Here is a 72089-nt window from a genome sequence, read left to right as displayed (position 1 = left end):
ATCCTTTGTGGTTCACTTCAAGTAGAGGGTACATCTACTTGGTTGTTCAAAGAGAACAAGGGAGGGTACATCCTTTGTGGCTCTTTGCTTGTAAAGGATTTTACAAGGTTATTGGAAATCTCAAGAACCGTGGGTTGCTTGGGGACTGGACGTAGACACGGGTTATGGTCGAACCAGTATAAATCTTGTGTTTGCTTTCTTCTTCCCTACACTCTTTACTTTTCCGCAGTGCACTTTTTATTTCCGTTTTACTTTTGTCTAAGTTATTGTTTCTGTTCTTTACTTTCTCATAACTTAGTAGTAAAGCCTAATTGAATCTAGTAATATTAAGAAGGATAAATTTTAATTAGTCAAGACACATTAATAATTAATTCAACCACCCCTTCTTAATTATTCCGAGGCCACTTGATCCAACATCTACTTGCTTGTCCAAAGATTGCTTTTGTCAAAAGAAGTCCCAGGAACTATTTAGCAAGCCTCCAATGCTCAAATGTTGAGGGATATGAGTGAAATTAAGGATGACGCTCCTCATATCCCAAGGAAGTGCAAATTTGAAGAACCACAAATTCCTATTGCCAAAAGAAGTAGGAAATTGAAGAAAAAGGGCAACCAATCATTCTTTCTACCATTCCAAGGAAGAGGAAGACAAGAGTAACTCGACTCATCAAAGTTATCACTCAAAAAGTGTTGCCTATACAACCACCCTATGATGGCTCTAGCTTGTCCGAAAGTGAGGTAACACCATCACCCACTCCTCAACCATCAAGTCCACCCCCTATGCAACAACAAAAATCTCTATCACCTATCAATGTATCCAAGTTTAAACGTCTTGGATCCACATGGAGAAGGAATTGGAGGCCATGGGAGCAACCAACAACTGAAGTAATTGCTCATAAGAATTTTCTTGTTGCTTTCTTCAAAAAAAAAAAAAAAACAAAACTACTACAAGAAGAGTGACATCATCCATCATCTTCTTCAAGTACCTATCCAGAGAAACCACATCAACCTGTATGATTACATCTATATCCCTTATTATGCTTAGAGGGCTCTATCTGTAGACGCCATTGTCTCTAGATACCCTTACTTGGACAAGACCAGTGGAGCATTTGATTGCAATGCCTTATGCATGTGATATCTCACAAGATGGGCCCAGTCAATTTGACGACCGATTAAGAAAACCCACATGATTATCAAATCTTCCTCAGAAACCTATGCAAGGTTGGAAGATCTAGCGAGTAGGATGCACACAATTAAGTAGTGCATGATGCGACATTCGAATGCCAATGAACCAGCAAGAAGCCTTCCGGTCATATCCGCTTGGTTGGTGCAAACCATCCGGCGGGCATCAGAAATAGAAAATCAAACTTCCACTCATCATCAAGTGTACCCTCAAATGGTACACCGTTGCTGGATAATTGAGTGAGTTCAAAGAAAAGGGACTGGTCTATGACCATCTTAATCCCATAAACTTCGGAAATCAAGGAATATTCTTGAATTTACAAGTTAGAATAAAAGGCTTTAACCAATTCAGGGTAAAAAGGAAGTTTCATGGAGATAAACTGAATTAAACCAGAATTTTGAAATTCTTGAAAGCAATCAAACACTTCATCATCAAAGAAAGCTAAGTCTATGAACTTAGGGTCGATAATGGAACGAGAAGAGAAAAGAGAATTGTACTGGATACATTGTTCTTCCATGGAAAACAATGTAGGAGATGATATGGAGGGAGGAATTTGAGATGTCTGCGCTTTGGATGTTTCGTGGCTTGAGTTTCGGTGACTGCAGATAAAGTCGCAACCCCCTTTCGCTTCTTCAATGGATCTGCCATTTGGAGGAGTTTTTGGAAGTTTTAATCGGTGGAGATGAAAGAGAATGAAAAATGATGAATTTTGGGCTTTGCGGGACGTGATTTGGTTGAGAATTGAGAGAGAAATTGAGTTCTGAAGTTTAGGGATTTTAGGGTCGCATTGCTGCAGAAATTGCGTTCTCGCGGTTTCTGGAATTTCGAATTTATAGACACAGACACTCTGTAATCGATTACTGGAATGTTGTAATAGATTACACTTAGCCTAACTGCCTGTAATGGATTACATGTGAAGGTAATCAATTACCAGACACTTTATCTAAAAACTAAGTGTAAAAAAAATATCAACACTTACTAAGATGAATTTTAGTTTAACATAGAAAGTTTTAATATATCAAAATAATTTTATTTGAAAATAGAATATAATAGTTTTGAAAAACATGAGCAATCAATCAAATACTTTTAAACATATCATACAAGTAATCATACAAAAATTGAAAGATATAGATCATGGCATCATCAACCATTTAGATTTATTTTAATGATAAGCTTCATACTTTGAGAAAGGAAAATAACTCAATTAAACATATGAGCACAAACTCATTATAGCAATCAAACAAGACAAACAAATAAAATTTTGTTAGTCATCATATAAACAAGTTAATTGAAAGGAAAGTTTCAACCAACTTAATTTAAAAGATAATGGTTTTGATGTTACCTTTTTCATGATTTAAGTGCTTAGATCTTTAAAGATGGAAGTCAGACTTTTGCTTTTTGCTTAATCTTCTTGAGAGATGTTCTCATCGCTCTCATAGTCCTTGGATAGAAGGTTGATCTCCTTCTGTGAACCATCGGATGAGTCATTGTCATCCCAAGCAATATACGCCTTCTTGGATCTTCTTTCTTCATCGCTTTTCTTCTCATTCTTTTCTGGCCATGATTCATTTGTGGGGCAGTGTGCCTTTATGTGACTGGGTCGATTACACTATAGCATTTAAGTGTTGGGGAACCTTCTTGAGATCTCTTCCCATTGTCGAAGCTATGGCGTCTCTCCATTCTTCTATTTTTAACTAATTTATGAAACTTCTTCACAAAGAGTGAGAAGTCCTCTTCATCATCAGATTCTTCTTTTTCTTCTTCTTCTTGCATTGAGGAGGAGGCTTTGAGTGATATGCTTCTTTTCCTTTTGTCGATCTCTTCATTTTGGTTGAGACATTGAAGTTCCATATCATGTTCCTGCAGTTTGCCAAAAAGAGTGGCAAGAGACATAGAAGAAAGATCTTTACTTTCATAAATGATAGTTACCTTGGGCTGCCATTCCCTACTTAAGCATCTCAAAACTTTATTAATTAAATCTTCATTAGGAAAGATTTTTCCTAAGGAGGCAAGGTGATTGACTATGTGTGTGAATCTTTTCTGCATGCTTTGGATCTTCTCATTAGTGTTCATCCTAAATAATTCATATTCATGTGTAAGGGTGTTGACTCTAAATCTTTTCACATCAGTGGTGCCTTCATGTGTAAGTTGGAGAGTATCCCACATCTCCTTTGCATTTGAACAGTTAGACACTCTAAAATATTCATCTATTCCTAGGGCAGAAGTAATAATGTTTTTGGCTTTAAGATTATATTGGATTCTTCTTCTATCCTCTTTAGTCCATTTATCTCTAGGTTTTTCTGTTGTTGTGCTTGTGCTTGCATCTACTATGGTGGGTACATAAGGTCCTATTTCTATTGCTTCCCAAATGTTTAAATATATGGCTTCAATAAAGATTTGCATTCGGGTTTTCCAATAGTGGTAACCCTCACCATTAAAGATAGGTGGCCTATGGATGGAGTTTCCCTCGGGAAATAGAGAATTTGAGGAGGCCATGAATCTTGAAGTTGTGAAACTTTTCTCAAGAAACCTGCTCTGATACCACTTGTTGGATCAAGTGGCCTCAGAATAATTAAGAAGGGGAGGGAGGTTGAATTAATTATTAATGAGCCTTGACTAATTAAAAACTTATCCTTCTTAATGTTACTGATTCAATTAGGCTTTACTACTAAGTTATTAGAAAGTAAAGAACAAAAGCAATAACTTAGACAAAAGTAAAGCGGAAATAAAAAGTACACAACGGAAATTAAAGAGTGTAGGGAAGAAGAAGACAAACACAAGATTTATACTGGTTCGGCAACAACCTGTGCCTACATCCAGTCCCCAAGCAACCACCGGTTCTTGAGATTTCTAATAACCTTGTAAAATCCTTTACAAGCACTCTTTGAACAACTAAGTGGATGTACGCTCCACTTGAACTAATCCACAAGAGATGTACCCTCTCTTGTTCTCAGTATCACAACCCAAGTAGATGTATGCTTTACTTGTACCACAAAGGATGTATGCTCCAATGTGTTAAGACAAAGAATTCTCAGGCGGTTAGTCCCTTGAATATTTGTAAGGGGAAACAAAAGATATCTCAGGCGGTTAGTCCTTTGAAATCTTTTGTTTAAAGGGAAAGGGAAAAAGATATCTCAGGCGGTTAGTCCTTTGAAATCTTTTGTCAAGAGGGAGAAGGGAAGAAACAAAATAATTCATAGGCGATTAGTCCTTTGAATCTTTTGACAAGAGAGAAGGAATGAAGAAAAAGAATAGCACAAGTTTTTGGTCAATGAACTTTTCTTGAAAGAGAAAGTATTGAACAAAATTTTTTAGAAAGACGAAGGAAATCTCTTATGCATGAAAGGAAATCTGTCTTTGAAATTCGTGCCATGGTCACATATTTATAATCATTTGATGACTCAAATTAAAGTTTGTGACTTTTGGAAATTTCTTTAAAACTAGTCACTTTAAGAGTTATGATTTTTGTGAAAACTGGTCACTTAAAAAGTTGTGACTTTTGAAAAAATCTTCAGAAACAAGTTACTTTAAGAATTGTGACTTTTGGAAATTTATTTTTCAAAATCAGTCACTGGTAATCGATTACCATCAAGGTGTAATCGATTACACATCAACAGATGTGACTCTTCATGTTTAAATTTGAAAATCAAAACGTTTAGAAACTCTGGTAATCGATTACAAGTATTGTGTAATCGATTACATAAGTTTGAAATGATTTGAAATTTTTTTTATCACAAGTTGTGACTCTTGAAATTTGAAATCTAACATTTTAAAGCATTGGTAATCGATTACATGATTATGGTAATCGATTACAACTTTGTAAATCGGTTTTGAAAAGAATACTGGCTACTGGTAATTGATTACTGTCTTTTGGTAATCGATTACTAGAGAGTAAAACTCCTTGGTAAAAGATTTTTCTTTTTGAAAAATTCTTGTGCTATTCAATGTTTTGAAAAACTCTTTTAATACTTATCTTGATTGAGTCTTCTCTTGATTCTTGAATCTTGAATCTTGATTCTTGAATCTTGATTATTCTTGAATCTTGAATCTTGATCTTGATTCTTGAAACGTGCTTGACTCTTGATTCTTTGGAACTTGCTTGACTCTTGATTCTTTGGCATCGTCAAAATAATCTTGGAAGGCATTGCTTCCATAGACACTCAACCACAAAAAACCATCCCTCAACCACTTCCATCACCACCTACCAACTTTGATATACCCTTATCTCCAAATCATCCACCACTATCTTAACCACACCTTCTACTTAAGGACAACAATAATATCCTCCATCATTTCTTTCACCTTCAAACACACTATCTTTTTTCTAATGACAAAAGGGGGAGAAGTCTTAGGAAAGAATGTTGATGTATACACCAAGTACTATTTAATAAAATAAGGTGTTTGAAAGTCTATTATACACTTGTTCATATTTACATACTATCACACATAAAACTATTAGACTAAATGGGAGTTGAGAACTTCCAAACATAGTACTCTAATCACTCATCATACATACTGGATTCATTTTGATGACAAATATGTTTTTTTTTTCTTGATCAAAATTTATATAGTTTGTTAGCATAAAAAAAGGAGATTGTTAGAACTAGACAATCCACACATCTCTTAAGGTTTTGATGAAATCAAAGATATAAGTTTATGTTAACTATTTGGTTATATGTAAGAAAACATGATTGATTAATGGAAGTAACACGATGTAAAATCTACATTGTTTTGTATAACTCGTCCATTGCACAAACACACACTCGTTCTTTATTAAAGCTAACTATCGTCCAATCAATCCAAACATACATCTCAATATCCATCATCATCAAAGTGAATCAAATTGTGCTATGTAAAAGTGATCCTTTTAAAAGGAACATATATGATAACCTATATTATCTTTCCTTTTATATGTTTAATGATTATTCTGAGATATAAAGGAATATTTTAGAAAATATTGATCCAGAATCAATCCAGACGTGCATTAACTATCATTAGTTGCAAAAAAAGAATCAAAGATAGAAAACAATCATATTTTCATGCTCAAGATCCTTCAAGAATTTATGAACCTCTTAGTATAAAGACGGAATCAAGAACTCAAAGAAAACAACAACCAATAAAAGGAAAGTGATTAAGTTGCACATTCAAAAGAGAAACACAAGAACATCATTTTTTAGAGAAACAATGAGCTTAGAGAGTTCATTCTTTGTATTACAAAGTTATTTTTTAGATTAAAAAATTCATTGTAAACACGCTATGAGTGTTAGAATCTTTGATTCTATTTCAAACTACTATTTGTGAAAGCCAACAATGGCTTAGTGACTAAATAATACTTGAGTGTTCTTAGATTCAGGGGGAGTCTAAGGGTTGTACCAGTAATGATCTAGAGAATACTTGTAAGCTAGGAGTTGTAGGATAGAAAACTTGGTGTAATCTAAATTGATTAGTGGAACTCTTTACTGGTTGGTAAAGGAAAAATGGATGTAGCTCAGGTTGAGTGAACCAGTATAAAACTAAGTGTTTTGACTACTCTCCTTTAGCTTGTCAGAATATTTTCAAGGCATATTATTGACACATCCTTGCATGCAAGTCTTACACTAAAAACTATCTTTTATAAACTACTGGATGACAGTCATATTTTGCTTAAGAAATTTTTGTCACTGGATGGTAATCCTTGTAAACTACTTTGTTTAATAAATCACTTCCATTTTGGTAAAGGTTTCTAAAAATTTTATTTAACATACTATTCAATCCTCCTTCTAGTGTGACTATTGTATTTCATATTTATTCCATTATGCTTTGATTTTACTATCATAAAATTCATTTAATAATTTAATCATTAATTTCATAGTATAATTTGTTACTAAAATAGAATACTAATATTTATTTCCATTTAATTTTAATTTTAACATAATGAATTTGCTAATCATGCAACATAAAACATGTAAGATGTTAAAAAAATTAATAACATGTTCCTCATAAATTTGATTTTCTTCCAAAAGTACCTCACCCATCTCCTTTTTTATTCCAACCTACCCCACCCTAAAATAATTTAGTAACATTATTTTTAAAAGCAATCATATTAGGTGAATTATAGTTTAAGATTTTAAATATAGAAAACCTTTGTTGCAACATGTTTCTGAGACAAAGATGTTGAATTTTCAATGTGAATTTGGATTTCCCTGTGAATGTAAATCCATAAATTAATGCAGAAGTTTACAAAAAATAATAAATAAAAAAATAAATGTTAATAAATGTTGAAATATTAAATGAGACTATATAAGAAATATATGATAAGGAATAGTATGAACTAACAATACCTGATCTAGATTTTGAAATACTTCTCTATAAACAACATATGAAGTAGTATTTGAATTAGATTCATCCTCATTACATATGAGAATTTTTAAGGTTGCATGTGTTGTGGTCGATGGCCGGCAAGTGTACCGGATCGCTCAAGTAGTATAAAATGGTAAGTGAATATCGAGTATCGAACTCTCGGGGAACTTGTTTTACTTGGTAAAGTTGTGGTTCAACAAATGAGTGTCTTGTGATAAAAGTTTGGTGTGTGGTATGGACAAGTATGTAAACTAAACTATTCAAAAGCGAGTAAAGGTGAGTAGCAGTGTGAGAAGATAGATAGACAGCTTATTGGTCTTCCTACTGGGTGGACTGATGTTACTAAGGATTTTCTCTACCTAACAATGTTCCTGTGTTCTATGTTGTCTCCTAGACTACTAAACCCCGATGTCTCGCGCATGTTTAGCCTAATCCTAATCAAGCATCATCCTCAAATGTCTCTTGTTGGACTAAACTTAACCAGAACCGCATTAAGACATAACATACCAAAAACTAAGTTATCTTACCCCGATGTCTCGGGAAAATATGATAAGCTAGCCCCGTCCTATCAGGTTCTAAGGATCAAACCATTTCCCAATGTTGAGTGACCCTAACTAAGCACGCAGTTGCGTGATCAAGGCAAAGGCACACTAGAATTAAGTACTGATAGCACACTGAACACATAAAACATCATTAGATAAATATGAAAGTATTTACATCAAGTACCCCATAGGAAGAACCAACTGAGGATTTAGCTCTCCATAGCAGGGAAGCTTCTTTTACAGCAATGAAAAAAGAAAATGAAAGACTGAAGAACTACAAGTAGTGGAGGGTGTCTCCTCTACTTCTAGAAACCTCACAATCACTCAAAATCTCATCCAAAGCTCCGCAAGATGGCTTCCTCGTCAAGCTCCGCTATCTCTCAGTCTCTCCACAGCCAAACCTAAAAACTAAAAAAAAAAACTAAAAAGAACTAAAAAAACTCCCCCCTCTTCCAAATTTGAGATTTCATCTTAAATAGGCACTCATGTCGGTGGCTGCACGCTTAGCGAGATCATCGCTCGCTTAGCGCGTATAAGTGGCTTTTGGCTTAGCGCCAATCTTCTCGCTCAGCCTGGAGGATGCAAGCGGTGCACTTAGCGAGTTGACACTCGCTCAACGCTTCTGTACAACTCATCCTTCTTCCAGAGTCTTCTATGCGCTCAGCTAGCGGATGTCGCGCTTAGCGGATTGCTCGCTCAGCGCGTGAAACAGCTTAGCGAATCAATAAATTATGCACTTCACCAATCTTGCCCATTTTACCTGAAATTGAAATGGAATGATCATTAAATACACAAAATTGGGATACTGAGTACTGATTAGCTATATTAACAAAAAGTAATTACAATACTACAAAAAGAACTATAAATGGGAGGAGTTGTATACAATTTACAACAGTTTCTTACACAAAAGTTAGTTGTATTAACCGACTAACAAACTCCCCCAAATTTACAGTTTTGCTTGTCCTCAAGCAAATAAAGAACGACTCACTGGTCCCCAAGTGATAAAAACATGCAGTGATTATGTACAAAGGTGTGTGGTTCACAAAATATTAATCACATGATAACAAATGAAACATAATGCCTTTATCAATTGGTTTTCACAAGGCATGCAATTTTTTAGAGAAAAGAACATGTTAGTAAGCAACACAACTAAATGAAGCTAGGCAAGAGACAAATTTCATGGAAAGATGCTTAACCAATGTCTCACGGCCATTGTTTCACTCAAACACATGTGTTTAAGCTATTTAGCAATAACAACTAACAAGAGGTCCAATCTTTGTACTTCATCTCTTGCCATAAAGTTAGAAATACACATATTGAATCAGAAGGACTTTTATTGGCTTGTAGTGAGGCTGGGCTACAAAAAATATTGGTTTTTCTATGATGCAAAAGCTTGAATTCTAAGAGAGCACAAATCCTAGATTTACCCAATTTGTCTTTTCAATCCACTTAGCTCACTCACTTAGCCTTTCACTTGACTTTGTTCTAACAGAACACACACTTATTTGAACTCCTCTTCCCCCCCCCCCTTTTTTTTACACATAAAATATTTTATTAATTTGCTGTGTGTTGTTGTTTCTTACCTTTAAAATTAATCCACCCAACAAACTCCCCCAAATTTGTGGCAAAATTGTCTTAAACCAATGTGCTCTCCTAAAACATAAGCAAGGTAAATGGAGATGACAGTTCAAGGCTCAAGGTTCAATTTGACAATTACAATTCAGCTCAGAGATGGGTGAAAATGATATAATCATTGATAAACAGGTAAGCTTTATTTTTTTTCAAGTGGCTTGTATATACAACAATGGCCTTCATCATATCCAAATTCATTCATTTCATTCTAAAATTCAGAGATTGATACAAAAATCATTGCTCTATGCTAGTCGTTCTTTCAACAATTAAGTTTACACTCTCACCGGGTTATGGTTCAAGCTTTTCTTTCACAATCAATCTGTCCACTGACTAACATTTCTAATTGTGAGCCTACTTTCTTGTTCTTTCTCCTCTAACAAACATGCTCATTCAAAACTCATGATTTAACACATGCTTCATCCATTCATGCAATCAACTCATAACACCAATTTCAAAAAAATTAATTATGTTTGCACTGCATACTCAGAGAATCAAGTCAAATTGTTCAGTATGCTTCAGGACATGCATACTAATTATCCACAACAAAAGTATGTAAACATAAGCATAAACCAATATCACAAAAAAATGTACTGAAGGCATAATAATTATAATATTTATCAAAACTCCTGTGACTGGTCTTGCTGCTGAGTGTCCTCCTCATCTGTAAATTGTAGCACAGGAGTGACTGGAGGAGTGGTAGTCAGTCTCAGGACTGGTGTGACAGGGTCATCTGGCATCTCAAGCACTGGGGTAGGTGTAGACAAAGGATCAGGCTGTATACAAAGGATCAAGCTGAAAGTTTTGATGATGCCAAAGGATTACATGAATTATATGCTTCTCAAAGATTTACTCAAGACAAAGCAATTAGAGATATTCAAGATGATAATCAAGACAGTCTATAGAGTCTTAGAAAGGATATTAAATAGGAAGGGAATTCCTATTGAAATCGCAAAAGGTTTGGCCAAGAATTTTAAGTTAAAAAAAGTCTTTATCAACAAATTTACTCTCTGGTAATCGATTACCAGAGGATGTAATCGATTACCAGTGGTCAAAACTGATTTACAACAGCTATTAAAATTTGAATTCAAAAATTTGCATTGTGTAATCGATTACACATATATGGTAATCGATTACCAGCAGTTTCTGAACGTTTTAATTCAAATTTTAAAGAGTGTAATCGATTACACACTTATTGTAATCGATTACCAGAGGAGTTTTTCAGAAAACATTCTCAACAGTCACATCTTTTTATGTGGTTATTGAATGGCTATCATAGGCCTATATATGTGTGGCTTGAGACACGATTTTGACAGAGTTTTTTGAGAACAAGTGTTTATCCTCTCAAAGAGCAAAAATCATTCTATCCTCTTAAAAATTCCTTGGCCAATTCAATTGCAATTCATTAAGGAATTATTTGAGCGCTCAATCTGTAAAATCCATCTCTTTCTAGAGAGATTCATTCTTCTTCTTCTACTCATTCTCTAAGGGATTAAGAGACCGTGGGTCTCTTGTTGTAAAGGAATTCTAAACACAAAGGAAGGACTGTCCTTGTGTGTTTAGAACTTGTAAAAGTAATTTACAAGATAGTGGAACTCTCAAGTGGGTTGCTTGGGGACTGGACGTAGGCACAAGGGTGTGGCCGAACCAGTATAAATCTGAGTTTGCACTTTCTCTTCCCTTAATCTCCTTTGTTTATTATTGCTTTACATTCATATTTAAATTGTTTTATTTGAATTAATATTTAAGAAGTTCATTGTTAAGGAAATCTATAACTTGAAAAGAAAGTGAAATAATTTTTAATTGGGGAAATAGTTTAGAATATCTTAATTCAACCCCGCCTTCTTAAGATATCTGAGGCCACTTGTCTAACAAGTGGTATCAGAGCTTCATTCTTGTATAAAGTTTAGAAGCTTCAAGAAAATGATGGCCTCAGCAAAGTCCTTATTTCCAGAAGGGAATTCTATCAATAGACCTCCAATCTTTAATGGAGAGGGTTACCATTACTGGAAAACCCGAATGCAAATTTTTATTGAGGCAATAGATCTAAATATTTGGGAAGCCATAGAAATAGGGCCTTATATACCCACCACAGTGGAAAGAATTTCAATAGATGGTAGTTCATCAAGTGAAAGCATAACTATAGAAAAACCTAGAGATAGATGGTCTGAAGATGATAGAAAACGAATACAATACAACTTAAAAGCCAAAAATATAATAACATCTGCCCTGGGAATGGATGAATATTTCAGGGTTTCAAATTGTAAGAGTGCTAATGAAATGTGGGACACTCTTCGATTAACACATGAAGGAATTACAAATGTTAAAAGATCTAGGATAAATGCACTAACTCATGAGTATGAATTATTTAGAATGAATGCAAATGAAAATATTCAAAGCATGCAAAAGAGATTTACACATATAGTAAATCATCTAGCAGCCTTAGGAAAAGAATTTCAAAATGAGGATCTCATAAACAAGGTGTTAAGATGTTTAAGTAGAGAATGGCAACCCAAAGTAACGACCATTTCTGAATCAAGAGATTTATCTAACATGTCCCTTGCCACTCTATTTGGAAAGTTGCAGGAACACGAGATGAAATTATTGAGATTACACCAACATGAAGAAAATGACAAGAAAAAGAAAGGAATTGCTCTTAAAGCATCATCCTCAATTCAAGAAGAAAGTGATCAGGATAATGATCCAGATGATGATGATGATCTAAGTCTTTTTGTAAGAAGATTCAACAAGTTTCTTAAAGTAAGAGGAAATCAGAGGCGACCCAATTTTAAATCAAAGAAAAGGACAGAAAATTCATCCTCTACTCTAAAATGCTTTGAATGCAATCAACCTGGACATCTGAGGGTTGATTGTCCCATCTTCAAGAAAAAGATGGAAAAATCTGAAAAGAAAAATCATAGTGAAAAGAAACTGAAGAAAGCATACATCACATGGGATGAAAATGATATGGAATCTTCTGAAGATTCTGAAAATGAAGAGATAAATCTCTGCCTTATGGCTAAAAGTTACGAAAGTGATGAAGAGGTAACATCTTCGAATAACTTATCTATTTCTTTTGATGAATTGCAAGATGCATTTGCTGATCTGCATAAAGAGTCAATTAAACTTGCAAAATTAGTTTCATCTTCAAAGAAAACAATTTCAAATTTAGAAAATGAGATTTCAAAATTAAACAAAGAATTAGATCTTCTTAGAAATGAAGTCTCAATTTCTAAAACAAATGAAAAAGTTAATATCTCCACTATTTCTGACAAGAAAATATCAGATTCTTGTAGTTGTTGTGATAAATATGTAAAAGAAATTAAAGAGTTGAAAAATTCACTTGCAAAATTTTCATATAGTAAAAATAATTTAGATGTTATATTAAGTAAACAAAGATATGTGTCTAATAAAAATGGACTAGGGTATAAATCTGATAAACAACAAAAGTTTCATAAAAACTTTTCCACTTCCACACAAAAATGTAATTCTAATTCTATCACTTGTTTTTACTGTGGAAGAAGAGGACATGGCATATCAACTTGCTACTTCAAGAAAAATTACAGTAACATTAAAATGATATGTGTCCCAAAAGGATCCTCAGTTTATACTAACATGCAAGGACCCAATAAAATTTGGGTACCTAAGTCAAAAACTTAATTATGCAGTTATCTTTGAGAAAGAAGTGGTACATAGATAGCGGATGCTCAAAACATATGACTGGAGATGCATCAAATTTTACACATATCTCTCCAAAGAAAAGCGGGCATGTAACATATGGTGACAACAACAAAGGTAGAATCCTTGGAGTGGGTAAAATAGGTACAAATTCTTCAAACTCCATTGAAAATGTTCTACTTGTTGAAGGACTTAAGCATAGCCTGCTTAGCGTTAGTCAACTATGTGACAAAGGCTATCTAGTATCATTTGATTCTCAAAAATGTCTTATAGAACATAAGCATGACATTAATATAAAGCATGTAGGACATAGAGTCAATAATGTTTACATGATAGACTTAAGCATAAAACAAGAAAACAACCATTGCTTTCTTAGTAAAGATGATGGTTATGGCATAAAAGAATTGCTCACATAAACATGGATCACTTAAATAAATTAATTTCAAAAGACTTAGTAGTTGGTTTGCCTAAATTGAAATTTGAAAAAGATAAACTATGTGATGCATGTCAAAAGGGCAAACAAACAAGAGTCTCATTCAAACCTAAAAATGTTGTTTCAACCACTCAACCCTTACAATTATTGCATATGGATTTATTTGGTCCATCTAGAACCATGAGTTTTGGAGGAAATTACTATGCTTTAGTTATAGTTGATGATTTCTCTAGATATACTTGGACATTATTTATTACACATAAAAGTGATTCATTCCAAGCATTTAGAAAACTAGCTAAAGTCATACAAAACAAGAAAAATCTTAAGATTGCATCCATTAGAAGTGATCATGGGGGTGAATTTGAAAATAAAGATTTTGAATTATTTTGTGATGAACATGGTATTGAACACAATTTTTCTGCACCTAGAACTCCTCAACAAAATGGAGTTGTTGAGAGGAAAAATAGGTCATTGGAAGAAATTGCAAGAACTTTATTAAATGATACTTCTCTTCCAAAGTATTTTTGGGCTGAAGCTGTCAATACTGCATGTTACATCATGAATAGGGCCTTAATAAGACCCATTTTAAAGAAAACCCCATATGAGTTATATAATGGTAGAAAACCTAATATTTCTCATCTACATGTTTTTGGTTGCAAATGCTTTGTGCTTAATAATGGTAAAGATAATCTAGGAAAATTCGATGCAAAATCTGATGAAGGTATTTTTCTTGGATATTCATTACAAAGCACAACATATAGGATATATAATAAAAGAACTATGAATATCGAGGAATCCATTCATGTTACCTTTGATGAATCTAATGCTATCTTGTCAAGAAAGAATATGCTAGATGATATTGCAGATTCTTTAGAACATATGAATATTCATGAACAAGATTCCAAAGGAAATGATAAAGGAAACAATGAAGATCCTCCAGAACAAGTAAAATCCAATGATGAACTTCCAAGAGAATGGAAAGCTTCAAGAGATCGTCCCCTCGACAACATTATTGGTGATATCTCAAAAGGGGTAACAACTAGACATTCTCTTAAAGATTTATGCAATAATATGGCATTTGTATCTATGATTGAACCTAAAAATATAAAAGAAGCCATAGTAGATGATAACTGGATCATTGCCATGCAAGAAGAACTGAACCAATTTGAAAGAAACAATGTGTGGAAATTAGTAGAAAAACTTGAAAATTATCCTGTCATAGGAACAAAATGGGTTTTTAGAAATAAATTAGATGAACATGGTATAATTATTAGAAATAAAGCCAGGTTAGTAGCAAAAGGGTATAATCAAGAAGAAGGAATAGACTATGAAGAAACATATGCTCCTGTTGCAAGATTAGAAGCCATTAGAATGCTTTTGGCATATGCATCCATAATGGATTTTAAACTTTATCAAATGGATGTTAAGAGTGCCTTTCTAAATGGTTTAATTCAAGAAGAGGTATATGTTGAACAACCCCCTGGTTTTGAAATTCCTGATAAACCAAACCATGTTTATAAATTACAAAAGGCTCTTTATGGTTTGAAACAAGCCCCTAGGGCGTGGTATGAACGCTTAAGCAATTTTCTTCTAGAAAAAGAATTCTCTAGAGGTAAAGTGGATACCACATTGTTCATAAAGAGAAAGCATAATGATATTTTGTTGGTTCAAATATATGTTGATGATATAATTTTTGGATCCACTAATGATTCATTGTGCAAGGAGTTTTCCCTTGATATGCAAAGTGAATTTGAAATGTCAATGATGGGAGAACTAAAGTACTTTCTGGGACTACAAATCAAGCAAACTGAATAAGGTATATTCATCAATCAATCCAAGTACTGCAAGGAATTGATCAAAAGATTTGGGATGGATAGTGCAAAACACATGTCTACACCAATGAGCACTAGTTGTTACTTAGATAAAGATGAATCTGGTCAGTCTATAGACATAAAACAATATCGAGGTATGATCGGATCTCTTCTTTATTTATCTGCTAGTAGACCTGATATTATGTTTAGTGTATGCATGTGTGCTAGGTTTCAATCCAACCCCAAACAATCACATTTAAGTGTAGTTAAGAGAATCATGAGATATCTATTAGGTACAATAAATTTAGGATTATGGTATCCTAAGAACTCAACATGTAACTTAATAGGATATTCTGATTCTGACTTTGCCGGATCTAAAACTGATAGAAAAAGCACAAGTGGAACTTGTCAATTCATTGGATCCGCTCTTGTCTCATGGCATAGTAAGAAATAAAACAGTGTTGCTTTGTCCACTGCTGAAGCGGAATATATTTCTGTCGGCAGTTGTTGTGCACAGATTTTATGGATGAAGCAACAATTATCTGACTATGGCATCATTCTTGATCGCATACCTATTAAGTGTGACAATACTAGTGCCATAAATCTATCCAAAAACTCTGTTCAACACTCTAGAACCAAACATATAGAAATTAGGCATCATTTTCTTAGAGATCATGTCCTAAAGGGAGATTGTATATTAGAGTTTGTTGATACAAAGAATTAGCTTGCTGATATCTTTACAAAACCTCTCCCAAAAGAAATATTTTTCTCAATAAGAAGAGAATTAGGGCTTTTAGACCTTAGTGATTTGGATAGGTAATTTTTTTTTATGAATGATTGATTGTGTTTTGATGAAATATGACACTTGTTTTGTTTAACTTAGTTTACTTTTCTTGTTAGTATAATTAACTCTTAAGATAGTATAAGTTTTTAAGACTTAGAAATAAGTTTTCTTTTAGGAAAAGGCTATTTTTTGTTCTGGTAATCGATTACATGAATACTGTAATCGATTACACTAGAACAGATGGCCTGTAATCGATTACAGTATTCATAAAATCGATTACCAGTAGGCTGCCTCCTCCTGTAATCGATTACCATTACTTGTAATCGATTACCACGCGTCCTGCTCTATAAATATCACGTTTTCAGAATCTCCTGCGCAGCCCCTTCTTCCTTGCGCCGTACCTCCATTCCCAAACCTCCAAACCGGAAATCTCATTCATTTCTTCATCAAATCGACTCCCGTAAATTGCAATCTTCTTCTTTTTCATTTTTATTTTGATTTCACCGATTAAAATCTGCAAAAACACCCTCAAATGGCAGAATCATCAAAGAAACGGTACTCCAATCTTTTCTCATCGTTCTGGAGCCACTAGCGCATCCACAGCACCAATTCCACCCTCATTGTCCTCTTCCCCAGTGTTTTCTTCCGACAAACAGCAGAAACGGTACTCCAATCTTTTCTCATCTCGTTCCATTATCGACCCTAAGTTTATTGATATGGAATTCTTTTCTGCTGAAACCTTTGATTGCATTCAAGCCTTTCAGAACTTAGGTCTTCTACCTTTTATGTCATTACAATTGCCTATTTATCCTGAATTGGTTAAAGCTTTTTATTGTAATCTTGAAATTCAGGACAACACTCTGATTTCTGAAATTTTTGGGATAAAAATGGCCATTGACCAGTCCCTTTTCCATGACTTAACCAAATTACCCAGTGACGGTGTACCATTTGAAGGTACACTGAATGACGACTGGAAATTTGATTTCTCTGCCCATGATGCCCGCTAGTTGGTTTGCACCAACAATGCGGATATGACCGGACGTCTTCTTGCCGGGTCATTGGCTTTTGAAAGCCGCATCCTTCACTATTTAATTGTGCGTATTTTGCTTCCACGGTCTTCCAACCTTGCCTAGGTTTCTGAGGAAGATCTAATTATCATGTGGGCCTTTCATACAGGGCGTCAACTTGACTGGGCACACTTAGTCAGATATCGCATGCATAAGGCATTGCGATTAAATGCTCCGCTACCATATCCACAGCTTGTCACTCTCTTTTTCCGCCATTTTCAAATTCCTCTTGATTCTGAACCTTACGTTCCAATCAAGAGATCCTTTTTAATTGGTGCTGCTGTGATTGCTTCTTTTGGTTACCGCAAAGAGCATGATGGCTCTTGGGTAAAAAAGGGTGCTCCACCCACTAATGATGAAGGCAACCTACCAGTTGAAGATAATTCCTCTCTTCTTCGAAAGCTTTTGGAAAAATTCGATGGTCTTCAGACTTTTGTTGGTGACAAATTTGATGATATGGAATTGCAAGTCGACATGCGGTTTAATGCCATAGAATCAAGGATCACCAAAGTTGAAGATGTCTCCTTCATCCGTACTTGCTTTGATCCACCACCATCGCCTCCATCATCCTCTTAGCTTATATGTTATTATTAAGACTAAGTATTATTAGTGGTTAAGTCTTATTAGTACTTTGTTTTATCGCCGTGTATTTGGCTTTTTGCTGCTCTAGTTATCGTAATCTTGCACTATAATTATATTTCTAGACTTTGTTTTGGTTGATTATGACAATGTATGGATTTATTTTGGTTTAATGGTTGGTTTTGTTTGGATATTTATTGTGTTAATGTTTGGATATTGATTGCCTTGCTCTAGTTCTTTTTGATGTTGCCAAAGGGGGAGAGAACTTAGGAGAGAACATGGGTTAGAAATCAATTAGAAATTTATCGTTAAGAAAAGTTAGGCATACATGCCAAAAGATAGGGGGAGTAAGGGTTGTGTGAGCGTGCTATCATCTTGTATATAGCTTGTCTTGATTTCAGGTATTGTCATCATCAAAAAGGAGGAGATTGTAGACAAAGGAACAAGCTATATACAAAGGATCAAGCTGAAAGTTTTGATGATGCCAAAGGATTACATGAATTATATGCTTCTCAAAGATTTACTCAAGACAAAGCAATTAGAGATATTCAAGATGATAATCAAGACAGTCTATAGAGTCTTAGAAAGGATATTAAATAGGAAGGGAATTCCTATTGAAATCGCAAAAGGTTTGGCCAAGAATTTTAAGTTAAAAAAAGTCTTTATCAACAAATTTACTCTCTGGTAATCGATTACCAGAGGATGTAATCGATTACCAGTGGCCAAAACTGATTTACAACAGCTATTAAAATTTGAATTCAAAAATTTGCACTGTGTAATCGATTACACATATATGGTAATCGATTACCAGCAGTTTCTGAACGTTTTAATTCAAATTTTAAAGAGTGTAATCGATTACACACTTATTGTAATCGATTACCAGAGGAGTTTTTCAGAAAACATTCTCAACAGTCACATCTTTTTATGTGGTTATTGAATGGCTATCATAGGCCTATATATGTGTGACTTGAGACACGATTTTGATAGAGTTTTTTGAGAACAACAAGTGTTTATCCTCTCAAAGAGCAAAAATCATTCTATCCTCTTAAAAATTCCTTGGCCAATTCAATTGCAATTCATTAAGGAATTATTTGAGCGCTCAATCTGTAAAATCCATCTCTTTTTAGAGAGATTCATTCTTCTTCTTCTACTCATTCTCTAAGGGATTAAGAGACCGTGGGTCTCTTGTTGTAAAGGAATTCTAAACACAAAGGAAGGATTGTCCTTGTGTGTTTAGAACTTGTAAAAGGAATTTACAAGATAGTGGAACTCTCAAGCGGGTTGCTTGGGGACTGGACATAGGCACAAGGGTGTGGCCGAACCAGTATAAATCTGAGTTTGCACTTTCTCTTCCCTTAATCTCCTTTGTTTATTATTGCTTTACATTCATATTTAAATTGTTTTATTTGAATTAATATTTAAGAAGTTCATTGTTAAGGGAATCTATAACTTGAAAAGAAAGTGAAATAATTTTTAATTGGGGAAATAGTTTAGAATATCTTAATTCAACCCCCCCTTCTTAAGATATCTGAGGCCACTTGTCTAACAGTAGGAAGGTCTGCTGCCTGCTGAGGATGAGATAGATCCACCACTGGTGAAGGTGGATCTGCTGTAACCTGTGGTGTCTTCTCAGGAGTAGCAGCCTCTTGTCTCGTCTGTGTTCCGCCTGCCTCATAAAAAAATGGCTCGGGGACTGTGGCCTCAAAGGATGCATCCTCCACCTGCTGAGGTACTTGAGCTGTGGGACCTCCACCTTCCCTCACAAGAGAAGGCTGGGCTCCTGGCCAGGATACCTTCTCTATAAACAGCTCCACTGTTATAATGGGTCTTTGTAGAGCCCTATCTTGTAGGCTCTGCATTATCAATATCTGCCCCTGATATAGACTCTGAAGCATGGACTCTATGCGTTGTGAGCCCTAGGTAGATGGGCTTGGAGGTGTTGGTGATGGGGTAACAGATGTGGATGGAGCTAGTGGAGTAGAAGAAGAAGGAACATCAGTTGGTCGTGCCCTTGCCTTCCTTGCCCCTCTGAAATTAATTGTAAGATCACCCAAATTCCAACAATTATTTTTAATGTAGGCCAAATTAATGGCCGGGCTTAGGCTCTGGTAGGTCAAACTATCAGAAGTAACTCCTCTAGCTCTGCAGAGAGCAGTAATCAAGGTTGGAAATCCAAGCCTACAAGAGTTTGATTGAGCAATAGAAGAAATTTGACCCGAGATAAGGGCACCAATGTTCATATCCATATGGGTTACTAAGCCGTAAACCAACCTAGCTCTATCCATGTTTAAATCTGATGTGTGGGATGTGGGAGCTAGGTTGGAGTAAGATAGGACACTCCAAGTCTGGGCCAATATGGTCAAGTCCTTTCTGAGGAGCTTCCATGGCTAGCCTTCAGCATTCAGAACAAAACCCTTGCGGGGAATACACAGTCTAGCCTCTATCTCTTGAGGATTAGACCTCAACCTGCAGAATCTAGAGTGGGTAGGGTCTCTCCTTCCTCTAGTACCACTAGTGTCTCAAGGAATTCATTGAGGTTGTCTGCATCAATCTTTATCAAATGTCCTCTTAGTCGTGCTTGCTTGGGTGACTGATCCTTAGGGCTGTACAAGTTGGCATAAAATTCTTTGACAACCGCCACATCAATGCTTCCCTCCTGGAGGTTGGTGAGGCATTTGTGTAGATTACGCCTCTCCAATTCTACTTTGAACTCATCAAACTCAGTATGATATAATTGAACATTTCTCTCTGGAAGGATATTCCGACCGAGAATGCTATCTGTGTATTTGTTCCAGGCTTCCAAAGATTGGAATTGCCTGGTGTCATATTGAGTTTGTGATCTAGAAGCTGTGCTTTTTCTCTTTGTGGATGCCATCTGCAATGAGAAGAACCCATCAATTTTTTAGACAAGAATTTATTAAAATTTGAAAACAAAAAATAAAAAATGAATTTGATAGTGGGCGCTTAGCGAGACACAACTCGCTTAGCGTGCCTTATGAAAAATAACTCACTAGCTTAGCGCAACTGGGGCACGCTTAGTGAGTTATGACATAAAATTTTTTCCTTGCATAAATGGCTTAGCAAGATAGACACTCGCTTAGCCCAGAACAAATTTATTTCACACATGCGCTTAGCGAGTAGTGCTCGCTTAGCGCGACTCGACTATTGGACACTAATTGGCTTAGCGAGCATGGTTCGCTTGTATTCAAACCGCATTGAATAGAGCATAGCCCGAAAGGGCTGCACTTAGCGCGAGCAAAATTTCAAAATTTTAACTAAGTTATGTGGGCTTAGCAAATCAATTGCACTTAGCCCAATAACTGCCGCAACAAATTGCGCTTAGCTCAAATAAGCTGGGCTTAGCGTGAGGCGGTCAACAAAAATTTTTCTAAGGTACCTGGGCTTAGGGAAACAACACTCGCTTAGCCACAAGTTTATCATCAATGAAGTTTTCAGTGGCTTAGCACACACATATGTCACTTAGCCACGATGTTCATATAGAAGATGAACATTCAACAAAAAGATGAACTCGCTTAGTGCAGGTATGCTAGCTTAGCGAATTCGTCTGGAAATGCATATATTCAAGCCAATTTGATGAACTTGCTTAGCACATCAGACGGGCTAAGCGAGATCATCACATTTTCCAGAAAAAATGTAGAAGAAGAAGTTTTTCAACTTCTTCTTTTAGGCCTCTAATAGGCCCCTATCAGGCATGCAATATTATCTTAACTACCTACAAAGTAAAACTCCTAACAAAGTCCTAATTTTTATCTATTCTACTTACAATCTAACCCTAAAAATCAAATTTTTAACCTAAGGTTTTCTATCCTAAAGTATCAATAATAGAAAGAGAATAAGTAAAGTCAGGAACTTACTTGAATTGAAGATGTTCAATGTAGCTTTGAAGAAGGATGCAAGATGGAAGCTAGAATATGCAATGCGAAAATTTTTTTCAAAGGAGAAAGGTTGCAAGAATTATTTTTTTCAGATTTGGATAAGTGTAAGTGTAACTGCTGTTACACTTAACTTCAACAGTTTTTTACCACCTCGCTTAGCGAGTCGGCGCGCTAAGCGAGTGAGAGAGATGTTTGGGTTTCTCAAATTTCTCGCTTAGTGGGCCAACGCGTTGAGCCCAACTATGAAATTCAAATATATATATATATATATATATATATATATATATATATATATATATATATATATATATATATATATATATATATATATTTTACTGGGCTTGGCGCAAATCATTGCGCTTAGCGAGTTATGCAAATGTTAATTCCTGTAACTCTCGCTAAGCCGGGCTCAGGGCTGGCTTAGCAAATTTAATGCATCCTGTATACAGAGGGGTGCATGCGCTTAGCGAGTGGTTGCTCACTTAGCGCTATTCAAGCTGCAAAGAATTGGGCTCAGCATGAATGGGCTGCGCTTAGCTCAATTAAACCAATGAATTGGCCGAACCGAATAGGGCTCAACACAGGTATACTGTGCTTAGTGAGCAAGCATGATGCGCTTAGCGAGTTAGACACTCACTTAGCCTAATTCAAGCCGAACTGAATTGGGCTTAGCTCACTCATGGCCCACTTAGCGTGCCCAATCAGCTTGAGAAACAGGGGTTTGAGCACTCAGCGCAAGCAATACTCGCTTAGCGCACTTAAGTGATGCGCTCAGCACGAGTTATACACTTAGCGGGTGGACTATTCTAAAAAAATTTTCTGACTTATTTTTAGTCCACTTCCTCATAAAGTTTAAAACAAACCCCAATATCTATAATTCAGTACAAGCTGATATTCCCCTTTTCAATCATCATTAAGCAAGTTCCAACTTATGCAATGCAAGAAAAACAAAGTGAAAGAAATCAGAATTGGGTTGCCTCCTAGGAAGCGCTCTTTTAACGTTATTAGCTTGACGCATATACCTCAATGGGTGATATCATATTAGGCCCTTACCTTTAGGACCTCCTTTTCAACCTCCTTCACCTGCAAGCAAACATTTTGATCTGGCACATGCTTGTCTTCTTCAAATAAATCAAAACTGATCCTCTGATCTTCAAAGCCCATTTCCAGTTTCTTTCTTCCCATGTCAACTACACAGCTTGCAGTTAACATAAATGGCCTTCCCAAGATTAAGGGAATGTCATTATCTTCACAGATATCCATTACAACATAGTCTGCTGGGAAGGTAAAATGTTTTACTCTGACCAAAACATCTTCAATGACTCCATAAGGTCTGGTGATGGAGCGGTCAACCAATTGTAAATTCATCCTAGTAGGCATGATTTCCAACTCTCCCAATCTTCTGCACATAGAGAGTGGCATCAGATTGATACTAGCTCCCAAGTCAATGAGCGCTTTTCCCACTGCGACATCACTTATTGAGCAAGGAATGGTCACACTCTCAGGGTCTTTGTTCTTCGGTGGAAGGATTTTCTGGATCACAGCATTGCGATTACCCTCCACAACTATATTTTCCTGGTGAATGTACTTGTGCTTCCTTGTCAACATGTCTTTTAAAAACTTTGAGTAGAGTGACATCTGTTGTAGAGCTTCTCCAAAGGGCATTGTTATCTCCAATTTCCTGAAAATGTCTAGGAATCTCGCCAGGTGGCGTTCCTTATCTTTCTTGGAAGGTACTGTCATACCCTAATTTCATCCGGGGACCATCCATTGTTGGGATGCGACCCTCGTTTCACCACTTTGAGGTACTTGGCACCCATCGTTAGGCAATTCGTGAAGTTCTGAGACATGCCGGAAGTCAAAAGAAAGCATTGTAGCATAATCCGTAAAGTTTCGTAACATTCCGGATGGCCAAAAAGGGATGATAATGTAATCCGTAAGGTTCCGTAACATTACGGAAGGAAAACAAGTATCGTTACGTAATTCGTAAGTTTCCGTAATGTTAAGGAAAAAGAATCAGCAAAAAAAAGGCAAGGGGTGTATTTAGTAAAAAGGGGGTGCAAATAGCACCCAGGCCCACTTGGGCCTTCCAGGAAGTTCTCCAGAAGGCGGTGAAGCAACCTAGCTTACCTGGGCGAGCTGAGCTTGCCTAGGCGAGCTGGGTGGCAAGCTTCTCCTTCCTTTTCCTATAAATAGGGGAAGGAGGGAAGAACAAAAATGTTCAACCCTCCTGGTATCTGAGATTCACTTAAAATTAGTGAGAAAATTTGTTTCCGTGAAGAAAATCCAAGCCGAGGCGCTTCCGTAACGCTTCCGTGACGTTTCCATGGGTGATTTCGCGAAGATTTTCAACCGTTCTTCGTCGTTCTTCGTTTGTTCTTCGTCGTTCTTCGGTCTTCAACCGGTAAGTTCCCGAAATTGAACTTTTCAATTCATTCTATGTACCCTTAGTGGTCCTCATTTGTTTTGTGTGCTTTTATTTTCATTTCATTTACTTTCTGTACCCCCTTTTGACGTGCTTTAGTCATTTATTTAAGTCATTTTCTCGCCTAATCAAAAATAAAATAAATTTCCACCGATCATTCGTATTGTAACATCCTTTAATTTCTATTAAAATGAATTTCGACCGTTCGGTCATGCCGTAACCGCGTTTAAAACCAAAAAGAGGCAAAATAATAATATAATAATAAAAAATATCTTTTAGTAAAATAAATAAAAAAAATTAATCGGATGTTTTCTTTGGGATTTCCCTTTCTTAATTGAATCGACTAATAACCAAAGTGAAACTAAGGCTAAAATCAATTCATAAACCAAACTTTTTGTCATCGCCTAAAAAAGCCATTTTTAAAGGTCCAACGCCTTGAAATGGTCTTTTCCGCTTTTATTGGTTAAATGTAGATTTCTAAAGGCCTAAGATCAACATGTAACTTTATTACCTCTTCCAAAAATAATAAGAGATCATTAATGGTTCAATGCCTTAATGTTTTCTCTCTTTTCAAAAGAATCGAAAGATTGTTTAATGGTCCAACGCCTTAAATGAACTTTCATTCAATAAAAACATATCTTGCAAAAAAGGATAAAAAAATAACTTAACCAAACACTTTGTTCACAAAGAACTACGTAGGTCTGATTTCCTTATCACAATTGAGGAATACGTAGGAGCAAGGGAAACACCCTCGTCGACCACAAAAATAAAAAATATAAAAGGCATAAAAAGACATAAGAGCGTAAAAAAGGGGAAGATAACACAAATTGAAGTCATGTTTGCACATTTGATTAAAGGTTGTCATCCCTTGTGATGGACGTGTGGGGTGCTAATACCTTCCCCATACGTAAATACAACTCCCGAACCTTTCACTTAAAGTTCGTAGACCACGTCTTTTCCAGTTTTTCTGACGTTTTCCTCAAATAAACGTTGGTGACGACTCCGCTCATATTCCTTTCTTGGAAGACGCATCCCGCGAGTCACGCGTCGCCCTCCCACCGAAGGGTAGGTTGTGACAGGTACCAAAGGGTATGGCATTTCCTTTCCCTCATCAGAAGTTGTTTCTTTTCTCTTTTCTCTTGCTTTTTCACTCTTACTTTTTTTTTCTTCTTTATATTTTTCAAATTCTTCTTTTTCTTTTTGTTTTTCTCCCTTTATTTCTTTTTCATTGTCTTTTATTTCTTTCTTTCCGACAATTATTTGTTTTTCTCTCCACTGACTCCTTTCATCTTTTACCTCATCATTCTCTTTATCAGTAGTGTCCTTCAAAACAACTTGTTCCTTCAAAGCAACAATATCCTTATCCTCAGCAGCCATAAGCTTTCTGCTTCTTGTCATAACAACTTTGCACTCTTCTTTGGGATTCTTCTCAATATTTGCTCCAAAGCTGCTGGATGACTTCTCAGCTAACTGCTTAGCCAGTAGACCCACCTGGATCTCAAGATTTTTTAGGGCTGACTCAGTGCTCTTATGATTGGACATGGTCACTTGCATGAACTGAGCTAGGGTCTCCTCCAGTTTGGTAGTCCTCTGAAAAAAATTTGGCCCTTGTTGAGGTGGCCTGTTGGAAGGTCCACCCTGGTCCTTATTGAATTGATTGCCAGGGTGTGATCTCCATTGCCCTTGCTGATTGTAGGGACCTTGCTGGAAACCTGAAAATCCTCCTTGGTTGTATCCTTGCCTCTGCTGATTTCCCATGTAATTAACTTCCTGAGTATGTTGCTAAGTGTGCGTAGGGGTCCTCGTGATGTAGCTCCATTGGAGGGAAATTTAATGGCAGCTGAATGGAGAGTGGGGCTTCTTGAATTATAATGGCAATGGAATGGAGAAGAAGAAGAGTTGAGAGGAGATGCCACTATAAGGAGAAGATGAGTCAAGAAGAAGCTCACCACCATAGGAAGTCATGGATAAGAGCTTGAAGGTAGGAGAAGATGAGTGGAGGGAGAAGGAGAGAGGGAGCACGAAATTTTGTGCCTCAAAAGAGGTATGAACTTTGAAGTGTAATTCTCAAATGATCAAAGTTGAAAAAATGCACACACATGGCCTCTATGTATTGCCTAAGTGTCACATAAAATTGGAGGGAAATTTGAATTTCTATTCAAATTTTACTTGAATTTGTGAGCCAAATTTTGGAGCCAAAATTTCACTAATTATGATTAGTGAATTTTAGCTATGGTTCAACCCACTAATCCAAGATCAAGTCCAAGATTCTCCACTAAGTGTGCTTAGGTGTCATGAGGCATGTAAAGCATGAAGGACATGCACAAAGTATGACTATATGATGTGGCAATAGGGTGTAGTAAGTAAATGCTCACCTCCCCCTCTAAAATTTAATTGGATTGGGCTTCTCCCAATTCAATTAAATTTATTTACCAACACACACATCAAATATTCACTCAATGCATGTGAAATTACAAAACTATCCCTAATACAAAAACTAGTCTAGGTGCCCTAAAATACAAGGGCTAAAAAATCCAATATTTCAAGGGTACCCTACCTACATTATGGAGCCCTAAATACAAGGCCCAAAAATAATGAAACCTTAATCTAATATGTACAAAGATAAGTGGGCTCATACTTAGCCCATGGGCCCGAAATCTACCCTAAGGCTCATGAGAACCCTAGGGCCTTCTCTTGCATCTCTGGCCCAATCTACTTGAAGTCTTCTATCTAATGCCCTTGCAGGGTAGGATTGCATCACCTTGTTTGGTAATCCATGAAATAGGTTCCTGTGTATGAGATGAATCAAAGAATGAGGATAGTTTATATTATGTGCTTGGACATCTGGCCGCACAATACTTGTAAAGAATTGCAGCACAGAACTACTGGAGTAATCTTCAAGGGTAACCCTGTGTTGATGTTCTTCAGCCATGACAGAGGCTTCTGGTAAATTTGTAGTGGATTCCCTTGATGACGGTGAATAAGATGATGCAAAATCAGAGGATGAAGCTTCTTCTTCTAAAATGGAAGCTACTGTCCTGTCTTGCAACAATTTCTTTCTCCTTTTGGCTCTGTTCCTTCTTAAAGTGGCTTCAATTTCCAAATCCAGAGGAACTAGATTACCTGTAGGAGATCTATGCATACAAAACACTGACAGAAACAACGGCTATCCAATTTAAGAAAAAAACAAATATAAACAAAAGCAAATATTCACAAGTAATAAAAAAGTAACAAATAGACACTTAAAAATTGAACTAAACTTTCCAAATAGAAAGAAGTTCCCTGACAACGGCACCAGAAACTTGGTCGACGGCCTACAAGTGTACTGGATCGCTCAAGTAGTATAAAACGATAAGTGAATACCGAGTATCGAACTCTCGGGGAACTTGTTTTACTTGGTAAAGTTGTGGTTCAACAAATGAGTGTCTTGTGATAAACGTTTGGTGTGTGGTATGGACAAGTATGTAAACTAAACTATTCAAAAGTGAGTAAAGGTGAGTAGCGGTGTGTGAAGACAGATAGACAACTTGTTGGTCTTCCTACTGGGTGGACTGATGTTACTAAGGATGTTCTCTACCTAACAATGTTCTTGTGCTCTATGTTGTCTCCTGAACTACTAAACCACGATGTCTCGCGCATGTTTAGCCTAATCCTAATCAATCATCGTCCTCAAATGTCTCTTGTTGGACTAAACTTAACCAGAACCACATTAAGACATAACATACCAAAAACTAAGTTATTGTACCCTGTTGTCTTTTGAAAATACGATAAGCTAGCCCCGTCCTATCAGGTTCTAAGGATCAAACCATTTCCCAATGTTGAGTGACCCTAACTAAGCATGCAGTTGTGTGGTCAAGGCAAAGGCACACTATAATTAAGTACTGATAGCTCAGTGAACACATAAAACATCATTAGATAAATATGAAAGAGAAAAGAGAAAATGAAAGACTGAAGAAATACAAGTAGTGGGGTTGTCTCCTCCACCTCTAGAAACCTCACAATCACTTAAAATCTCATCCACAGCTCTCCATAGTAGGCAAGCTTCTTTTACAACAATGAAAAGATAAAATGAAAGACTGAAGAAATACAAGTAGTGGGGTTGTCTCCTCCACCTCTAGAAACCTCACAATCACTCAAAATCTCATCCAAAGCTCCACAAGATGGCTTCCTCGTCAAGCTCTGCTATCTCTCAGTCTCTCCATAGCCAAAACTAAAAACTAAAAGAAAAACCTAAAAAGAACTAAAAAATTCTCCTCTCTTCCAAATTCGAGATTTCAACTTAAATAGGCACTCCTGTTGGTGGCCGTGCGCTTAGCGAGATCATCGCTCGCTAAGCGTGCATAAGTTGCTATTGGCTTAGTGCCAGTCTTCTCGCTTAGCCTGGAGGATGCAAGCGGTGTGCTTAGCGAGTTGACACTCACTCAACGCTTCTATACAACTCATCCTTCTTCTAGAGTCTTCTATGCGCTCAGCCATCAGATGTCACACTTAGTGGATTGCTCGCTTAGCGTGTGAAATGGCTTAGCGAATCAATAAATTCTGCACTTCACCAATCTTGCCCATTTTACCTAAAATTGAAATGGAATGATCATGAAATACACAAAATTGGGATACTGAGTACTGATTACCTATATTAACAAAAAGTAATTACAATACCACAAAAAGAACTATAAATGGGAGGAGTTGTATACAATTTACAATAGTTTCTTACACAAAAGTTGGTCATATTAACCGACTAACATGTTGTAACCTTGATATTGCCACATATAGTTGTTCAAGTGAAATAACTAGCCTTGAAAGATACGTTCTCATATTTTTTTAGTGCATATCCTTGACTTTTGTTTATTGTCATTGCTAAGGAAACCACTATTGGAAATTGCTTATGCTGAGATTGAAATAAAATTCTAGGATCAGATGGAATCAATGTTAATCTTGGGTTGAACATCTTTTCTCCAATGTTGCTTCCAAAAATGACTTTTGCTTTCAAAAGATAACTTCCCATTTTGGTGGCAATGAGTCTAGTACCATTACATAAGCCTAAAGATTGGTTTATATTCTTATAGGAAATGTTATATTAGGCAAGTTTTTCCTTTTCATATTTTTGGGGTAAAAAAATTAACGTTGTTGATGCACAATTGAATGATCAAAAAATAATATAATAAAACTTCAAAAAATGAAGATATTTGATATTAATGTTGGATAAAACATGAAATCCATGTACATTATGTTGGATAAAAGAGTTTTGGGATGAAGCTTTATAACCAACAATGCATTGAGATTCAATATCTGGTGCACATGATGAATACTTGAGTGCAATCCAAAAGTGTCAATCATGACATCAACCCTAATCACGAACTTGGGATAGGGTATTGCCAGAATTTGATGTTAAAAAATCCCAAACATTGGTGAGTTATTTTGCTGTATTTTTTATTTTATCATAAAATTCTCAATTTAGTTATTACTTTTTTTTACAACGCATAGCAGCTTCAATTATGGATAGGTTTATACAAAAAAGGTAGAGAAAATTACTTTAATCATGTAGGAGGCAACTTATGCGTGTTGTAACACTCTGAAATTTCCTTCTCAATTTATTTTCCTACATGTGTAAAATTGCAATGTGAAGGACTAGATAGTGGAAATTTTGCATTGTGTAATTTAATTACATGCTTATGTGATTTAATTTATTCTCTGTATGATATTAATTGTATAATTTTAGTGTTAGTTATATTTATTTTTAGTGTAAATAATTTATTTAGTTAGTTGGCAAAAACTTGGAAATTGCTTGAATAAAAATTCCATTTGTAGCGAAATTGCACCGTGCACCAAGCGGTAGTGTAATTTAACTTTGTGTGAGAGTGTTCTCTGTGTGAGGATTACTCTGGATACACGTATTCCTAGGGAGATTAGCGCAACAACCTAGGCGATTAATATAAGATTTACTAGTTTTGAAAAAAAAGCAAAAATACCCATTTTTGGCAAATCCTATCCCTTCCATTTTTGGTAGTTTTGCAAAAAGAAAAACTACCCATTTGTGGCATGGAGTGGCACATTCAAAATGGCAGCCCGGGGGGTCATTCAAGTGTCAATTTAAACCTATACCATAGCTTATTGGTCTTTGTGAGAAAAAAATCCATTGAAGCATTCATCCTTTCATTTTGCATGAATTCCATCTTGAGGGAGTGGAGTTCAGGTGTGCTTCTTCTTCTTCCAAGCTTGCTCCTATTGCTCTTGAGCCTTTGAGTCATCAAGCTTAGGTAAATGAGCTCCACTCTTCATCCTAGACTTGATTCCTCTTTATTCTCTTGTTCTAGCTTCTCTAATACCTTGAAACTATCATTTTTTTTACTCATGAAGGGAAAAATTGAAAGAATTGAGTATTCTTCATCCTCCTTCAATATTTCATGAGTTTATCAAGAGGTAATGGGGGTCTCTCCAACTATTTAATCATATGCTTGTTGTTGAACTTCCTTGAACATGTTGTGCTTTGAAATTTTCGAGCTTGCTGTCATGTCCTGAATCTATCTACTGAGCTATTTTTCTAGAATTTTTGATGCAAAAAATTAGTTTTCCGCATGTTAAAACATAGAGTTAGCCATAAATTTCACTTAAATCAGAGTTTCCTAGCAAAAGTTACAAATAAAACAAGTTTAAGAACTTTTAGTAAAATGAAAAATCTGTCACGAATTTGGACTGAGAGTTGCAACAATATAGATTATTTTTATTAAATTTTTGACCTAAAAAAATGAGTTTGTTAGGTTTGAAAATGTAAGGTAGCATATAAGATTTGCGAAAATCCAACTCTGGGAGCACCGAGAGTGCTAAAAATAAGTTAGGAGCAAAACTTTGAAAAGCCGAGCAATAGAGTGATTTTAGACAGTAGATAGCTTAACTTTGGAATCTGTGGCTCTAAATAAATTATCTTAGAATTATTTATTTTTTGGAACTTCTGATTTATTTATTATTATATTGCTGAGATAAATGCAAGATCTGATGATTGATGCATGTTCTAAAATTGTGATGATTCTCTGCTAATAAAATTACTGAAATGTGTGCTTGTATTTTATTATGATTATTGAATGATAAGACCGACAGAGTTTGAACTCTGGCAATTATATCCCATTGTTTGTGTATGACAAGTGCTTCTACCGCTCAAGGGGCCACAAGTGGTTTCCTAAGAGTAGTACATAAGCCTGAGCCTCGTCTCTCTTTCTTGTTTTCTTGTTTGTACGCGTTCGTTGATGTACGTGGTATGAGACTACGTATGCGATGCGGTGGGAAGATTCAAGAGGACTGGATAGAGAGTAAAATAACTTGTGGTTCTATTTCCTTCTATGAGAAGGTGAGTTTGCATTGAGTAAGTGGATGATGGACAAAGATACATTGGGGTGTAGTGGACAGAGAGGTTCGAAGAACCTAGGGGAATTAGCAAGTGGCAACTACCCGACATTTGGTGCACTCATTTGGCGTGGGTAACTCACAGACCTCACTTTGCTACTCCTCATGGGCTCCGAGATTATGCTTGTTAAGTTGGGAGATGAGGGGTCAGTGTACGATGTATCCGTATGTAGCGATCACTTCCAATTGTCATCTATATGATTTTGTAAGACCATTAGGACATGGAAGGATTGGTGGCAATGATTGGGCCCTATTGTGCATTAAGTGTGATAGTTACGTACTTAGGATGTGAGAGTGTTGTTTGTTTAGATAACCACATGTAGTGGTTACACAAATTCCATATTTTGATTTTGTTTGGCTATTGCCTATTGTTTGTGGCATTTGAGTAACTGAGGACTCACCTTTGCAACAACCAATTTCAGGGGTAGATCATGGAGCATCCGCGAAGGATGATCATGTGGATTAGTAGCTACTGCTACAGCTACACGAAGGAGGAAGACATATGTTTCCACACACATTTTGGGTATATTAGGCCCCATGTTTTGCTGTTAGATGAGCCCCAGATGCCATTAATCACCATAGAGGCAAATGCTTCATACCACTACCCGTTCGAGAGTACCTCTCAACGTGATATTACCTATATCATTTCCTACTATGCTTACTTTGGACTTGCATCGCCAAACAACCTGTTGTGATTCTTGCCGTAGTTCTTCGGGCACGATGCCAATGGGAGGCCTACTAGATCTACCTTCCGTTAGGACATAGTTGTTGAAGTTCATGAGGATGTAGGAGATTTCAGTGATGATGAGGATTTCACACCATCTGAGATTGCCTTCACTACTAAAAAAATCACTTTTTACGACGGTTCTAAGGGGTTTTTTTATGAAGGTTGTCAAACTGTCTTAGAAAGTCCAATTTCTAAGATAGTTTTGTCAAGAACTGTCTTAGAAATTGTTTTCTTTTAAAAAAATGGATGTTTCAAAGACGGTTTCTAGGAAAAACATTCTTAGAAAGTGGACCTTTTAAGACAGTTTTGCACAGAAACCGTCTTAGAATGTAGACTTTCTAAGATGGTTCTCCAGAGAATCGTCTTAGAATGTCTTTTTTTTAAAAAAAATTGAGGATTCTAAGACGATTTTTGAGAAAACCGTCTTAGAATGTAGACTTTCTAAGACAGTTTTTTAAAGAAACATTTTAGAATGTCTTTTTTTAGAAAAAATTAAAAATTGATTACAAATTGACTACAGCTACCCACGCATATTTGCAGGTACATTTATGCTTATTTCTTTATTTAAATAATATAATTCTACTGAAAATGAGAAACCATTCAATTATTCTTTGATGATATCTTATTGACTCCAAGTTTGATTAGAAATTCTTATCATGCGATCATGACTCATGACTAAGTTAAGTCAAATGAGAAACATAAATCCTTCATCGATATTACTTTAATTTGACCTTTTTGAGTCTAACAAAAATTAGTGGAAAATTGAATATGCACAATTAGCATCATGAATGCTTAGTTGCTCTGTGCATTTTGGAGATATGGAAAGTATAACATGGGAAACCAAATTATTAAGAGACAAAAAGAGATAAAAAGGGACACTGTTAGATTGTGGCAGGATGATCCAAATTAGAGCACTGCACAAAGATGACATCATATGTAAAATATAATGTGACATATGTCTTAAAGAGAAATGAATCTTTGAAACATTCATTACTAGTGTCATGAAAACAATAATTAAAAATTCATTTTAAGTATTATGTTTTTATAAAAGAGTTTACCTTCCTGCAATTTCTTGGTATGTACTAGTGATTATAAAATTTGCATTATTCATTGCAATAAGGCCATCTGTGAATTGACAAGTAAACTGGTACATGTCTTCATATTTTTTCCAATATATATCAGAATCAGGATGCTTAGTGTAATGACCCGCCTCGTCGCTACGATATAACAAACTCTAAAATGTGACATTTCAATTTTAAGTGAAAGCTTCGTTAATTTGATTATGAAAACGAGGGTAAATTTTTTGCGATATAAATTCATCAAACAACACACAAACATATGAATAAACATACACACACACACACACACACACACACATTGAACCACTATACATCATTCACATGTCAGAACATAATTAAGTTTTTACATGTACCTAAACCTGGGATTTGCATTCCCAATCAAAAAGAGTCAAGGAACCAACTAAGGAAGAGTTGATAATAAAACACAACTCTCTCCCAAAATAAATTCCAACGTTATCACTTCGGCTTGGCAAAGTCTCCTCTGCCAAAAACTCTTATGCCCATTTAAAATTTAATGAAGAAGTAAATAAAAGAACAAATATAAAATTTTTGGTAGAGTCTCCTCTGTAATTAAAACTTTTCCCAAAAATTTTAATCATTACAACGACAACATCATTCACAATTTCATTCATCAATGACAAATATATCACACCCCATTAGTTTAAAACACAGTTTATCTTGAAAACTAGGATACACAAGGACAAATATACATTCCCATATTTGGGTTCCCTGACCCCAACTATGGTATCAAAAGCCATAAATCAATAATAAAGTCTCCTCACCTATCTATATTTGTTCATTAGTTCCTTGCGACGTTGTTCTGAGATCTCTTAGGTTCACATATGTTTGTCCAAATCTAGAGCTCTATATACCAAATCGAAGACAATTCAGTATAGATTTCTAAGACAAGGTTAATATCAACTTTTGGGGTTAAAAACCCATTCAATTTAAAAAGGGCTAAAGGGGTGTTTTGAGATCCACATCAAAGATACATCATTTTGAAATTCTGATCACGCCATTGTGATCGGGGTTCAGTGAAGGTTACATAAACGAAGTCTATTTTATAAAAAGGTAACTTTTATAATGTCTCATTTTCAAGGGTTTTTCAAAGGAAGTGTATATCCTTGACGCTCATTCCATTCTGTCATACCCTAATTTCATCTGGGGACTATCGTTCATTGATCTTTTGATCCTTGCTAGTCGACTTACAGTGTTGTGTAGAAGCAAAGCTTCATGATGAATCAAGATTGATTCAAAGATGTTTTGATGATAACAAAGATGATGACAAAGGTGATGAGAAAAAGCTCAAAGGTCAATCAAAGAATGAGTTCAAGATGTTCAAGATAGAATCAAGAATACTTCAAGATTCAAGAGGAAAGTTGATTTCAAGAATCAAGAATCAAGATTCAAGGATCAAGCATTCAAGAATCAAGATCTAGATTCAAGACTCAAGATTCAAGAATCAAGAGAAGGCTTAATCAAGATAAGTATGAAAAGGTTTTTTCAAAAACTAAATAGCACATGGATTTTTCTGAACATGTTTACCAAAGAGTTTTTACTCTCTGGTAATCGATTACCAGATTATTGTAATCGATTACCAGTAGCAAAATGAATTTGAAAAAGTTTTCAAATGAATTTACGACGTTCCAATTGATTTCAAAAAGATGTAATCGATTACAATGTTTTGGTAATCGATTACCAGTGCCTTTGAACGTTGAAATTCAAATTCAAATGTGAAGAGTCACATCCTTTCACATAAAAGCTTTGTGTAATCGATTACACTGATTTGGTAATCGATTACCAGTGATTGTTTCTGAATAAAACAAAAAGATGTAACTCTTCAAATGGTTTTTGACTTTTTCAAATTGGTTTTAAGTTTTTCTAAAAGTCATAACTCTTTTAAATGGTTCTCTTGACCAGACATGAAGAGTCTATAAAACCAAGGCTTTGCATCTCTTTGAACTTCTTCTTCTTCTTCCTTTTGCCAAAAGCTTTCCAAAGTTTTCTGGTTTTCCAAACCTTGAAAACTTGTGCTATTCATCCTTTTCATTCTCTTCTCCCTTTGCCAAAACGAATTCGCCAAGGACTAACCGCCTGAATTCTTTTTGTGTCTCTCTTCTCCCTTTTCCAAAAGAACAAAGGACTAACCACCTGAATTCTTTTGTGTCTCCCTTCTCCATTGTCAAAGAATTCAAAATGAAACAGTCTGAGAATTCTTTTGATTCTTCCTTTTCCCTTATACAAAAGTGTTCAAAGGACTAACCGCCTGAGAATTCTTTTGTATCCCCATTCACAAAGTATCAAAGGTTTAACCGCCTGAGATCTTTGTCTTAACACATTGGAGGGTACATCCTTTGTGGGACAAGTAGAGGGTACGTCTACTTGGGTTGTTGACTGAGAACAAGAGAGGGTGCATCTCTTGTGGATCAGTTCTAGTGGAGGGTACATCCACTAGGTTCAAAGAGAACAAGGGAGGGTACATCCCTTGTGGATCTTTGCTTGTAAAATTTTTACAAGGTTGAAAGAAATCTCAAGGACCGCAGGTCGCTTGGGGACTGGATGTAGGCACAAGTTGTTGCCGAACCAGTATAAAAACTCTTGTGTGTTTGTCTCCTTCTTCCCTACTCTTTTACTTTCCATTGTGCATTTTAATTTTTGCTTTTACTTTTGGTTAAGTTTCTCTTCTACTCCTTATTCTCTTAACAACATAAGTAAAAGCCTTAGAAGAGTAAATTTTTAATTAATGAAGGTTTAGGAATAATTAATTCAACCCCCCCTTCTTAATTATTCTGAGGCCACTTGATCCAACATGTTGAACGCCAGTTACAGTGCAAAGCAAGGAACCATTCAGTGTTTCGATCAAGAACATGAAAAATACCAAAAAAGAGGGGCAAAAGGGTCTTTTCATTGAGTTTCTTGGACCCTAGCTCGCCCAGGCTAGCCTCTGGCTCACATGGGCCCCTAAATTACTTCAGGGTGAAGGAACCAGCTCGCCTGGGCAAGTTGCAGCTCGCTAGGGGGAGCCAGTTACTTCAGGAGTAAGTATTAGCTCGCTTGGGCGAGCTGCCTTTGCCCCAAGTGCCCATTTTCCTATAAATAGGCATGCTAGGGAGGCTAAGGAAGGGTTCCAAGGTTCAGAAGGTGAGGGAATTGAGAGAAGAGAGAAAGAAGAAGAATAAAGAAGAGGAAACAAAGCCGAGGCGCTACTGAATCCCGACTGTGATCAATCTCTACATCGTTCCATGTTCGGTGTTCTTCGTGTGATCGTCGGTTAGTTTTGTTTTTAAGATTTGAATGTGATCTATGCATCCTTAGGGGTCCCCCTTGTTATTATGTGCATATTCATCTTCTTCATCTATCATCGGCAATCTCTTTTTCTTTGTAAAGTTCAATCTTAACTGATCACTAATGCAGTAAAATTGTCTTTAAAGAGATTGAAAGTTAATAAACAAAACCAAGATAAAACCAACTCATAAACTTCTTCATTTCATCAAATATCGCTTGATATCATTTCAAGGTCCAACGCCTTAATGATTCTCTCCGCTTTTCAAAGTTTAAAACATCGTTTCTAGGTCCAACGCCTTAAACGACTTTTTTGTTTGCAATTAAAATGAATCTTTCAAAAACATAAAAATCAATTTAACACACAAACATTCAGACTTAAAGAACTACATAGGTATGAATTCCTCATCGCACCTGAGGATATGTAGGAGGAAAGGCAACACCCTTGTCGACCCCAAAAAAATAGAAAAACATAAAAAGGAAAAATAAATAATATTGAAGTCACATTTTTGCATACTCGATTAAAGGCTGCCGTCCTTTGTGATGGGCGCATGGGGTGCTAATACCTTCCATATGCCTAAACAACTCCCAAAACCTTCTTTTCAAAATTCGCAGACCTCTTTTTGGTTTTTCTAATGTTTTCCTCAAATAAACGTTGGTGAAGACTCCACTCGTTTTCTCCCTTGGAGATGAATGCTTTGGCTTATCTATTTACATGAAACCACCCTTGGGCGTTGTTACTAAAAGGGAACTTTTGGATCCTTTCCATTAGGTTCCTAAATTAGGGGGGGCACATAGCAAACTCACTCTGGCTTGTTCCTTCATCGCATCATGCATCTCTTCATGGCATCGTAATGGACATATCATTCCTGCATTTATCATTTATCATATTCATGCATTGCATTTGCATGAGTCATTGCATTATCATACATCTTCATTTAGCATGCATTTGTTCTGCCAACTGCATACATTCTATTTTCATCGTTCGCACGTTATGGTCACTCATGCATGATCCTTGCATTTTCCTCTACAAAAAAAATAACAAATAAAAACAAAAGAAAGTCACAATGAAGAATGATGTTTACACCATATTCTTAGTTACATGTGTAGGGTACCATGATGATAGCTATAAACAAACCATGTTGGGATTATACACTCATTTCTCTTGAAAAATGTTTGAAAATAATGTGAACATGGTGCCTAACGCATTGTTAACTAGGAAAAGATGGTTCTTCCGGCGTCTCATGTGGATCTCATAATTACATGTGTCATGCATAGCATGAGTATGCCATAATCATTCATCTCTATGATAGGTTCTCGAAGTATTGGCAATCAAAATTTCTATTCTTGTGAACATAGGGTCGAACCAAGCACATGCTTTTAAAAAAGGGTTTTCATCAAGTCAAGGTCAAGTATGCAAGTAACCAGCTTGCAAAAGTTGGGGCAGAAGATGGATCGGGTTTACATAGCTTCTTTGTCTACTACCAACACATGATTGAGATAAATAATTTACAAAATTAGGGACTATTGATGTCCATATTTTATTTCCAGTTGCACTTTGACTCTAACAAGATGTAATGAACAATGTTGTTTTAATAAAAATCTGAATTGATTTGACCCCATGTTCTACTAAATGTCCTATGTAAAAATTTGTAATACTTTAACAATGTATCATTCACATACATCCATGCTTATTTCTCTTTTCACATTGGTTGCATTGCTCATCACATTCTTTCCTTGGAATCAAAATCGTAATCATAAGGAAAGAACACACTTTACGGTGCCCTTACTGAACACGTGCCAAAGCTAGAGTGATGAGTGAAATAGAGGAGGTGCAAGAGCAGATGAAGGTCAACATGGAGGCCATGAAAGAGCAAATGACCACAATGATGAGTATGAGAAGGATGATGGAGGTCAATGTAGCTATAGTTGTTGCCACAGGTACTGCCACTGAGGTGGACCCGACTCACCCATCTGGCCTCAACCAAGTAAATCACCCAGCCTCGGATATGGTAGGTCAGGGAGGCAAAGCATTGGGAAGTACGGGCGACCCCCATTTTGTGCAGGTCCAAAGCAAGCATTCCTTCCCACCATATGGCTTGCCTCCCAACTATACATCACCCAATGTTCCACACACTCCCGATGAGAATGTTGACAACTCTACTCCCATACCCACTGAGAGCCAACATCCCCAATTTGGTCTTGCACAGGTCTCTCAACACATAGAGGAGACACGTGAAGCATCCCGAGACCACAATCTAGTCGACTTTGAGCCTCACGTCGGATATGCCGCAGAGATCCAAAAAAGATTTCCAGCCAACCCCTTCACATCAAAGCCTTCATCCTTCAAGCTTTGGAAGTTTATCCATATTCTAGGGATAAACCAGTCCTCAGGGAAAGCTTAAGTAGCATCTCTAACATTGTTGGTGGTGGGGATGCAAGCAGACTCGTTCTTCCTTGGAGGTGCAATTGTTCACTAAGAGTTTTTGAAAGAAGAGAAAAGAGAAAAGCTTTTTAAATTCTCAAATGATGATTTTGCATAAGCATAAATACTTTTGAGTTAAAAAATTTTAGGAAATTCTCCAAGTGCCCGTTTTCCCTTTTATAGTTTTTCAAGAAAAAAAAGAGGAGAAAGAGTTTGATGTAACGACTGAAATCTCATTAAATGTATTTTAAAATTGTTTTTCAATCATGGCAAGAATTGCGGCGGACATTTCTGAATAAAACTGAGACGTTGTTGTCTTTGTGAACACGTTTCCTCTTCCATCTATGCACTTCAACAAACATTAGTCCCAACAAATTAATAATAAAAATAATAAGATGATGCTATCATTTGAAAATAAAATTTCATTAATCTGATAAACTAGTCATATTTAAGTGTTCCCTTGATGAAGCGTTCTTCAAACAAAGGCTTAGTGAAGATATCAGCCCATTGATGATCTATGTCTACAAAATTTATATAAAAAAGACCTTTTTGCACATAATCATGAATGAAATGGTATCTTATCTCAATATGCTTAGCCTTTGCATGATGTATGAGATTTTTAGATAGGTTGATTGTGTGGCGTCCCTAAATAATGACTGGTTTAATAGTAATAAATTAAATAGCAGAAATCATAGAAATTTCTGTTTCTTCTTTTCTCTCTCTTTTTTTATTCGAGCTGTTATCCATTTCACGGTAATTAAATTCAGAAGGAAAATTATCACTATAGAGTCCTGAATGGCCAGTTCACAACTCTATTCGGATTCATTTCTTCCTGATCACTCATAACCTCCAAACTATTTTTCTCTTTCAGAAATATACCAGTCATCACTTTAGGTCGTCACATGAAAGATAATAAGATACGGTCGGTAAAATCTTTTCAAATAAAATTTGTTAACATTTCCTTTTCAAATAACAAGATTAAACATAATTATATTTATCATCTAAAACTATCCAAAATATGGGAGTTTACAAAATAACATAGTGACATCCAGAGCAAAGGTAACAACTGTGGTGACTTCAGCCACAATATATACAACCATCAAAATTTCTATACAATAGGTCTACCCACCCAAATCAAAAGAGTAAACCTAGCAGTCTGAACTAGATACACCCACCCACAAAAAGTATGTATGCCTAGTCTAAGGAGTCGTCTGCTATGATGAAGAGTCATCACTATTCGCTGTCCCTCCAGGGCCGCTCTCCTCTGTAGAGCCTGCCTCAGATGCTGACATAACATCCTCTGGAAAATCAACATCAGGAAGTGGGTCCTCATCATCCTCTGGGAAGTCAAGAGCATCCACAGCAGGTTCAAGAGGTAGCTCCTCTGGGTCCTCTTCAAGATCCTCTTCAGAGGATGACACCTCTATCACTTGAACTGGCTCCACTAGTCGATATGGAGTAGGTGTAGGTAGTATCCACTCCACATGCTTCTAAAGTGTGCGTGCGGGTTCCTCCGGATGTACTAATGAAGTAGCAGTAAGTCAAATTGTGCCACGGAACCGGCACCTCTCATTGCCTTCGAGGGTCTCCCAAACACCCTCTAGGCACTCCATCACAACTCGATCATGGATCAACTGTGCTGCCATCGCGATCTATAAGAGATAAAAGAAAGAAGGTAGACTCTTTCACAAGAAATCTAACTACAGGTAACAATACAATTGGTAATCGATTACCAGTGCCCAAAAACGAATTACACAACCTTTGCACATTGGAAACTAAAAATTACACTGTGTAATCGATTACACCTACATGGTAATCAATTACCAGTGCCCTATCACCCTGTGTAATCGATTACACCCAGTTGGTAATCGATTACCAGTGCCCTATCACCCTGTGTAATCGATTACACACCCTTGGTAATCGATTACCAGAGGCCATATAACATCCTGTCTCCATTTTTAAGCCCTGTAATCGATTACCCACGAATGGTAATCGATTACCAGAGGCTAATTTCCAGATAGCACCCAAGATACATAGCTGGCCAGCCACCAAACAAGCCTCCTTGCTTCGTGGACTTTGTTCTTTTATTGGTTGATTGCCAGGAGCTCGCTTGTTTAGGTACGTCACAGGTTCTCACTGACTGACTATGCCCGGGTTAGGTCGGGATTAGCCAAGCTTGGTTTTGGGCAATAGCACCCCACCTGACATCCCCAAGGTCTCCTGACCCCCGCGACATATCTCCAGGTACCACTCTGTGGTCAACAAACAAAAGTAGGAAGACTGACTCTTCCATGCTTTCTCACATCAAGCTTAGTGGGTTATGGGGAACCCGTCATATGTGGTACTAGGTGGCGATCGGGCGATGGTGCAAATCAACTCTCCCACTTCCACAAGTCAAGCACAAGCATACCATCCCCAGTAGCCCACCTTTAACTTGAGCTCACGCACTTCTACGTAGCCCTTATCCTCGTTCCTCTCAGCACCGGGTCCCCATCAACCCCTCCAAGCTTTCTCAATATCCAAACAATTCAATTTCATTTACCATGACACTACCCTAACCAAGAAAACAAATTAGAGGCAGAAAACTCTGCCCAAAACTCATTCAAATACCACAGCTTTCCTTACTCATATACCCCAGTAACATTCTCTTCGTTCCGATTCGTTAACCATTGGATCGACTTGAAAATTGTACTGGAGATTCCTAGTACAAAAATCTACATTTTGACCGTTGGGATCTGCTAGAAAACATCTAGAACACGATATGTACTACCTTTCCCGTGACTAGTGCTGCACAAGCATTTTTCTGCACATTTGGTCAAGTTTGTTGCACAATTTGATAGCATTTTTCTGCATAATATGGTAGATTTCGAAATCCAACTTGCCCACATCCAATTTTACTCAAATTGGATCCTACAAGTCCTAAATCATGTATAAATCATATTTGAACCAAAAACAAGCTTCAGATAAAGGTAAATCAAAATCTAGGTATCCAAAACCCATCAATTTAGTGAATTTTCAAGGTTTGAGAAGTGAAAATGAGAATTGGGTAATTATGGGATAAACTTTCATCTCAATCAAGTCTATAACATCGATTTAGACTTGTTCAAATTGGTTTTAAGGTGAAAACCCCAGCCATTCAAAATTTGACCTCTCAACACCCAATTTACCCTAGAAATGGCTCTTTTCTTTCACATTTGTCACTCATTTTTCTCATTTGCTCTGCCCAAGCTTTCCTACAAGTCCTAATTGACATTCTAAACTAGAATCAACTTACTTTAGACTCCAATTTCCACCAACCCCAAATTTGGCTTTTCAAACCCTCAAAATCTCACACTTTTCCACTCACATCACTACCATTCTCACATTTAACCCTAAGTTAACTCTCTCCATCATCTCTACCAGTTTTCTATCAACATTTTCAGCATTCATATATCACAAAGCATCATCATAAAACCCTAAATTAGAATGGATAATTTGGCTCACATCAAACATGTCAAGTTTAGCATGATTTCAACAAATTCCTTCACAAATAATTACTCTAAGGCAATAACCTAGTAGAACTACCCATCATAACTCCCAAAAACCCAACACCCACGAATTTCATGTGAGAAGAAGTCCACCCATACCTGAAATTTGAAGTCCCACAATGTAGAGGTGTGCTCCAATACTCCGAAAATGGCTTATCCTTGCAATTTGGAGTAGAAATGAGGAGGGATTTTGGAGCTTCAATGGACAACAATGGTGGAGAAGAAGGAAGAAGAAAAGCAACATGGAAAGAGGGAGAAAAGCTTCTGAAATTTGCTGAAGGAAGAGAGAGAATTTGGCTTTTTTTTAAAAAAAAAAAGATTTTTTTTTTCTAAAAGCACTTGCCACATGTCTCATTTTAAGTAGAGCAAAAAGGGGCCCACCTTTTTCCCTTGATTTGACTTCATACTCAGCCACAAGGAGGAAAAATTTTGACCTTTTGAATGCTGAAATCCTACCTCAGTTTGCGTGTCGCCTCTCTGGTTCCAGTTTCTTGCGTTTCTCTGCACCCGTCAGGGCCCGTTTTCGAAAGTAGGCAATATATATATCAAAATGCTCAGAATGAGACCCTGAGTGTGGTTCAGAGGTTGGTTTTGTTAAATTTTAAGTTGCACGCAAAATGATAATTTTTAGACTAATTAAGTGAGAATTAATCTATAACTGTCCAGTTATGGATTACTCTTCGTTAATTAGCCTAACCCGCGTATCCTTTCCCCAGTGTACATACTTCTACCAAGAATATATATATATATATATATATATATATATATATATATATATATATATATATATATATATATATATATATATATATATATATATATATATATATATATATATATATATATATATATATATATACACTGAATAACACATATATATATAATTATTTAAAATGTAACACTTACAAAATTCTGGGTAGAAATTTTAGGATGTCACAGATTGCACTAGTGTTGTCACAATATACTAGTATATTATTTTCAATACTAGAGTAATCTTCCAACTAATACTTACGCATAACAATTGTGAACAACAACTTGCACTAGACACATATTTAGTTTTAGTTGTAGATAGAGCAATGGAATTCTATTTCTTGCTTGCCCAAGATATCACACAAGGTCCAACAAAGTGACAACCTCCACTTGTTCTCTTCCTTTCTACTTTGTCTCCTGCATAGTCTGCATCACAATAAACTAATAACATGAAATCTTAATTTTTCTTATAAAACAAACATTGGTTAGTGATACCTACTAGATAACATAAGATCCTTTTACAACCTTAAGACGTGATTCTCAAGGATAAAAAAAAAGAATCTAGCACACAAGCATACACTATGCATAATATTAGGTCTACTTGAGGTCAAATACATAAGAGATCTAATCATACCTCAGTAGATCGTCTAATCTACTAGTTTACCTAATTTGTCTTTGCTTAGAGAATTGGAAGCATGCATTGGAGTTTTCATGGGCTTAGCATATTCCATTTTAAACTTCTTTTGAAGTTCCTTAGTGTATTTATGTTGGTGGATGTATATACCTTTGTTGTCTTGCTTGATCCGAAGCTTGATAAACGTCAAATTTACTAGATTTTTATATGCATTTTGTGACGTTTATTTGACATTTTATTTAACTTTAGGTGTTGTTTTGAATCAAATTAGCTTTAAATTCAGTTTTTACTTTATCTTAGGTAGAATTTTATGTTTTAGTTGATTTTAATGAATTTTTTTTATAGTTTTTCAGCAATCTCTCGCTTAAGCGCCAAAGCTTTGGAGGTCCAAAATCAACAGAAAGTTCTGGAAGGAGAAATTGCAAAAATTGAAGATAGAAGCTAGAAAAATCAAGAGCAAGATATTTTTGAAGGATAAATCAGCTAAAGAAGAAGATAATTATTTGTTTGTAGTTTCTTGTGATGATCTCCTTAATTAAACCAAGCTACAATTCTATAAATAAGAGGCTAGGTATAAATAAGAGGCTAGGTAGAAGTCCCGACCAGTTCTTAGAATTATATTTTAGACTTCCACCTACTAGACACCTCCATTGTTCCATTAGACACTCTAGATTTCATTGTATGATTTTTATGAGTGCAATTCCTTCCATCTAGGAGACGAAAGGATGAACCTTGTTTCACTTTAATTTTATCAATTCAATACTTCATCTTGAGTTCTTTATTTATTTCCGTACATAATGCTTTTATTTGATTGGTCATCTTATAGATGTATTCAGGAATTGACTTGTGCTTTGATGAGCTTTGTTAAAACTTGAACATGAATCAAGTACTTAATTGGGATTATCTCTAGGGATAGAATAATCTTGGTGAAGCCTTGCTAATTCTTGAGTATTAATGTTGATTGCTTGTGTCAATATGTCCAAGGGATTGGGTATCAGCAAGTAGTTTAGAATTTGCAACCATGCGGAAGCTAGGGTAGAATACATTAGTGAATTGGGGATGAGCAAGAGAGATGAGTAGAGAATTGGGGATGAGCAAGTTCAAACCTAGACATTCATTAATCAAGATCGACGTCACAATCCAAGTCTAGTATTTCTATCTTTACTTAATTATTTTATTGTCATTTAATTTTTATTGCAATTTATTTTATGTTATTTATTTCATGACAATTAAAAAACAAAAATACATAAACCTAGTTCTTAGTTAAATAATTACATGGAATCCCTCATTTATTCCTTTGGAAGACGAATTGGACAATAGTTCAGTTACTACATCATGATTGGGTTACACTTGGCCTAAAAGTTGAATTTAATGTGAAATAAAACCATAACAAGTTTTTGGTATTGTTGTCGGGGAATAAATGGATTTTTATTTTATTTGATTAAGAATTTGTAAATATTTGTAAATAGACTAGTAAATAATTGTAAATAGTTATGTTGGACAAGTGGCCTCAATAACTTAAGAGGGAGGGTGAATTAAGTTTCTAAATTCCCACTAACAAACTTTTAACCCCCTTCTAAATGATAGGCTCAAAATGCAGGAGAAGAAGCAGAAATCAATTTAATCGATGTTCTTTAAACATGCAAGACAAAATTGATTGCAATAAAATAAATGAGACAAGGGAAGAGAGAAATGCAAACTTGATTTATACTGGTTCGGCCACTTCCCGTGCCTACGTCCAGTCCTCAAGCAACCCACTTGAGATTTTCACTATGTAAAAAATCCTTTTTACAACTTCTGAACACCCAAGGAATCCCTTTTCCTTGTGTTCAGGAAACTCACAATTCAAAAGACAACCAGTCTCTTGATTACAATTGACTTTCTGAAAAGAACAGAAAGATTTCTCTCCTATAGAGTAGATAATACAATTTGAAGTTCCTGAATGAACTCTCAATAGATTTGCAAGTGCTTGCCCAAGAGTTGTTGAGAGAGCATTTGACAATGAAGTTTTATTGGAATATCTCTCTCTTGCTTTTTGAAATCAGACACACATATATATAGGCCCTTCGTGCCTTTTCAAAATGGTTTGAAGAGATGTGTCTTTTCAAAAAGCTTTTTCTGAATTTTTTCACTAGTAATTGATTATAGGTTTCTGGTAATCGATTACACAGTTATATTTTGAAGGGTCATAACTTTTGAATTTGAATTTGAAGTGTTCCATTGCTGGTAATCGATTACAAATATCTGGTAATCGATTACAGGTTCAAAATTCAAATTCAAAACCCTTTTTAACAACTATTTTTCAAAATTATCTTCTGGTAATCGATTCCACTGCCTGGTAATCGATTACCAGAGCCTTGGATGTCTTGGAAACACTTTGTTTTGAGGCAAGACTTGATCTTGAGTTAATCTTGAAGCAAGGCTTTGTTTGTTGAAGCAACCTTGTATTAATCTTGAAGCAATGCTTATCCTTTGAAACAACCTTGTTTGATTCTTCTTTGGCATCATCAAAATCATGTATTCATACATTCACATTCTCCCCCTTTTTGATGATGACAAAAAATGGTCAGTCTGCACCTTTTGTCATCCAGAGGCGGCGGGCCTGATGACTTGCGGAGACAAAATTTGGTCATTCCGCACCCCTTTGCCATTCAGACACAGTCGTGTCCGATGGCACGCAGAGACAAAAATTGGTCATTCTGCACCCTTTGTCATCCAGAGGCGGCGGGCCCGATGACATGCAGAGACAAAATTTGGTCATTCCGCACCCCTTTGCCATTCAGACACAGTCGTGTCCGATGGCACGCAGAGACAAAAATTGGTCATTCTGCACCCTTTGTCATCCAGAGGCGGCGGGCCCGATGACACGCGGAGACAAAATTTGGTCATTCCACACCCCTTTGCCACTCAGACACAATCGTGTCCGATGGCACGCAGAGACAAAATTTGGTCATTCTGCACCCTTTTGTCATCCAGAGGCGGCGAGCCCGATGAATATGATTCACAAGTTATAGATAATTGTAAATAGATTTTATTAGGTGTAGATTGATTGTAATTAGATAAATAGAGTAGGGATATATATCTTTTAGATTTCATTAGGTGTATATATCTTTTAAATTAGATTTAGGTAGTTAGTTATATATTAGATATATTGCTTTTTTTTTGTTTTAAATATATCTTTACCAACTAATATAATTTAGAATAATAGAGTAGTTATATATAATTTTTATTTTCAGATTTTATAAAATTTCAAAAATAGATATATATATATATATATATATACATTTTTTTTTGTTTTTGTCTATTAGTAAATATATCTTAAATTATCTAATTAGAGTAGTTTTATTTTCAGATTTATTTCCCTTTTATTTAAAATATTTTCAGAAAATCATAAAAATATATATCTTTTTAACTTTTTGTTCATTATAGGATAATTAGTTTTTAATTTTTAGATTTTATTTATCTTCTAGTGTACAAAATTAAAAAAACTAAAAATAAATACATCTTCTATTTTTATTATCTTTTTCTTTAATTAAAATGCTAACTATTCCTTAAGTAAATTTAGATATAATTAGCATTTTAATTTTAGATTATATATTTTATATAAAAAATTTCAAAAATTTTAATTAAAAATATATCTTTGATTTTCTGATTTTTATTTTTTAGTACTTGGGATATTTTACTTTTATTTTTAGATCTAATATTTTTCTTTTAGTTAATTTTTAGAAAATGTGACAATCTTTTATTTTTATTGTTTAAACTAATTAAACTAATCACTCTACTCACATCTATTCCAAATTTTTATTTTATGCTTACAAGCTAGGTACAAGAAGCAAAACGACCATTCTAACTCCTCTTGATCCCGAAATGGAAAACACTTTTCCAAAGCTAAAGGGAGAATCTTCGTGTGCCAAGAAGCCACTGTTCAAAGAAGGATTCCCTTCAAGCTCATCAACCGAAATAGACAACGAAGGGATGACAAAAATAGAGCAAACCATGGCAAAATTAGCAACCGGTCAAGGAACCGACATGAGCCAACCAATTAGGCCACCAAACACCGGGGACAATCAAATCAATTTCCCCTCATGGGTCCACACACTACTACAAAAGTATGATTCAACATCATTTCATCTTCGTCGGTTATAAAAAAACCGATGTAGTAAAGCTCATGGTGACATTTTTGAAATTAATACCAAACTTTTTTAAGGCATTAACGACGGGATGTGAATGTTACATATAAAACTGCCTTTGTTTCTAAGCTGACTACTACGGTTTTTTGAAAACCGCCTTTGTCTAAAGTCTCATATTTATAATTACTTTAATTTTTTGCTTTTCAATCTTTCGAACACATACGTGCCTTTACATCTCACTCTCGCCCTTCACCCTGTCGTGACCTCCACAGTCTACCACAAGCTCCGTCGTGACCTCTGAAGTTTGTCGCAAGCTCGTCGTGGCCGTGGTGGTAGTCTATCTCAGTCTCGTCCCACCGTCACAGCTAGCCCATTCCCTTTATTGCTTCCAGCTGCCTCTGGCCATTGTGCAGTAAGTACGAATGTGTTCATGTTCCTAAATTGAATTTCTTTGTTGTTCCCTGATTTGTTATAGCTTTCATTCATATGTGGCTGGTGTTTGCAACATGCTTATGAATTTGCTGACATTGTGAGTTTGTGTTTGTTTAAACCCTACATATACTAAGTTTTAATTAGAAATCCCTTTTTAGAAATCCCTTTTTAAAATCTCAGCCTGTTTGGGGAATAGTACTTTGTATTTAAAATGTAAGATTCAATTTATGAGAAATTTTTTTTAACTCAGTTTGTAAGGCTTTGCCCATGAGGAAGCCCTTCCAGAAATTCTCAAAGGCCTAGGGTGAACCCAGACCCAATAGGGGGTTTGGAAATAGTTTTCAACCAGCAATGGACGTTTTTTGGTTAGAACCTCACTACTAGCTGCATCATTGCCCCAAGCGCAAAGATGGTTTGTAAGAGACTATGTTTCCCCACTTTATGAGATGAGAACTTCAGCCAACCAGCCACCACAAGCTGAACTCATCAGGATTATTCATGAAACAAAGAAAGCTTAATAACAATGCCTAAGGAGGAGCATTACAAAGCACCCATCTTGGTCCTGTTAGGGATAAACATGTCGTTGAAGTACATTCAACATCTGGTTATAAAGGACTTTTACCATGGCATACTACAGTGACTAACACTGTATTCAGAATCATTTTCATCCCTTTTATGAACTTCCCTCTTTTTTATGAACTGCCCTCTTTTTTAGTCTTTGTTTCCCACCTCTTAAACATCTGCATTTTCCCATTTAGGTTTCTTGTTTTTTTGAGGAATGGCGGAAATTATGTTTTATATGGACAAGACTGTTGGTTGGAATTGGAATGAGAATCAACATGGTGCTCATACTTTTGTTTTCAAATAAATAAAAGTGGGCATGCTACTAATATTTAATTTATTATGGTGCTTTTATTATAAAGTTACACCTTGTTAGGAAACCAAAAATTAGAACAGAAATAAGGGCTTTATTGTATCCAAGAACAAGCTCGATGAACAAATACATTAAAGGAATCAGTCTTAAACATATATTTTTTAATTAATGAGTGTACACTAGCCTTAAGCATCTATAGTTTTGAAACAAAATAAGGAAGTATAATGCTTTTCCCTTTAATGACAAAATTAGTAGAAAATAATACAGTGGTGAACACACAAATAAACAGAGTGATTGAAAGAATCCAACATTGGAACTAGATTTTTTTTATTAAATAATAATATGAATTATTGAAGTAACGAATGCTAACATCACATTAATATACTTTGTTAGAGAAAAATGAAAGGAAGTCCACTAAATTTTCATTTCTTATTTGTTTTCATTTATTGTTTAGTAGAACTTATGTGAGGTCCATCTAATAGTAAAAATATTTGTTAATAAAATAGTGTGAGAAAGTATAAATTTAGCATTTATTCTAGAGTTAGACAAATTTCTCAGCACCATGAACATTTTCCTGACTAAATCAGAAGTCACTGACTATTTCATAATTTTAACAAACAAGGACTTTGATTGAAAAATTTATAGTCAACAACACAACCCAAAGTAACCATAACTAGTAAGAGTAGACATTTGTATACCAAACTAGAAATTTCCAACAACTAGTATTAATGTTAGAGTAATTGAACAAAAGCAACGAAATAATAATAGAATTGAAGGTGAACACGTTTTCTGTCTCTCCTATCACTAAATTGAAAGTTCAAACAAGGCTTAACTCTTGTCAAGCTTTACAAAGTTGTAGTTCTAGTCGCTAATCTTAGTACAGAAAAATTAGTAGACGCTCATGATTTTCTTATTCCTATAATCTATACATAAACATATCAGTGATATTTTTATGTGTAATTTTCTAGTGTTGTTCTGCTTCCAAATTTAAGTTATTTGATAAAAAAGACGGAAGGATCAGGTCATTGGCCGAAAATTCGATGCTTCCGGGGCTTAGCAACAAGTCCATTGGAAAAGGTTCTTGGCTTGCAGATGTTGGTGACTTTGTGAAAATGAAGTGAGTTTGTGAAACTTGCTAAGTTAGAATAATTAGTCACTGCCTAATAGGGGTAGGAGTTGTTACATTGCTGGTGTTGGTGTTGTTATTTATAGAAGTTTTGTTCATGCTATAGCTTGAGTTTCCTCGTCCTAAAGGTACATCATGGATATGTTTCCCTTCATAAGTTGTAATGACAACTTTCATATATGTGCAGCTCTCTCAACATGTTTTATCACTGGACAACCCGTGGCTATGAATTTGTAGTAACTCCTGCAAAAATAATATTTGGAAAATTCATGGCCTTAAGTGGTTGGTAATAATATAAATTGTAACAGTTAAAACCATACGACTAATCAATTCTATTAAGAGTGGTTTTTGAAATAAATGAATAATATAAATGTTTTTTTATACTATCATCCAATTACAAATCATGTTGAGTTTGTCGATTTTTTAATAACTAACTTAAAAGTCCACAAACATGATTTTTGATTGATTCACAATCAATTTTTTTTACACTGGTCCAATAGTACATCACAGTTAAACTCTTCTATTAAAATCTAAAAGATGGAAATACCTTGGGTTTGGGTTTCCTTTAACTACTTTTTGTCCATATTTCCTCCACCTATATCCATCATCAACTAGAAAAGTCAATTTCACTCGTGGTTTGAACTACAAGTCTAGGTTCCTTAACAATTCTACTCCCAGCACAAGGAAAGGAATGACCATCATTTTCATTCTCCCCTTACATGAAATAATGAGAATTATAATTATAATTAGTCACACAATAATGAAGTTCACCAAGTAGTTTCATTTTAACAATACAAATCAGGTTATTAGAGTGATATAGTGCCATTTGTTGATCATCTTTTGGCCATATTTCCAAGGTCATCATCACCCGGCCCCCTCTAGAATAACAAGTATATGATGTTTTCTCAACATCTTCCTCTCCCACACATTGATCAGAAATCCCAGAGTTGGTGCAGGTCGAAGAAGTTTGATGAATTCATTGAGAACCATATTTTCTACCATGTGGGTTTGGATGATTGTGGCTTCCCTTGCATACTATTTTAGTGATATGTCCCTCCAAAGACCTCTCAACTTTCTTGTTTGTTGGACAACTTGGGTGCATGAAGTTGTAATCACATGGTAGATTTTCATTTCCTTTTACTTGTTTCTCTCCATACTTCCTCCAATTGTAACCATCTTCTGATCTCTTTTTTTCCCTATTAGACTTAGGAGCATAAGTGGAGTTAAAATGAACAGAACCAGGAGCATAATTGCTTTGTATTTCAGGTTTGATTGAGGCTAATACTACTGAGAAGACTTGAGTGCATGAATATTCAGGTTTTGTTTCGGTCCTCTCAGATGAGAAATCTGTTTGGTTTACAACTTCATTAGATATCATTGTGTTTTGTTTCTTTAGTGGTTGTTGTTGTTCAAGTGGAACAAAAATTACAAATAGATAAATTAAGTGCCAAGATTAGCATATTCCATTCCAAAACATCAATAAGTCACGACTTGTTTATTGTGACTATGTAGTTTGATAACCATTACAAGGAAGTTAACGAATTTTGAAGATTGAAAACCTGTTGGAAACTTACTAATAAATTCTTGTGTTTGTTAAGTAAGTTTAATGCCATTTAATATTGAGCATGTCTAGTTCAAAAACATTTTATTAAGCACACAACAATGAGCTACAAATTTTTTATCAATTGGCGCAAAATAAGAGATATCTTTTATTTTCCAAAGCAGTAAAGAATTTCTGAAAGCATGCATGAAATACTTTTAAGTTTGGTTTTATCAACTTACAATTCAACAGTCAAGTTTTGAATTGTTCAAACATGCTTGTGCCGACCAATTGTGGATAAATAAATTAATGTAAAGAAGGAATAGAAAATGACACAATTAACAAATAGTAGATGGCTATAAAACAAACTAGTCCAAGCAATTCAACATACACAGATTGAACAGGAAACGGTCTCGTACCCCTTAATGTTCAAGTAAATAAATACACCCTGAAAATAGGTGCTTTAACTTAAATTTACTTTGTCATTCGACTTTGGTTATGCTTGAATGGGAACTATTTAGTGTTACTAGGTAGGTTATGTTCATTATCATCACTAACTAGCTTTAATATTGGCACACATGCAATACATGTGTCAGGTTAACAACATCATTCTTTTTTTATTAGCAAAAGGAACATGAATTTTCTAGCTTGATTGTTTGGTTTCTTAATTTTCATATTATATTTAAGGGTGAAAAAAGGAGCATTATACTCTTACTTCTTAGGTGCAGTACATAAAGAAGTTTAGAGTATGGAGGCTTGATTTCTAGCTTTGTCTTGCCTTAATTCCTAGCTTGCATTTTAATCCTTTGTCTTGCCTTAATTTCTAGCTCTGTTGAGTTTTATTTTAATCCTTTGTCTTGCCTTAATTTCTAGCTTGTATTTTTTTTAAGGTTATAGCTTGTTATTTGTGTGTCATGTTAGGCTATTTTGTTTTACTTTTAGTTGTGGTTGTCATGTTGTATCGTACTATTACTATCATGTGTTTTGGGTTCTCTCTCTATGTTTGCTTAAGTTTGTCTTTATGATTATCCTTTTCCTTATTGTTCCATCAATATTCATTTTTTAATATTTTATATCATTTATTTACTAATGAAATAAAGTATATAAATTCTATAATTAGGATTAGTAGTTGATAATAATGAAGAGTAAGTATGCATTAAAGAAAAAGAATTCAACTGGTGTTTAGCTTTGAAATGAAGTGATTTCTTGAAATAATGTTGGAGATGATTGAACATTAAGTTATCTTAGTTCATTTTACCTAACTCAACCCCATAAAACCAACTTGTAAGGTGAGGATTGGCCAAAAGCTATGACAACAACTTCATGCTAACAAACCAACAACTGTCATAACTAACTAACTAACTCTACTTAACAAAGTAAAAACAAAATACATCAATTCTACTCTTCTACTCTAAGAATAAGGGATTAGATTCAATTTATATTTTTCTCATTAAAGAAATATTACACATCAAGGCTCATCTTTTATGATATTTTTGAACTAGTTGTCTTCTTTGGTTTTGGCAGATCCCACTGAACTTTGAAGTAAACGATGAATCTCGATTTCACCTCTGCCACACTGCGACCTTGAAGGTATAAACCCTACTTTGTCGCCAAGTAAAATGCTTTCATTTTACCACTGTATAGTCTATATGTTTATGTTTTTTGACAGATTACATTTCCAGTTGAGGAATATACCATTTTTCACTATACGTAGGTGCTTGTGTTTATTGTTGAATGATGTTTTGTTTGTCTTTGAAGTATGAACAAATACGTTTGATGCAAGAAAACATACTATAGCTTTAAAAGTACCCCAAAACATACTATAGCTCTAAAATAACCCTAATAATGGTGGCTGTGTTTGGAAGTTGAAGATTAACTATTTATGTTAGACCCAAAAAAATATACTATAGCTTTAAAAGTACGCAACCACTTGGATCATAAGTGTATATAAATCCAAAGCAAACATGTACTAAAAGACACTGACATCTTTCCAGAAGAAAATTTTGATTCCATACATATAAGGATGCTTCATTATGCTAAACTTCTCTGGCTTGCCTCAGCTTAAAACATTTTTCTTGTCAGCCCACCACTTTTTTGAAAATGAACACTGTTAATAAAGTTTTGTTTTGTTTCTCTTGTTAATTTCAAATTATGGTCATTGTTTCATAGGAGGCCATAAGAAGTGGCAAGTAGCCTCTGGCCATCGTGGGGCATTTCAAATTCATAGCAGTATAGTCATAGTGAATAGAAAAAAAAAATCAGCAGCTTATAGGGAAAGACCAACCACGAGTCGCCAATGCAAAGAATACAAACGCAAATATGCAAGCATGAGCTTGTACATATACAAGGCAAAATGATGTTATACTATGGATCGTGTATATTTTTGCTTCTTGAGTGTGGTGTTCATGAGCCTTGAATGATGCTATACTATACATATTGCTTTTAGATTGGTCTGAAGGTTATCATTTAATTTGGAATTGCATCACTACCCCTAGGTAGGTACATATAGGGCATTAAAGTCAATGTTTGTGAGTTATACATATAGTAGTATTGATAGTAATGTTAATTAGTTGTATCCACTATTGGTATAAATAATTAATGCCAGCTTGTAATGGGCCTTTTATGCAGAAGGGAAAATAGAAGGTCCACGAAATTATGCCTTATGATTTAAAGACTTCACAGCTGTCATTTCAGTGTGATTTTAGGAAATTTAACCAGGTACATTTTGAACTCAATGTTGAATTCATAGACATCGGTCCCAAGCATTTGGCATATGTAATATGACTGATATTTAAGTCAGTAAATTTATTAGATTATGATGCAATTGGTCCTATTAATTGCAAAATCCTTCAATATATATAGTGTTCAATACTATATTGATGATATTGTGGTGCAAATCACTCTCAAGATATTGGCCAACATTATTTACAATTATTTCCTCATTCATTATTGGGAAGTGACTTGAAATCCAATTTTATTTTGAATTTTGGTACAAAGCAACTAGTTCATTCATAGTTTTGCACTACTTTGGATGTTTTCAATGTTCATGTAGTTCTAGATACTTTATTTGTTTATGCTATAAATAGGGCTTTGTTTTGATTGACATGTTAGGATGTGCATACAACTCATAGTTAAGAGGTTGTGACTGAAAATGTTACTAATAAGACCATTAATACCTTGTCAGTTCCAACCTTAGTGTTAAGGTGTTCATTTTAAATGGGAAAATGATCAAAGGCTTTGTAAAGAAATGGGTTAATGATGGATTTCTATAAGCCAACTTGTAAGGGACAAAGAGTACTACTACTACTACTACTACTACTATTAGTTGTTAAGGGTTGTGAATCATTGTAATTGTTAGAAAAGTATTGGTTGGCTAAGGTAGTTTTCTTTGTCATTGGATAAATGTTTTCTAAAAAAAATTGGGGTGTTGTGTTCATTAGTTTTTAGGATATGATGATCAAAGGTTCTTGTTTCAGGTAGGGAAGAGACCCAAGTGTGAGACAAAGCTCTTTGAGCTATATGTTAGTTGATGAATACGACTAAATTTTGTGTATAAAACCTGTGTAAATTGTATCAAACCCCTCCAATTTATGGTTATTTTGTAGTGTTGTAATTACTTTTGGGTAAAGATAGGTAATAAATACTTAGTACTTCCATTTTGTGTGTTTAATAATCATTTTCTCTCAATTTCAGGTTAATTAGGCGAGTTTGTGAAGTGCTAATTTTCACCCTCTCGCTAAGCCAATCTGTTGGCTTAGCGAGCCATCTACTGAGCGCAACATTCCTCGGCTAAGCGAGAGGAAGAATCTGGAAGAAGGATGAGTTGTGCATGTTCACTGAGCGAAGGGCCATCCCACTAAGCGCACAGCTTCAGTCCACTCGCTGAGCAAGAAAAGCCCGCGCTAAGCCAAAATTCACTAATGCGCGCTAAGCGGTTCAGAATTGCGCTAAGCGCACGAGCACAAACAAAGCCACTATTTAAGCCTGAAATCAAATTTTGGAAGGGAGTTTGGCCTTTTCTTGAAGCTTCTGCATGTCTAGAGAGTTCTAGAGAGAGAAAGGTCCAAGTTCTAGAGAGTTTGAGAGATTTTGTTGTGTGAAGATCTGCAGAGACCAGAGCTTGAAGAGGAAGCCGTCCTGAGAGCTTGAGATGAGTTTGTGAGTGATTGTGAGGACCTAGAGGTGGAGGAGACATCCCCACTATTTGTATTTCTGCAATCTGTCATCTTTCTCTTCTCTTTGTTGTAAAGGAAGCTTCCCAGTTATGGAAAGCTAAATCCTTTGTTGGATCTTCCATGTAGGTACTTGATGTAAATATCTTTTTATCTATCTAATGATGTTTTGTGTGTTCCCCGTGCTATCAGTATTTCATTCTAGTATGCTTTCACCTTGATCACGTACATGCATGCTTTGTTAGGGTCATTCAACAGTGGAAACTGGTCTGATTCTTAGAACTTGATAGGATAGGGCTAGTTTGTCGTACTATCACGAGGGATCGGGGTACGATAACCTAGTTGTTGTATGTTTGTCTTAATGCGGTCTTGGCTGAGTTTAGTCCAACAAGAGGAATCTACGGACGATGCTTGATCAGGATTAGGCTAGACTATCACGAGGAATCGGGGTTTAGCATTTCAGGAGACACCATAGAACGCATAAGCATTGTTAAGTAGAGAATATCCTTTTAACATTAGGCACCTATTAGGAAGACCAACGTGTCGTCTATTTGTCTTTACATATCATTACTCATGTAATTTTCCTTTTAATAGTTAGGTTACACACCTATTCATAGTAAACATATCTCTTTTCACACTAGAAACCTATTCATTGAAATAGCTATACCAAGTAACACAAGTTCCCCGAGAGTTTGATACTCGGTTCTTACCGTTTTATACTACTTGTGCGATCCGGTGCACTTGTCGGAAGCGAACACAATACAATTGGTTTTGTAGAATATCCTATAGATAGCCTAATATTCCTGCATATGTTGAAAACCAATTTAATTAAAGAAGTCCAAAAATGATGTTCTTGACAACCAATAACACTTGAAAATTGAAACTCCTAAGTAGTTTACCTACTGTCTACATTTGTTCAACACACATAGTTAGTTGATATTTGATAATAACCATTTAAAATTAACTAAAGTGAATGTATGATATATAACTACCAAAACTGATTTCATATTAATAATAACTACACATTATACAAAATTAACACATAAATTGTCAACCCCTTTTTGAATCAGTCCACTAGAAACATAACTCATGTCACTGTAGAAATTTACTAAAGTCACAACACATGCCAGTGTACAACACAAGTCCACTAAAATCATTTTCTTCTTTGACCACCAACATTCATTACAGAAGCAGGCTTGAACTCATTGATCATCCAATGAGTTTTCACTCCTTTGAATTTTTATTGGTTGAAATTGACTAAAAAACACAAAAATGTTCAAGGTCCTACATCTTATTTAATAAATCTTTCTAAAAACAATTATCTAATAAAGTGTGATCCTGACACTCTTCTAAAAATTATATATGTTGTGTATGTGTTATGTGTTGTGTGTCTGTAAGAATATGTGCTGTTTAGTTATATATTTTCACTAATAATGATAAATTGATAATGCAATGTTATTTTTAACTTCAGCTACTCTTAGCAGTGTGTTTGTGCAATAAAAATTTCTTAGCAAAATTGTCATCTTCTTCTAATCTCTGCACTTGCTTCGTGGCCTGTCACCCCTTAGTATTGCGGAAGGTGCACCTACAATAGCTTCTGCAACATGTAAGAATTCAATCCATTGTTAACTAATTCTTGTCTTTACTGACAAATTTTTAAAAATTACATATTCCTTTACCTGGGATATTTTGCACTAAGGATGTCTTTTTTTCCATATTTTCTCCAGCTGTAACAATCTTCAAGGGGACCTTCAATGCCGTTGTCGATCTTCACTCTAATCTGTTCAGCCCATTTCGGCATGATCTTTCTTAAACAAAATTAAATTGCCACCATTGTTAGTATACATACATATAACTGAATACTGATTTAGTTATTGCTTGATAATAAGTTGACTTCTGCGTGCTACTAACAACCTCTTAGTAAAGTTTACTTTTTCTTTGAATTGTGTTTAAATTGCTGATGATCTTGAGCGCCTTCCCTCAATGGTGAGGAAATTTGTACAAGTTGGTTGTTGCATGGACATTGGTTCATTCCATCTTAGAAGAAGTAAATCATTGTCATATGAGGACAATATCCTCTACAGTAGTAAGTCCCTAGTGTCAACAAAGAAGGGTGAACTCAAGTCTTCCTTCAACTTTCTTGCTATCTCCAACCCCTGAATTAGATCACTCATGACTGCATTCTGCTCCACAGTCCTGTCACTTTCCATTCATACTATCTTATTGTGCCAAAGAGCAATCACACTTATTTCTTTCTAAAACAACCTGCTTCTTAGTAGGTAGATGGATATAAATGGTATAATATAGTGGAAGGAGGTGAAACAAGGTTTCAGTTTAAGTTCTTTTGGGCAAAAGGCTAGTGAGAACAATGTTTATGCTGAATGAAGTAAATGACGGATTTCTATTTAATGGTTAATGCGTCTAGCTATCTTTGGAGATTAATTTTAAGTTGCAAATAAGTCAAAGTTTGACTGAAACTAATACTGGTATTTTGTAAGTAAGGTAGAATGGAATGTTGACCAAGACCAGCCCATGTAAGTGTGATGGTGATAAATGCTTTTTATTTTTGCTTATATCAACCTTTTATTGTTCTATATATAGAAAGTAAATATTGTTACTTGTTGCATTAATTAATTGGAGAATCTATGATTGTGCTGATCCAGCCATCAATTATTTATTCTAATAATTTGATGTAATTAAAACTCTAAAAGAAATTAACTCCATAACGTGTTAGTAAATGCCACTCTCCAATAAAACTCTAACAGGTTATACATGCCAAATAATAGAAGAAAAATGATTTGACAAAAAAGGATTTTATTTTTCATGAAGTAGAGCAGTAGTAGGTGAGTGCAGTGGTTGGATGACAATTGACAGCTACCTTCGAAACCTTCACCTTCTACTACTATGTTCTATCCATAAAGACACAAGTATACATACATAGTAGCTAATACCAATTTTTTGGATAAATTACAGAGAAAAAAATGACTTAAATTTGAAGACAATAAGTCTAAACCATATTTTAGTAAGTAAATGTAATCATCCAAATATTAAACTTCATGCATATCAATTTGTCCTGTAAGGATTGTTTAGAGCCAAAGCTATTATTATTGATATGTAGAAGAAAATCCATGGTCTGCATAGAAATTGTAAAAATAGTGAATTTTTTTAACTTGAAATAAAAGATTCCCAAAGATTAAAGCCTCATGGATTTGCATTGAATAACGATGGTCTGGTGCCAAAGTTTGAGGATATAAGAGGAAATTGGTATTAAAATGGAAGAAATGATACAAATAAAACAAAATGAAATATAGGAAGCACATGAGTTAAAATTTAAAAATTATGGTTTTGTTAGTATAACAACCCTAAGAAAAAAACAAATGAAGGGTCCATGATTCAAAACATAGGTTGAAGATAAAGGGAAATATTGTCTTTCTCATGCAAAGACCCTACATTTTGTCATTGTAGGCTTCGTAGGTTTTGTTTGTAGTAAATAAATTTCGTATACCTCAAGGCTCAAACTTATTTGGAATGTAGCCTAAGTGAAACATTCTAAAACAAAACTTTTAAAATGGTTTTTCAAGTTTAACAAGCTCACAAAGGGGATTATATCAACATGTAATGCGGTAAAGCTGTTATCCAAAGTGGCCACAAATCAGGTTGGTTAATAAAGCCAATTTGTTTAGGCAAATCAGGTTGTTAATAAAGCCGGTTTGTTAATAAAGGCAGTTTGTTATGGGTAGTGTTTACCTATAATTCTAATAGTGATTTAGAGCCAAACCCTAAGTTGATGTTTAGGCAAATCAAGTTGGTTAATAAAAAGGAGTTTGTTAGGCTCAGTGTTTACCTATAATTCTCCTTTATTAAATGAAATAGGAAGCTCTCCAACTATTGGCCAACTCAGTGCACTAGAAACCCCATATGTGATCAAGTATGCAAAAAGCCATAACAAGCCAACAACCACCATAACAAGCCTTTCAACTTTTGTTTTGTAAATTACAGTGTAGTTTACAAAAGAAAAGGTGAAACGAAATATATTGAGCTGGTAGAGGAGGAACAGGCACGGATTGGTGCTGATTCTTCTAGTGGGACCTCCAATAAATCTGAGAATTATAAGGAGGAAGCACGAAATGCAACACAGGAGCATAAACCAAAGAGGGTGGAGAGTGTCAATGCTGATGCAGAAGCCTTTGGTGATCACTGGAAAATTCATATTGCTCTATGCATTCTGAAGCTGCACCACTAAAACATACGAAGAAAAGAGATACACGCCATCAAAGTGTGTCATTGGACAATAAGACAGGAGATTCAACTGTACTGAAGATAGGAAATTCGGCTAAAGTTGTGATAAAACAAGACATGAAGGGAAGAAGGCATAAATATGGGTTTAACAACAACAAACGTGAGAAGGCAGAGAAGAAAACGGTGGTGGATGATGAAACTGGCGACAAACATCAGCTGCATGAAGTCCTAAGGATGCCATGCACATGTGTATTTATGAAAATATAGTATTTATATTCCATCAAGCATACATTGACTGTTGATTACATGTAATAGACTTTTTATAACATGGTTGCCCCAAATCACAAATAAAAGGCAGAACTACCAATGTTTCGGAGTCCTTTGGTTAATTTGTCTTGTCTCCTTCTGTGGTGGGGTTTTGTTGGGTTTTATGTTTTTGGAAGGTGGCACCTTGGGTGTCTTGTATCTGATCTCCTAAGTACCTCTGGTCCAGTTATGTTTTATTAATAATATTATACTTTTGCCTTCCAAAAAAAACTTATGACTGATCCTTTTTTGATTAATCCTATTTTGTATGTTGTTGTATGTTATTGTATAAAAGATCATGGGTTCTCCACCTGCCTCCACTCCTCCTCCTCCTCCTCCTCCTCCTCCTCCTCCTCCTTCGCCTCCTCCTCCTCCTCCTCCTCCTTCGGACGCATCGACTTTGCTGTCTGCCGTGAAGCGGACACGCAAAGCCTCACGTTTACGATCGTTGTCCACTAGACCACCTGGTGCTGAGAGACCAGTGGTGCATGTTGATCCTGCTACTGGGAAGGCCGACGGTTCACACAGGAAGAAATTAAGAACATATTTGGGGATTGTGGTGCGTGATAAGGTGGACGTCACCTACGAGAACTGGAAGGAGGTCCCTACTGCTCAGAAGGACCTGATTTGGGAGCATATTCAGGTATTTTTGTTTTCTTATTTGATTTTGTTCAATTAATAGCCAAAAAATACATTATTGTAACAAATAAACTTTATTTGATGTTGTCAGGCGGAATTTGATATCCCAGAGGCTTCTGACAGTAGGACGAAAAAGAAGTTACTGCAGACCGTGGGGGAGAGATAGAGGCAGTTTAAATCAGACCTCACGAGGAAATGGGCCCTTGCAGCCGATCAGGACGGTGTCGAGGACACTGTCTGTGAGAAATACGGCATCAGCAAGGAAAAGTGGGCCCACTTTTGCCAGACTCGCAGAGACCCTTCTTGGGAGGTATGTTCCTTGCCATTTAAGTTGTTTTTCATATTAAACATGATGTTGTTATACTTCATTCTACCCATTTCAAACATTAATGTTTAATTTTTTCAGGATGTGCGCAAGAAGGCACAGGCCATCCAGAAGCAGAATACTGCCCCCCAAGTTTTGTCACGTGGGGGTTATGATTATTTGGAGTAGAAGCTCCTGGCTGAGAAGACAAAGAAGAAGCTGGAGGAAGCTGCACAGTCAGGATGCATTGATGGCGTCATCGAACCTCCATCCCCTATCAGACGCCACGTGAAGTGGAAGATGGCCCGCACGAAGAAGACAGGGGAGATGACGACTGAGGCTGCAAAGGAAATCGCTGAGAAGATTGTAAGTCATTTTCAACTAACCATTACAATTATGTTTCAATATTTTGAGAATGCCATGTACCACTGTGTGTTTTCTGTGCAGGATTTTTTTTGAGGAGCAGGCCACACAGGGATCGTTCGTCCCCCATGGACGTCAGGATGTTCTCGCCGCTGCTATTGGACGTCCAGAGCACCCTGGACGTGTCCGTGTTGCTGGAGCCGGTGTCACCATCAAGCAATACTTTGGATCGGCTCCACGGACGTCCCGCAGCGCTTCCTCCCTGCCTCCTGACGAATTACAGCAGCTGACCCAGCAGATCAGGGACCAGCTAGAGGAGTCCATCACAGAGAAAGTGACGAGGCAGGTCATGGCATCCTTCAGCCAGCTTCAGTCGCAGATGCAATCTCAGGGACTTGCAGTGCCTCCTGAGCCTCTGGTTGGTCCCTCCGGTCCTCGAGTGAGCACAAAGGGGAGTTATGTTGATCCCTGAGGAAACGATCCTGAGACGGGTGACTCTGACAGGTACGACTTGTACATAGAAGCAGATCCTGCCTGCCTGGTTGCCATGGGGAGAGTTTATGAGGGATCCACTGTTGTTCATAATACTCCTTTGTTGTCTGGCCAAGTAAAGGTGAGTGTGAAGGAGGTTACAGATGCAGATGCTCCAGTTCCTATACCCATTTATGAGGTTTCCTTAGTGGGACAGACACTTCACACCTTCCTTGCTTGGCCGACACATCTGGTCAAGTCTTTATCACAACAGGTACTTATTATCCTTACTATATGTTTCTTCTTTTTAAATTAATTCATTAAGCGTGCCTCAAATTAGGCTATTTAACTTTGTTTCATGAACAGGTAGCTGTGTCTTCGGCAAAACCACCTCCGAAGCCCGATCCGGAGGTCTATGATCCGCTTTATCTAATGACATTGACCATCCCAGTGCTTTTCTTGAGGCCTTATCAGGTTAGATGGGATGCCACCGTGTTCGGGGTCTTTAATCCAGATTTCCCCCTCTACATAAAGCACGAAGACCTCTCCGAAATCGCACACGGTGGTCAATGTCTTAGCATATCAGTGTTACAGTTGTGGATTCTGTAAGTCTTTATATAAAAGGCTTTTAATTACCTAAGTTATGGCTTTCAATTCATAAATATTTAACTTTGACTTAACATAAACAGGCATCTCACTGAAACATGTATGCGAGTGGGGAATTCTGATATCTATGGATTCCTCGAGCCACAGTCCATTCAGAGGTCTGGGCAATCGTAGTTTGAGTCTAAAAGTTACATAAAGAGTTGGATGCAGAGTTCACAACGCGATGTCTATCTTGGAGCCTACCTAAATGGGTTAGTCACAAAATAACTAAATTTAATTAATGTTTACTAATGTACTAACCCATTTTAGGTTCCACTGCAGCGGACACTGGCAGATGGTGGTCATCCTGCCCAAGGAACACCTAGTTGTCTGGTTTTGTTCATTGCATAACAGGCCAGACAACTACCTTAAGGGGATTATTAATAGGTTAGTGTTCTTTTCAATACATTTGCATTGTAATACCTCAACGTACAACACTAGTTTTTAATTGTTACTCATATGGAACAGTGCTATCAAGGGTCTTGATGATGCTCCACAGCCTAAATCAAAGGCTTCTGTTAGGTGGATTGTCGTCAAGGTACATCATTTACATAAAACTTCCACTTATATATATTTCTTTATGTGTCTGTACACTAGTTGTTTAATTAATATCCAAATTTCATTATGTATTTAGTATAATAGACAAAAAGGAAGTACTGAGTGCGGCTACTATGTGATGCACTGGATGTCCACCATCATTTTAGGAACTTTTAGGAATAATTGGGAAGCAGTAAGTTTATTTCAAACAAAATCGATTTATTTATAATTTGTATTACATTATTAACTTATTATGATTTATTTCATCATGCAGTATTTTAACGATCCTAGACCATTGGAGCCAGAGAGATTAAAAGCATTGCGGATCCAGTGGGCACAATTTTATCTCCGAGTTAGAGATCAGGCCTAGAATTTAGGGACATTATCTTTAGCTTTAGTTTACTTTGGTTTAACATTTTTTACATTTTCTATGTAACATGAACATTGAATTCATTTGATGATTGTTCTTTATGATAAATCAATTATTTGATGTTTATTATCATTAAAACTGCTTGAAAGCAGAATAAAATGTTTATTTGTTGTGAATTGGGCCTGGAATTGCATTTGACAGGTACAATTTTGGGTTTACTGTAAAAATAGAAAGTATATATAAAAAAATACTTGAGAACAACATCGGTATTAACAAAAACCGATGTTAATATCATAAACAACATCGGCTATTTACAAAAACCGATGTCGATATGAACCTTAACATTGGTTGTAATAGAAAACCGATGTTAACATATGTATATTAACATCGGTTATTTGTGTATAACTGATGTCAGCGTTTGTATTTTAACATCGGTTATCTGTAGATAACCGATGTCAAATCTTGTACATTAACATTGGTTAGTTATAAATAACCGATGTGAACATTTGAATATTAACATCAGTTATGTACACATAACCGATGTTATACACAAAGAACTACACCAAATAAGTGTATGCATCATCAATGTTGACATCGGTTTTCTAGCAAAACCGATGTTAATGGAATATATTAACATCGGTTTTCTAATAGTGCATGTATTACAAGAGAATATAAACAAGACAAGTCTTATATTCTAGACACACGTGATACGTGTCTATTTTTGTTTTTATATGTGTGAATTTGTATTCCAATGGCTATTAGCATTTCCAGCAACTACTATATGATACGAGGATGGTCGTTCAGAGTTGACGTCGAGGAAGAGTAGACAATTAATACGGCTAAGAAGGTTGACTTTAAGAACTTTGCATCAGCCAAGACCGGTAGTTCACGTCGACCCTGCAACTGGGAGAGGATCAGGCCCACAAAAACATAAGTTCCATAGCTATCTAGGGGTTGTAGCTCGAGAAAAGATTCCTATTGTATATGACAATTGGAAACATGTTCCTGAATCTCTAAAGGACCTAATATGGGATAACATTTTGGTAAGTCTACTTAACAGGGAGGTGTATTTAATGTTCTTCTGTTAAACACCTGTTAATGTTGACATGTAGTAAATGTTACACTACAATATGTTTTTGTAGGCCAAATTTCATATCCCAGAAGCCCCAAAATGCCAAGAAGAAGGTGATGTCCATGGTGGCCAGTAGATGGAGGCAATTTAAGTCTACGCTGACCACTAAATTTGTGTATGCTGACACTGAGGGTCAGGATAAAGAAGATCCATCTAGAAAATATGGTATGGATCAACAAACTTGGGAGGAATTTGTTGCAAGCCGCAAGACCGCAAACTAGTAGGTTAGGTGTCCATGTGTTTTACTTTAAATTTAAATTAAAATATATGCAAATGATTTGAATTAAGTAGATGCAAATATTATATTAGGTATGACAGGAAATTAGGAAAAAGGCATCAGAGATACAAAAATACAATGACTTCCCCCACATACTATCTCGTGGGGATTATGATTTGCTTGAAAAAAATCTATTAGACGTGAAAAGGAAGAAAAGACAGCAAGAGGCAATGCTGATTGAGAATACACCATTCATTGAGGACCCTCCATCTCCCATTGAAAGACATATGAAATGGAAGTTAGGCCACACAAAGCGATATGTGCAGATGACATCTCAGGCGACACAAGAAATATTTGATAGAATTGTGAGTTCATGCACACCATATAATTTCATAAATGTTTTATTGTTAAATAAATTATTTTTCATTTGTTGTTTGTGTATGTCGTGCTTGGTGTAGGACTATTTACAAGAACAGACAATGCAGGGTACCTTTGTTCCCCATGGTCATGATGACATACTGAGTACTGCCATTGGGCGACCGGAGCACCCAGGTCGTTTTCGTGCAGCGGGGTCTGGTATGACAATCAGTCATTACTATGGAAGGGCATCATGTGGCTCGAGTAGTTCCTTTACATCCATCACCCAACAACAACTGGTTGAGATTATTTTAAGTCTTAAGGAAGAGTGGAGGAGTGAGTTGGAACAAGAAAAAAAACGGAGCCTAGAGAAAATGAAGAGTTAAAGGAGGCGATCAAAATAGAGTTATCCCAAAGGGGATCGCAGTACTCACCCCCGGTTGAGGCGGATATATAGTTATTAGGTGCACGTCTGAGCACAAAGGGGAGCAATCCTGAAACTGCTATTAATCCATCAGGGGAAGAACGTGTTGGTCATATGCTGCCGACTATGGGGTTGTATGTGCAACATGATCATTGTGCACACCTGGTGGCATTGGGAAAAGCATATGAGGGGGGGGTGATGTAGCTCCATGTGGAGCTTGTAGGCCTTGGATCTTCTTCATCAATTGATTCCTTTGCTTCTTGAAGATTAATGGCAGCGGAATGGAGAAGGATAAAGATGATTGGAGAAGCCACTTCAAGGAGAAGATAAGTCAAGAAGAAGCTCACCACCATAGGAAGCCATGGATAAGAGCTTGAAGGTAGGAGAAGAAGAATGGAGGCAGAAGGAGAGAGGGAGCACAAAATTTTGTGCCTCAAAAGAGGTCTGAACTTTGAAGTGTAATTCTCAAATGATCAAAGTTGAAAAAAATGCACACACATGGCCTCTATTTATAGCCTAAGTGTCACACAAAATTGGAGGGAAATTTGAATTTCTATTCAAATTTCACTTGAATTTGAAATTGAATTTGTGGAGCCAAAATTTCACTAATTATGGTTAGTGAATTTTAGCTATGGTTCAGCCCACTAATCTAAGATCAAGTCCAAGATTCTCCACTAAGTATGCTTAGGTGTCTTAAGGCATGTAAAGCATGAAGGACATGCACAAAGTGTGACTATATGATGTGGCAATGAGGTGTAGCAAGCAAATGCTCACCTCCCCCTCTAAAATTTAATTTGATTGGGCTTCTCCCAATTCAATTAAATTTATTTCTCAACACACATATCAAATATTCACTTAATACATGTGAAATTACAAAACTACCCATAATACAAGAACTAGTCTAGGTGCCCTAAAATACAAGGGCTAAAAAATTCTACATTTCTAGGGTACCCTACCTACATTATGGAGCCCTACATACAAGGCCCAAAAATAATGAAATCCTAATCTAATATGTACAAAGATAAGTGGGCTCATACTTAGCCCATGGGCCCAAAATCTACCCTAAGGCTCATGACAACCCTAGGGCCTTCTCTTGCATCTTTGGCCCAATTTTCTTGGGGTCTTCTATCCAATGCCCTTGGGGGGTAGTATTGCATCATCCCCTCCCCCTTGAAAAGGATTTGACCTCAAATCCAGAGGTTTTTGAAGCTCTGAGCTTTTTCCCTCAACACCTATAAAAAGAATAAAAACATATATATTAGTGGAGTTTGGTATGTTGAAGTAGGGTAAGGTTTGAAAACCCCTTTCTTGGGCATCTTCCCATGAGGGAACATGGTTCCTCACCAACTCAATGAGTGGTGCTACATGTACAGAAAAATATGTAACAAACCTTTTGTAAAAGTTTTTTAAGTCATGGAAGTCCCAAATTTTCCTTATACTTGGTGGAGTGGGCCACTCAGGAAGGACCTTTATTCTCTTAGGGTCCGTGAGAACCCCTTGATCTTTATTTAAAAAATTAAGGAAATTAATGCAATAAAACATACCTTTCTCTGTATTTTCATGTTGATTATTCCTACCAAAAAGTACGACAAACCTAAGGTGTCCCATATGAGCACCTAAGTTTGTATCGAAACTAAAAATAAGAACAAACCTACCTAATGAGTCCTTATGTATGTGAATCATGAAGATGTTGGATGCATGGGTGATTTTACAAAAGAGGGTTGCACCACTGAATACATTCATCATACCACCTATCATAGGGATTTGGTGCCTCATAATACCTATTTTAGGCACCAACAAAGTACAAGGAGTTAAGCTCTTACGAACCAAACCCTCATCCAACAACTCATTTACTTGAGGAATAACCTCAAGCTCAAGAGGTATGGCAGTGTGCTAAGGGATGTTTCCTTTGATAGGAGAAGGTAGAAAGATTGTTTAAGAAGGAGTGCTCTTTTGATATCACCTTTTGTTGCAAAATGATTTTCCTTCTTAACAATCTTCTTGGAGGAATCCTTTTCCTCTTGTTTCTTCCCCTTGGCCTTTGAAGACAAGGCCTTACTATCCTTCTTTTTCTTTTGTTTTTCTATTTTTTCTTCCTCATCCCTCTTATTTTTCATAGTTAGTTGATCTTTGGTCACCTGTGAGGGTGTTTGAGGATGCAACACAAATTTAGTGCCAAGATGGGTGAGGGTAATCTCATTAGTTAGGCCATTGTAAATGATCTTCCTATCAAATTGTCATGGCCTTCCTAAAAGAATATGCCCTGCCTCTATGGGAACTATATCACAATAAACTTCATCCTTATATATCCCAATGGAGAAAGGTACCTTCACTTGTTGGTTAACTATCATTTCCCCTTGCTCATTGAGCCATTAAAGTTTATAACATTTTGGGTGGGGAAGGATAGTGAGGTTCAACTTGGAAACTAATCTTGTGCTACAACAATTGCAACAAGATCCACTATCCACAATGAGAGAACAAGGTTTATCTAAAATTTTGCATCTTGTATGAAAGATGTTCTCTCTTTGGGATTGAGATAGATCACAAGATTGACCTCCAAGGAGCCTTTTAACCATTAGGAGATCACCTTCTTCGTGGGGGTAGACTTCCTCACTAGACTTTTCACCCCTTACTTCATCTTCACTTCCACTAGAGGAAGGGGAAGAAGTAGTCTCCTCTTGACTACTATAAATGTCTTGAGCCCTCATAATCATAATTTTCTTTGTGGGGCATTGAGAGGCAATGTGACCTCTCCCAAGACATTTGAAGCAATTAATGTTGCTAGTCCTTGCTTGGGAACTAGTCTTAAGGGTGGATTTCTCTATGGTCTTACCCTTATCGTCCTTGGGAATGTGCAGTCCCCAAAATTCCTTGGGCTTAGTCCTTCCTTGGATAAGAGTGAAAGCCATAAGATTTTGAAGAAGGCTTTCTTTTAAGTTGTTGCTCCACTCTTATACAAAGTTGAACTAGGTCATCTAGGTCCCTATATGGAAGGAGTTCAACCTTGTCCCTCACTTCCATATTAAGCCTACTAAGGAACCTAGTTATGCCTATTGTTTCCTCCTCCCTAAGTTCAGCTCTTAAAAGGAGTAGTTCCATTTGTTGTCTATATTCTTCAACACTCATACTCCCTTGTCTAAGCCTTTGGAGCTTGTCCATAAGCTCCCTTTCATAGTAGGAGGGAATGTGCCTCTTCCTAAGGGCACTCTTAAGATCATTCCAATACTCTACTGGAGGATCCCCATGAATCCTTCGTTCCCTAACAAGGGAAGTCTAGCAATAGAGGGCATACCCTTGAAAGCTAAGGGTAGCCGATGGAACTTTTCTCTCTTCACTAATATGATGGCAAGAAAAGAGTTGTTCAACCTTCATTTCCCAATCTAAGTGATGTTTAGTATGTGAACTATGGCGCCCTCTATAATAGTCGCTAAATTCTTCACTTAAACTCTTGCAAGAGTCATGGCTACTATAGGAGGCATGCTTTTCTCTTTTCATTTCTTTCACTATTTTTCTTCTCTCTTCCTCTCTTATTCTCTCTCTTTCATCTTGACTTATTTCTTCCACTCTTTTTTTTCCTTTTTCATTTCTCTCTTGTTTTTCTTTCCACAACTTATCATATCAACTCATCTAATATCTTATACAAGGGGTCCTTAGGAGTAGAACCCTCGCCATTAACACTAGATGAAGAATGAAGAATCATGTTGGTTCCTAGGTTGTGGTTCTTTCTTGTTGGGGGTTTGAAAACAAAAGGTCAAAGAAACTATGGTTGAAACTAGCCAAAATTAACACTAAAAGAGGTGTGAAAGACAAGGTAAAAACTAATTGGTAAAAGGTAAGCTATCTAGGCGATTTGACAATGGAAGGTAAAGGAAATAAGCTATGAAAGTAAGCAAGAAATGTAAACTAGGCGAATCCTAAGAGTGTTTGGATGACCACATTTAAGGTTCCCAACAAAACACTTACAATCCTAAGGGAAAATTGCCTAAAATCATTACACATAAATGGAAGTAGGGTGACCTATTGGAGGCTCCCAACTTACTTCCAATGAAAGGCCTTTTTGTTACAAAATTTGAAAGCAATGAAAGTAAGTAAATTGTCAATTACAATATTACAAAAATGTCCTCAATTTTGGTGGTTGTTCTCTCTTTGGTGATTCACTCAATTCGGAATGCTTCTTAGTCCAATAGCTCTTAAGGTGGTTTACCCTTGCTTCTTGACTCAAATTCTTCAAGGGACGGCACCAATCGTCCTTTCCAATTCCCTATATGGAAACTCACAAACAAGGAAACAAAGAGACAAGCAATAACCAAAGACCAAAAAAATGAAATGAAAGCTAAACCAATAGAGTTTTAACAAGACAAATTTTCAAGGATTATTCAACAATTAAAGCACATAAAAACAAGCTAGGACTCAAAGAGAAACTTAAAATGGCTCTAGAGTGGAGTAAAAAAAACTAAAAAAAAGACTCAAGAAACCTCTAGTTTTGGAACTTGTTTTCACACTAATTTTCAATTGAAATTTCAGAACTATATTGATTCCTTGGGCCTTAGTCCATACACAATGTAAAGGATAGACGTGTTGAATGTCAACATTACATTGAAACATTGGTGAAGGAATCCCAACGAGAAGTCTACCTAGGAGCTTACTTGAATCAATAAGTAACATTTATGCAAATGGTTGTACAAGAAATATGTGTACAATACGAACCTAATTATTGTTGAATCCAAGGCCCATTGGCAGCTAGTTGTTCTATGTCCTAGGAATGTCATTGTTGTCTGGTTCTGTTTGTTGCGTAAGAAGCCGAATATTCATATTAAAGATGCAATTAACAAGTTAAGTTTTATATTATAACTCATTTAATGTACTGTAAAGTTAGGGTGTTAATTAGTTTTAAAGTGTATATACATTGATGTTTTTTTGTAACCAGCGCAATGAAGACTTTAAAGACTATCGTGGATGGTAAAATTGATCAAGCTGCACCTCAGTGGATTGAAGTAAAGGTTAGTCATTTAATGCATCCTTATTTTAGACTAGTGATGTTTTCTAAGTTCGTACAATTGTTGACAATTATTTGAGATTAAATATACATAATTCATTATCTCATTTTGTCTGGACCAAAGCCTTTGGACAATGCATTTAATTCCCATGCAGTAGATAGTTGCGTCGATAGGATATTGATTTTGCAGGTCAACAATTTTGAGGTTTGACAACTACACTCATGTATGTTGATCTAATGATATTGATTTTTCTATTTTATTTATTGACAAACCAAAAAGTTAGTAACACTATTGATTATGTCTTAACATGTAAATGCTGCGTCAAATTTACAAATGTCAATGGGAGGAACTGATGTGAAGCCATGTTTGAGCACCTCTAAGTTCAACAAGAAGGTTTTGGAGACAAATTGGTATGAATTTCAAAATAGTTGTTTTGACATACTTATGTACTTCACTAGTTAGTATAAGATATTGTTCTTATTTACTACTTTATACTATCATTTTCATCAACTTCAGGTTAACCTATCTAGTGAAGATATGGGGACTTGAGCATTTTTCCGTTGTATGTTTACACAAGTGCATTTGCTGAAGATATTGAGCATTTGAGACCAATGAAGAGATTAATGTTAACC

At 36.0% G+C, this 72089-nt stretch overlaps 1 protein-coding gene, 1 non-coding gene and 2 pseudogenes across 2 annotated transcripts; all 4 read right to left on the bottom strand.

Annotated features, from left to right (window-relative positions):
• Nucleotides 1-20503: 20503 nt before the first annotated feature.
• LOC102669130 (uncharacterized) lies at nucleotides 20504-26121 on the bottom strand. The gene is made up of 3 exons (XM_006601500.1): nucleotides 25660-26121; nucleotides 22992-23576; nucleotides 20504-20917 (listed from the first exon to the last, which is right to left on the bottom strand). The coding sequence occupies exons 1-3, from the start codon at nucleotides 26119-26121 to the stop codon at nucleotides 20504-20506; spliced, it is 1461 nt and encodes a 486-aa protein (XP_006601563.1).
• Nucleotides 26122-49001: 22880 nt separating this feature from the next.
• On the bottom strand, nucleotides 49002-49155 carry LOC113000029 (U4 spliceosomal RNA). The gene has a single exon (XR_003265302.1). It is a non-coding gene; the product is annotated as a U4 spliceosomal RNA (small nuclear RNA).
• Nucleotides 49156-50582: 1427 nt separating this feature from the next.
• On the bottom strand, nucleotides 50583-52146 carry LOC100782911 (probable WRKY transcription factor 33; annotated as a pseudogene).
• A 5777-nt stretch (nucleotides 52147-57923) lies between these two features.
• Nucleotides 57924-58666, bottom strand: LOC100782373 (probable WRKY transcription factor 53; annotated as a pseudogene).
• Nucleotides 58667-72089: the final 13423 nt, after the last annotated feature.

This window comes from Glycine max, chromosome 17 (assembly GCF_000004515.6).
Source record: "Glycine max cultivar Williams 82 chromosome 17, Glycine_max_v4.0, whole genome shotgun sequence".
In the NCBI taxonomy this organism is placed as follows: domain Eukaryota; kingdom Viridiplantae; phylum Streptophyta; class Magnoliopsida; order Fabales; family Fabaceae; genus Glycine; species Glycine max.
This window is presented reverse-complemented; position numbering and strand designations above follow the sequence as displayed.

Bases quoted from the DNA above. Each gene is read 5' to 3' on its own strand.
- LOC102669130 (XM_006601500.1), bottom strand. From the start codon at position 26,121: ATGGGAAATCAGCAGAGGCAAGGATACAACCAAGGAGGATTTTCAGGT. The intron at 23,577-25,659 runs GTAAAAGATGAA...GCTCTACAACAG, and splicing joins CTGATAAAGAGAATGATGAG to ATGTCACTCTACTCAAAGTT. The intron at 20,918-22,991 runs GTAAGGGCCTAA...TTCTCATTGCAG, and splicing joins TTGAAAAGGAGGTCCTAAAG to ATGGCATCCACAAAGAGAAA.